Here is a 72,089-nt window from a genome sequence, read left to right as displayed (position 1 = left end):
TCATCCTTTGCTTACTATTCGCCAGATAGAAGCTATAGATTCCATGTTCATGTTAGTGCTCCCACTCAATAGCACTACCATGTTCCCAAAATGTACGTATCACCCTGACCTAAAAGTAGGCTTAACTAACAAATCAAAGAAAACGAATAGCCTTTCGAGATTGAGCCTAATCATAACAGGATTAAGATCATTTGATCTAGGATCAACTAGGCGATATTGACTTGAATAGATTTTACGGTAAGTTTAATAAATCTAAGTCAAAGTTCAATATCGGTCCCTTTCCGATGCATACTCCATGCATCCAACCTGAGCTTTACTTTAACCAATGTTCTGGAAAGAACATAGCATTTCTCCAAATGCAAGTAAACTCTTGTTGTAGATTATCATATCAGTAAAACCTTGTGTCTGATAAATCTAGGAAACTTTATTCACATAGTCATGTTTACTTTCCAAAGTGTTGACAACACAATAAACAGGATCAAGTATGTGAAAAGGGTTTCAGATGAATTTATAAATCAAATAGACAAGCAATTGATAAAGTGAACCAAAACATACACAAATGAATGAAAAATACTTTTGTTTCTTTATTGATGTTGAATAAAATAGGTTACATTGAAATGGAGTTTTATTTAGGGCATAAAACCCAACATGTTAATGCCTAATTGCTATCATTTTCTTGAAGTGAATGACAGATTATAAATTAACCTAACTCTTTTCAGATCTTTTAGGTTCTAAATCTCATGCTCTCTAATTAACCTCTTAATTAAACCAACATGAAATCAGCGTTAAGAAATAATCTATTTGTCACTAAGGCTATATAAATACTTTCATTTCACATCAAAACCTAGACTATCCAATTTTAGCATTCTCAATTCTCACTTTTCAGATTTCGAATTGAGATCATAAAACATATAAATGGTGATCAATCTTGCACATGGAATTACACACAAATATAGATAGTTTTCACAATCAAGATGGAGGAATGGCAATTATTTATTAACTAGGCAAAAACTTAAACAACATTCATCATCCTCCCTAAATGGGAAATTTAGTTCATAAGAACAATAAAAACATCCATGATTAAATCTGAAACAACACTAGACATAAAAGAAAGAATAAGGGTAAAAGAAAGAAACTAGAAGGTGATATCGCTCCGGGTCTTCAAGATAGCTTCCTCTCCACTTTCATCCACTTTTCAAGTCTGTTCTTGCTTAATTTGACCTTCTGAGTCGTATTCCTTATATAGGAATGAAAGGTGTACCTCCACTGGAAAAAAAAAATCTGAATTAGGTCAAAACTGCATTTTTCCGTACCTGGTCGCGACCAACTTAAAGGCTGGTCGCGACTACAGGCAAAACTCGAAAAACCGAGTTTCTGCCAAATCTTCCAAGTCGCGACCATAGTCGCGACCACAGAAAAGGGTCGCGACCTGGCTTATGGCTAGTCGCGACTACTGACACCTAGTGAGCAGATTTTTCCAATTTTTCACCAGTTTGTCCTGTCTTTTCATCAATTGACTGAATTTGACTTTTGATACCCTGGGAACCTGAAACAAGGAAAATCAAGCGTAAAACCGCTCCAAAAGACACCAATAACCGAGAAAATGCTTACTTATTAGACCCAAAACATAGGCTAAATATAACCTAACATCAAGATCCTGAAGCACACCATCTTTCACCAATCTATCCATTCTATCTCTAGAAATATGGCCTAAACGTTTGTGCCAAAGCATGGAAGATTTGAAATCTAATCTTGCACGTTTAGAACCAACAACAACATTAAGAGAAGAAGAAGAAGGACAAGAGGGAGAAGTAACAGGAACAACATCATGTAAATCAAGCTTATATAAGTTTCCACATAAAGTTCCATTTCCAACCAACATAGAGTCACGATACAAAGTCAGTTTTCCAGTTCCAAAATGAAGACTATAACCTAGTCTATCCAAAATAGATACAGAGATCAAATTCCTCCTAATAGAGGGTAAATAAGAAACATCATGCAACTCCGAAAAATTCCCAGTATTCAGCTGCAGATTAACAGTCCCAAAAAATTCAACTTTGACTTTAGTATCGTCTCCCATGTACACATACTCCTCCAACCTACTCGGCCTTCTTTGACTTGTCACTGCCTGCAAAGAATTCGTAACATGAATTGTAGCACCAGTATCGAACCACCAAGTGTTTGAGGGCACATCAATAATATTGGATTCCAAACAAACCATCACAAGACAATTACCTTTCTTCTCTAAGTGAGCTTTAAGCTTTCGGCAATCAGCTTTCTTATGCCCGAAGCATTGACAAAAGTTGCACTTCCCTTTGAAAAACTCATTCTTATGACCAGATGAAGAAGATCTTGCTTGTCCATTTCCCTTAGGATTGGTGGCTTTCTTCTTATGAAACCTTTGGTCATTAGAGTTGTTAGGAGTGAACTTTTGTTGGAATTATTTTACCAGGATCTTAGATCTACTCACAAGTATGTTGATTAACAACCTAAATATGAACTTCTAAAACGATAAAAATAAACACATATAAAGTATGAGAAACCTTACAGTGGGTGCAGCGGAATAATGTGTCTCCTTCCACTCAGATCTCTAACCCTTGATTCCTTTTTGTTACAGAGTATAATCAAGATCTGAGTCCGAATGTCCTTCTCTTGGATGTGATCCTTCACAGTCTTCCAATCTATGATTGAGGTACTGTTTGATGTGTGTGGGCACTACTCTCTCACTAAGGAATTCAAAATTGTATCTCTCTTGTATTGTTGTGTATTGTTCAATGAGAGGAAGAAGAGATGGGCGGCTATATATAGAGAAAAGGGAAGCTCAACTTTCTGAAAGAGGCAGTTTCCTGAATTACTAAGTAATTGCTTAATTACCTTATTTGGTGTGAGCCACCACTTTCCATTTATAGATAGCTGCTAGGTTTAGGTTAGTAATTATTTGGCATTTAAAATTGAAAATAGTAATTGGGAAATACACACAAGTGGCCGGCCTTGGTGTGATTGGGCCTTACTTGGATTTTGCAGTCTCCACAATTTTATTTCTATTTTCCCAAAAATATTAATTTTCCAATTCTAACCATTTAAATGCCAAAACTAATTATTTAATAACTAAAGTAGATAATTAAATAATATTGTCATTCAATATAATTATTAATTAGACATATAGAGTCTCTTAATTAATAAATAAACCTAGAATCTCTTTTCTTTACAATTTCACCCCTGCTTAGTGAAAATTCACAAATTAGACATATTCTAACTTTAGAATTATAATTGATTAATCATAAATCAATTATTGAGTCTCACAAACAGTATGGTCTCAACTAGAATGGGGACCAGGGATCTATAATGCTGAGCTTCCAATAAGTCGAACTGAATTTACCAAGTAACTTCCCTAACTTATTAATTCCTTGTTGAATCCAATATTAGAACTTGGAATTGCACTCTCAGACTTATATAGAGGATTCTATATGTTCCATGATATAGATATGCTATCTCATTTAACCATCGTTATAATCTTAATGTGATCAAAGATCCTCTATATAGATGATTTACATCGAGATGGGATAATATTTACCGTTTTCACCCCTCAATGTATTTGGCCCCTTAAAACACTTATCTACCTGTAAATGATGTTTTAGTGATCTAATATATAGTCACTGAAACAAGAGCTCATCCATTTACTTCTATTTAGCTAAGCTCGAAGGAAATCATCACTTGACTTCTATACACTAGTAGAAGCTATAGATTCCATATTTATGTTCAGCGCTCCCACTCAGTCATCCTATCATGTTCCCAAAATATACGTATCACCCTGACCCAAAAGTAGGCTTAACTAATAAATCAAAGAACATGAATAGCACTCCTCAGATTGAGCCTAAGCATATCAGGATTTAGATTCTTTTAATCTAAGATCAACTACTGATATTGACTTGGAAAGATACAACGGTAAGTTTATAATATCTTGTCTAAGTTCAATATCGGTCCAGTCCAATGTATACTCCATACATTCGAAACTAGTATACTTTACCAATGTCCTGGAAAGAACATAACACTTACTCCAAGTGTAAGTATACTTCATCGTTGATTATCACATCAGTGTAAATCCAAAACACTAATGAAACAGGGACTTAGTCTTTTGAATCATATAATCACAATCACATTCCACTGTGTTGACAATACTGTAATTGTGAATAAATATATGTTATGGACTTAACTGATTTTGTGTATATATATATTAAACCATAAACATGAAAAATACATGTTAACATAAACCACCTCAAATCTCTTAAATTGATAACTAATCAGATTGTAATAGGCTTTATTTAGGGCACAAAACCCAACGAACTCCCACTTGCACTAACATAAAACAAGTTGTGCATTACAATCAATATGTTGTCTTGATCTACAGATCAAGTGTAGTATATTTGAATCCACCCAAATTTCTGGAACCAGGTTCATAAAACATTATGAAACATCCTTAACTATATGTTTTACTCATCAAGGGATACTAAAATCCTTACTGCTTATTAAGTACATCTGAACAAACACAAGACATACCTCTCATATTTTAAAATTTGAAACTGAGATAATGTAGTGTAGAATTTTCTTCAATAGAATAACTTTCTGGTAATTTTGAATTTACAAAGTTATATATATCTTCTCTGATGGAGCTTGAATTATTATAAATGGGTTTTTACACTCTTCTAGAATAATTCCTCCACCCCCAGAGTAACCACCATCTCAAATTCTTAATGAGTTGGTGTAGATATTAATTTATAATTCCTTAATATCTAACATATAGGTCACTTTCATAAATCTTTCTTGACTGTCCCCTAAAGTTCCTCATTTGATTACATCTCAGATGGCTCCCACTCAATAGTAGGTGTCTGGTTAAAATTACTTTCAACCTCTTACTATTGTTTTGAGGGATATCTAGTTGTGACTTATTATCTTAGTCTGAAACTGTAAGTTTCTTTAAGACATGTCATCAACTTAGCAGTCTAGTATTTGAAGTGTAAAATACTTGCTAGAGATTAAGCAATCAAATTAAGATACCATAAAATGTTATGAGGATTAGAAATCTTGACTCAAGTCATTCGAATAGACTATGCAAGAATTCTTCTAACTTATTCTCATAATTTTGATAAGTTATTTCTATCCACATGAATGGTTAGATTTGTTTTATCAGTGGTGTTCTTAAGTTCCTATCACAAGTGTCAACCAAATGAAAATGGGTAAAGAATTTTAAAATTCTCCCACTCAATTAAGGTAGTGTGATACATTATTAAAGAACTTTATTGGTATCATTATCTATTACAACTGTAAGTTTAAATTGGAACATATAATCAAGATCAAGGATTTATTTTGATAATAGCTAATTTATTATATTATTTCCATGTTTAGAATTATGTGTCACAAAGAGTACTGTGGAATATAGTCCACCCCTAATTATATAGAGATTATGATCCACCCTTTAAAGATTATAGTGATCATAATTCTCTAAGTGTTATAAAGATTATGTGGAGTTTCGAATATAATCCAGAGTTCATTAGATATAAAAGATCGTTGAACTGCATATTATTCTTAACTTTTTCTCCACCCCTATTAGATCAAAAGATCTTTTTACTAAACAAATTCTTAATAACTGTTTTAGAATTAACAATTATTCATAAACATAGAAATAATTTCTAGTGTTTATGTAGTAATAACTCTGTAAAGAGTTTAAATAACTATAGAATTTGTATCAATAATAAAAACACATACACATACAAACATAATAAATATAATAATTGGTAATTAATTTATAAGATAAAGTAATGAAGCTCAACTCATAGATTGCAATTTATTTGTAAAAAAAAAAAACTTAATTATAAATTAAAAACTTGTTTGCAACATCGTGAGAAAAGAACAGGGAATAAAATCCCAAACTTGAAATCCAAATTGTTTTAAAACTGAAACAATTAATTCAAAATTAAATAAGTAAATGAGCTTCATTTTTATCTTGGATGAATTCCACCCATTTGTCCAGCTTTCAAAACCAACTCGCTAAGATAGCACCTTAGTTCAAGCAGCTTGGGCTGTAAGAAGAAAAACAAATAAACAAGGTTAGTAGTCCATAATTAATAATCCAAATGGATAATAATTCCCTAAAACACATCAGTTTATAGAAAGAAATACCTTGTTTCTTTGTAAAAAGCTTAGGACATTGGGGTTTCCAATGACCTTTCTCATTGCAGTAGAAACACTTTCCTTTTGGTGTATCACCAAAAGTAGCATCCTTTTTGTTCTTAGCTATTTTCACAGCTTGAGCTAGCTTCTTGGTATTTTTCCACTTCTTCTTATTCTTGGGTTTGGAAGTAGAGGCAACGTGTGCCTCAAGATTACTCGTCCCATTACCATTTCCAGAATTCTGAGGTTTACTCCCTTTCTTCTTGGGTCCTCCAATCAAATTTTCATATGTCTGAAGGTCATTGACTAACGTGTGAAAGTCTTGTTCGTTCTTATTCATGACATAATTTGATGTATAGGGCAGAAAAGCTGGAGTCAGACTATTCAAGATAAGACTTACTTGAGTTGTCTCATCCATTTCAGCACAATGATTCTGGGCTTCCTGGAAATAACTTTCCATTTAGAGAAGGTGATCACGCACATTCTGATGGGGTTCCATCCGTGCGTTGATGAATTTCTTAGTCGCGTCAAAGCGAGAATAGATAGATGCCATACCGAATAGCTCAGTTAAGTTCGTCATGATTTCTGCAGCCGTGACAGCGTTAGCAAACCTTGTTTTCAAGGTGTCAACCATGCTGGAAAGCATGAAGTATCGAGCTTTGTTGTTAGCATTCTGCCAACGCTCGAACTTCTCTTTGACAGCTTTGGTTGCATTGTCACCCGGTTGTTCAGGAGACAGCTCAGTCAACACAAACAGGGCACTTTCACCTATGAGAGCAATATTAATGTTATCTTTCCATTTAGGGAAGTTAGATCCATTTAGCTTATTTTCAGTCAACAGTGATAACATGAGATTTGACATGGCAATTCAGGATACTACAAAATAATAAATAGAAATCAATTATGGTTTAACACAAAATCTTATTTAGAAATTATTAGTACATAGCAAGTAGGAATGACAAGAGAAAATACTAAAACATACAATCCTAAATAATTTCCAAGGTTTTCAACAAACTGATATCAGTGTCCCGTTTAGGCGAGAGTCAAAGCTACCATCCATTGAATAGAGTTGTCAGCTCATCTAAAATAATAAATATTCTAGCAACCTTTTATTCGATCGAAAAGAGAATCTGACGTTGTCCCGTTTAGGCGAGAGTCAAGGTCATTCCTATTTCATGAGCTTCCACCATTGTTTCATACGTTTGTAAGTCCTATATAGTCGCCACCATTAGGGTGATCAATACTAATATAAAAAACTTACAAATATATTTATCTTTCGAGATTAAACGGTGCTAACTTGCTAATGAACGTTCCTCCATTAGGGAGGATTACTCACTAAAACAATAGCTATGTAAAACCAACAATGGAGATCGAATATCTTAATAATAATAAAGCTCATTATTTAAAATGTATTTTCTTCTATTATTTATTTATTTTAAATATATATTTATTTAATTAAAGTTTAAATTTAGAATAAAAATCTAAATAAAATTTAATTTAATATTTATAAAATTAAACTTAGATGGTTAAGAAAATAAAATGAATTATTTCCATCTTAGTATTAATTTTTTAATAAATATTAAGAAAATTATTTAATTTAAGTTGTATTAATTTAAATTAATTTGCAACTCAAATTTAAATTTTCTATAAACATATATATATATATTGTATTTCGAAAAATTAAAGTATAAAATTATACAATTTTCGAAATACTTAAAATAAATTAATCTTTACTAGAAAAAATACTTCAAGCAAAAATACTATCTATCTAGATTTTCTTTAACTAATTAATTTAATTTCTAATAATAATAATACATTTTAGTTCCTTTATTTTAAATTAATCATTAAATGAAAAAATTATTGATTTAAGTTGATTCAAAAATTAATAAATAATTAATTTACAACTTTAATCTATTTTTCAAGATAAATTCAAAATCATCTTGCATATTCAAATGCAATTTCGAAAATATTGATTAATAAAATAAATAAAATATATTTTGAAAATTATTCAAATTTAAGTTGTTATAAAAAATTCCAACTTAAAATAATTTTCTATTTAATTAAATGTCATGAAAATAACAATATTTAAGTATCATGATGAGAATCAACTTAGATATTTAATTTTCAATTTAATTAAATGTATTAAATTCAAGAAATAAATAATCTATATATATAAATAAAGGAAAGCATAAGAGCATTGATGTGGCATCTTTTTCTTCCATTTCTCTATTTTCTCTATTTTGTTATGTTTTCTAATTTTTTTCTATTGAATAATAAGAAAAAAATAATGTAACCTCCCCATTATTAATTTTTTATAATCTATTAGTATTCTTTTAAACTATTAGTATTCTCATCTATATATATATATAGATATTTTATTACACCCAAAAAATATGATATATGTATGGTAATTTTATAAACCTGTATAATTGATTAATCTTTAACAATTCAAAATATATGCATACATATTTATATTGCAAAAAAGTATATACATATAGCTATATTTATATATCTATCTATATATTTATATATATAATTATACAATTCTAATGTTAGGATAGATAATGTAATCCTTTAACTTTTCAAAGAGCTAATTTTTCTATTCTCTCATTTTTTTCTCAAATTTTTATTCATTTTCTAATTATTTTAATTAATTATCTGTTAATTCATATTTACATTAATATTTACATTGATTTTATGATAAATAAAGCTTTTGGCATTCTTCAAAAGAAAAAAAAAAAACTATTCAATAAATTTATGTTATAATTACAAAATTTATTTTAAGAGACCTTTGGTTATACCTCCTCATATTTCCATATAATATATATAGATGAGTTGAAGATATAAAAATACAAACACTTTGACACATATATAAAGATGGGAAGGGAAAAGAATTTTAAGAAGAAGATTAAAAAGATTGGAACAAATTGCCATGGATGATCATATATGCTAAAAAAAATAGCATTTTATATGAGGTTTCTTTCTAATTATTTGTTTTCTCTATTTCTTTTTATATTTATTCAATTTTTTTTATTATTTTCATCATCATTTTATAATGTCAAGTATTCGTACCTTTCACTTCTCTATGTAAATATTTTAACAATATATTTGTATTTTTTTTTATCATTTTTTACTCCTTTTTTTTTATACACACGTATAAATATTACATATATATAGTGTAATATTAGATACTTTCTCATTTTTTCTCTTTCCTAATATTTGTATAATTTTTTAGTCTTACAATACATTTTTTCTCATTAAATATTGAGATGATTTATTAATGCATAGAGAATGTTATCTCACTCTCAATAGTGTAGATGATGCAAAATAATAATGATCATACCTAAAAATAGAGGCAACTACAACAAGTACATGATGGAAAATATTATTTTTAATTTATTTATTTAAAATATATTTTGTGTTAATAAATGCTAATGGTTCTATATTTGTAATAAAATAAATGTCTTGAAATTATTTTAATATTGATTATGTGATCATGATACTCATTTTAAGCATTAAAAAAAATTAATTGAACAATAATAATTCATCTCTAATAGGATTGTTAAAAACAAAAAATACTCTCAAAAGTGAAAAAACAACAATGATAATATAGAGAGGTGAGATGACACTTTATTTTTCAAATATCTTATTTTTCATAATTTTTGATAATTTCAATTTTTAATTTCACATAAATAATATAATTAAATAATTGATTTGTCTTAAAATAATAATAATAATTTAATTAAGTAAAAAGTAAAGTTACATGATCATTCAACTTATAATATTTATTTAAAAATAAATGCAACAATAATATGATAATAATTTTCCCACAACAAAAAATACTAATTAAAGAGGTGGCGGTATATTCTTCTTTTGCTAATCTCTCTATTTATGTAGTAATTTTAATATTTATTACAAATTATGAATAATGCTAATTAATTAATTAAGTAGTTGTATGTCTATTATTAAAAAAATTAAGTAACAATTAATATTAATAATTGTAACTTATTATTGAAAGTTTAAATAATGTTTTATATATTTTTTTATTAATTTATGAATGAAAAATTATGTGTGTTATTAGTGACTATTAATTTTGTTTTAAAATATAGTGATCGTTGATTTTTAAGAAAAAATACACCTTAAAAACTTTTCTCAAAAGATATTTTAATAAATTAATTGTTAATAATTAAAAAAATTTATATATGTAAGACTAAGAATGATAAGATAAATCATATTTTTTCAATGCATTTTTATTATTTTTTAGAAACTTCAGTTTTTTCTATGATATAACTTTGTAAAAAATTCACATTTAAAAAATAAACTTTTTTCAATAATATATATAGCTTATGATTTTTTTTAAGACCGCGCAACGCGCGGCTTTTGTTTCCTAGTTAAGTATAGAGAAGGCTTAATTATTAATTTCTAGTTTAATACTAGAAAAAAAATATTCCTAACTTGAATTGTACCAAAATTAATTATTAAACAATTAATTTCACAATCAATAATATTTTCCTATTTTAATATTAGAAATAATAACTAGTATAGAAATAACTATCTAGAAAATATCTCAATTTAACTAAGTATCTTTTCAAGATTTGGAAAATATCTAATTTAAGTTGTTATAGAAATAATCTAAAATAAGCAACTTAAAATTTTCCAAATAAAATTTAATTAAATATCAAAATTAGGTGGTAACTACCTAATTTAAGAATATTCCATTTTAAGTTTAAAATCAACTTAAAAAATATCTTAACAATCTTCAATAACCAACTCCTAGAATTACTCAACTTAATATTAAATTCAAAAGATATTCAAATTTAAGTTAATAAGGAAAATTAGTTAGAAATAACTAATTTATAACTTAAATAGAAATATTTAATGAAATAATTAAAGTAAGTTTCAGAAAGAATCTAGTTAGTTAAAATTCTTTATTTAATTAAATACAAGAAAAATACAAATAGTTTATCTAGAAATAATATCTTAAACTAAGAGTGTTTTTCTTCAAATTAACTTTAAAATATTAAGGGAATATACTCATTTAGTACCTTGTGTTTTCATGAAAAACATATTTGGTACCTTGTATTTTCAATAATACTTAATTGGTACCTCATATTTTTAAATTGTACATATTTGGTACCCTAAAGTAAAATTTAATCAATTCAGTTTTAACAACAAAATAGTTTTCAGTTATTTGTAATCAAATAATTAAATTTGAATTTAGAATTCATAAAATTTTAGACTGTTAATTGTATTGATAAAATTTTATCAAAAAAATTTGAATCTAGGGTACCAAATAGGTATAATTTTAAAATACAAGATACCAAATAAGCATTATTAAAAATACAGGGTACCAAACTTGTATTTAGACAAAACATAGGGTACTAAATATGTAGACACCCAAATATTAAAATGAAAATAAATTTCATATCTTTTAAAAGTTAATTATGTTGCTAATCAATTTTATTAGGTTAAACTAATTTAATTAACCTAGTACAGTTATTCAAATCAGGCAAATGGGCCTTCACAATTGGGGTAGTTCATGTGAGGGGGAGCTGGGTTCAGTATGTCGTACCCACTTCTATTGGCCCCCATCTCTCACACAAGGCCCAAAAGAGAGGAATTTAACCTTAAAATGAATAACTGTTATTAATTGAATAGGTCCAAAAACTAAATGGACCTAAATAAAATCTATCAGGGTGTGACATTTTATTTAGCAACAATCTATATGCATCTATAATAAAATAAACATATAGGCTCACACAGGCACACAGATTTTGGATGGACCCTATCATGTTACTAGGTCATACACAGATGAAAGAAGAATGTAAAATTTACTAATTACAAATTATTTACTTGACCTATTGACAATTGAACCATGAGTTAAAATCATATCATTGGATCTGTCAACAAGTTAACCATGGCAATTTAGATCAAGCAATAATAGGTTTTAAAAAAAAAAATTACAAACAATCTAAAACATATACTCCTGCAACAAGTTAAATTTGGATAGTTGGATGTAGGATTTATTTAATTTTAAATAATTAATTATATTTCAAAAATAATTAAATAATAAAAAAAATCGGATTTTAAAATGAAATAAAGTAATATTTTAAATTAAACCTACAATTTTGAAAAATTAGGTTTCAACTAACCTAAATATCATTTCAAAAAAAAAATTGCTAACTTACCTTTTAAATTTCATATTATTTTATAAATTAAATATTCAATAAAATAAGAAAATGATAAATAAATATCATTTAATAATTTAATTTAAATAAAAAAAAATAACAAAATTTAAAAGTTAACAAAAATATCTTATTTCCTTTTAAAATACCATGATTATAGTAATCTTATTTTAAATCTAAATAAGGTCAAATTAATAGAATATTTTATAAAAGGAATTTAATATCTGACCTTAGATTTAAAATTAAGATGAAATAATCAAAATTTAAAAAAAATTAAGAAAAAAAGAGGTAAGCAAAAATGATTTTTACCTATTTTCAAATTCAAATTACACTAATATTTAAAACTAATTTTGAAAAATCAAATTAATTTATTTCTGATAATTAGATTTGAAATATGAAAAATAAAAATCAAAATACAAAACTAGACAAAAAATCGGAAGTTAATTCCATGAAATAGCATGAAAATCAAAGAAAAAGAAAAAAATTGCGGGCGCACAAGGGGAGGCTAGGCTGTGATCCTTCGGCGCTGGAGACTGCAAGCAGCCATTCCGCGCGCGTGAGGAAGGGTGATCACCACCTTGATTTTTCTAATTTTCAAAAATGCATAACACACAAAACTATCCAATAAAAATAATTCCAGAAACAGAGAATCAATTATTTTTCCCAGAATTTCACAAACATCAATCAATCATCAATACAACACACAAAACTGTCGGAAATTATTTTACCAGGATCTATTTACTATCATGTATGTTGGATTAATAACCTAATATGAATTCTAAAACAATGAAAATAAACACATATAAAGTTAGAAAATCTTACAGTGGGTGCAGCGGAATAATATGACTCCTTCCGTTCAGATCTCTAGCCCTTGATTCCTTTCTGTAGCAGAGCATCACCAAGATCTGAACCTGGATCTTCTTTTCTCCTTCTTTGATGCAGAATTTCCATAGTCTTACATACTATGATTGAGATACCACTTTATGTGTGTGGGCACTACTCATCTCACAAGGATTTCGAAATTTTCTCTCTTTTTCTCTCTTAATTTCGTGGCTTATGAAGCATACAAAGACATGCAAGAGAAGAAAACAAGGGTTGCTTTATATAGGGAAAAGGGCAAGCACAACTTTCCAAATAAAACAGTTTCCTTAATTACTGTGTAATCAATTAACTGCCTTATTTAGTATGATCCACCACTTTCCTATTTTTGCTAGGCTTTGATTAGCAATGGCATGGCAATTAAAATTGAAAATAATAATTGGGAAAATCAAACCATGTGGCCGGCCATAGGGTGAAAAGGGCCTCACTTGGATTTTGCAGTTTCCTCAATTTTATTTCTATTTCTCCAAAAATGCCACTTTTCCAATTCTAATCATTTAAATGCCAAAACTAATTATTTAATAACTAAAATAGATTATTAAATAATATTGTCATTTAAAATAATTATTAATTAGACATACAAAGTCTCTTAATTAATAATTAAACCTAGAAACCCTTTTCTTTACGATTTCATCCTTAAACTGTGAGAATTCATAAAGTAGACATAGTCTAACTTTTAGAACTATAATTGATTAATTAAAATCAATTAACTGAGTCTTACAAGCAGTATGGTCTCAACTAGTATGGGGACCATAGGTCTATATAACCGAGCTTCCAATAAGTCGAACCGAATTTACCAAGTAAATTCCCTAACTTATTAATTCCTCATTGAATCCACACTTAGAACTTGGAATTGCACTCTCAGTCATATAGAACGCTCTATATGTTCCACGATATAGACACGTCATTAGTTATCCATTGTTATAACCCTAATGTGATCAATGATCCTCTATATAGATGATCTACATTGAAAAAGGCACTACTTTTACCGCTACACCTTCAATGTATTTTATCCTTAAAACACTTAACCCTGTATAAATGATATTTCACCTAAGTGAAATGAGATCTCCACCATTTATCTTCGTTTGGTTAAGCTCGAAGGAAATCATCCTTTACTTCTATTTGCCAGATAGAAGCTATCGATTCCATATTTATGTTAGCGCTCCCACTCAATTGCATTACCGTGTTCCCAAAATGTACGTATCACCCTGACTGTCAAAAGTAGGCTTAACTAACAAATCAAAGAACACGAGTAACACTCTTGAGATTGAACCTAACCATATTAGGATTAAGATCATTTGATCTAGGATCAACAGGTGATATTGAATTGAATAGATATTACGGTAAATTTTAATATATCTAATCAAAGTTCAATATCGGAAGGGTCCGATGTATACTCCATACATCCGATACTGGTAAACTTTACCAATGTCCTGGAAAGGACATAACACTTTTCCAAGGTGTAAGAATACCTATCGCTGATTATACCATGTCAGTCTAAATCCAGTGTTCTGACAAATCAGGGAATAAACTTTTGAACATATAATAAAGATTATATTCCACTGTGCTGACAACACTATAATCTTTAACAAACTCATATGTTTTGGACTTAAAAAGAATTCATACATTATATACATATAATCATGAAATAAATCATGTGAACCATGCAACATAAAATGTTATTTCTGATCTTTATTAATAAGTAAATCTGATTATATGAAATGAGTTTTATTTAGGGCATAAAACCCAACAAACTCCCACTTGCACTAATATAAAACAAAAAGTGCATTTCAAATAATCATTAACACCTTGATATACAAATCAAGTGTAATAGTAGTAAACACCTCGTAATAGGATCTGACAGGTTGAATTAACAACAACCTTTTCTCCACTATTACTTTCCCTTAATCACAAAATCCTTGATAATGTGAAATTCCTCTCTATATGTCTACTCTCTTGGGATACTGGATTCTATACTTTTGGCAACTACTCTTTGGTTATTCAGGAAGTAACCCTAGTAGTTAAGGAAAGTTGGAACGGTGCCACAAAAGTATAGAACTTTCCTTAGACTGAATAAGTATCTTTCCTGCAACTTTTAACATTCAGTCTCTCTCTGGTAGACCAAGTGATTTCAGATAGGTTTTTACACTTCTCCAAAATCACTACTCCACCCCTAGAGTAATCACCATCTCATCAGCCGACTTTCTAGCACAAAGACAATTCTTGAAATATGATGTGGTGTAGTCTAAGAGTTTCAAACACACCCTTATCGACTAACATATAGTTCCTCTTCTTAATCTTAAGAAATACTTGATTGTCTTCCAATGTTCTTCTCCTGGATTAATCTGATACCTACTCATTACTCCCACTCAACAGCAGGTGTCTGATCTAAGGCATACAAAAGCATATCTGAGACCTCTCACTGTTGATTCAAGAAATTCTTTCATGGCTTTATCTTTTCTGGAATAGTTGAGACTTTTCCTTAGATAAATAAAATCTATGCTTAGAAGTTGTGAAGCTTCTATATATTGCCATTGGAAAGAAAATGCTCCAGCATCTTACTAAAGTATGTTGCTTGCATTAGAGTAAGTAATTACCAGGTATACCACAAGCCATAGGTTTAGATAAACTCAAACCTACAATACTAGGAACAGGAAGTTTTGTTAAGTCCATTGAATAGACTTATTAACGAAAATTTCCTTTCATGTCCTTGTAATAGAAAACTTTTAGGTTACTCCATGTGAATGGATCAAACCATAGTTCTATTGGCTTTCTTCTTAGTTTCTTATCTTGACAATCCATTACTTGTTTAAACTCACAATGGATTTTAATAACTAGTATCTTCCAAGTCATGAGAAGGGTGACTTCCTAGAAACTCTCCCACTACAACAAGGTACCGTGAACTATGTCTAAGAAAACTAAATGGTATAGACCTCTTTAGTTGTGTCAAGACAACAGAGGCAGTGGGATCATCTTGTAACGAATAAGATGATAGAACACTTATGGAATCAAGAAAAATTATCTCCTTTATTTGCTACTTTATTTTCAGGCTTAGTCATTTTCTTAGAAAAGTAGTATTTGTTTAAACAAACACTTTCTTATCTAATGACTATGGGATTGTCCACCCCTAATCACTTAGAATAGCTAACAAACATGCAAACCAGGGTTAGCAGTTCTAGCTTTTCTTAAGATTTCGATTAGGTCATCCATGAATCTAGTAATAATTTACATTAAGTATACAACCATTGCATCATTCGGAAATTATATTACCATAGAAGGATTTAGGCAACGACTAGTAACTAATCATCAATATGCAACTCAAATTTCTGGGGAGGTAAGTTTGGATATAATTCAAAATCAAATTAATGATCTTTGAACTGCATATCTACTAACATTTTCTCCACCCCTATCAGTTCGCAAGATCTTTAACCACTTACCTTCACCATTGCTAGAAATTCATGAAATTTTTCAAATATTTCAAATTTCTTTTGCATAAGGTAAAATCTAGAGTGATCGTTTTAAGAATACAACAAAAACTCATATCCACCCCTGAATGTACATCCATCTGCGAATGAGATGAAATTACTTTCAGTGGATATAGGCACATTAACTCTTTGCAGAGAATGATCTTGTCAAAAACACTATGAACAAGATACAAATGCCATAGATTTATAAAATATGTGGTTGTATCTTTCGATTACTTCAGTTTAGTTACATCAAAGAGTTCTTAGAATAGTGCAAGTGGATTCTGGTCACAGAATACTAAACTCATACAGTTTAAATCCATTGAAAGAAAATGGTCATGAAACACTTGTGAAAGTGTAACTGTATAATTAGTAATTCTTTCTTGGACCACCACTACTAATCTAACTCTATGATTTGCCTATACAAGTAGGAGATATCTAAGATTGAGGATTTATATCATTTAGGGATAGAATTCCGGGAATATAATCATATGCGTCATCTAATTTCTTAAGAGAAAATATGACTTTATATGATTTATAGACCATTCATCCAATGATATGTTATTGAGCTAATTCGAAATGAATAAGCTAAGAGGAATTAGGATAATTTCGTTTTAAATAAGAATCCAACGATGCTCCGATTAGCGAAAGTCAAAGTAATCTTATTTATACAATCTTCTTGTTTCATATTGTAAATACTAATCTAAGGTGTCATTAATTGATGAATAGCTAGATTTTGCATATACAATATTTATCTTTCGAGATCTAACACTATTATGTTAGTCTAATGGTGAAAATCCATTAGGGATTTATCTCATTAGAAAAACAAGCTAAGTTAGACCAACAATGAAGATTCGAAATTAAACTACAATTTAATAATAGAAAATAACATGGTTCAATACAAATTCATACACAGTTCAGAAATTATGAAAGCATATAGCAAGTAGGAATGACAAGTGAAAATACTAAAACATACAATCCTAAATAATTTCCAAGGTTTTCAACAAAATGATATCAGTGTCCCGTTTAGGTGAGAGTCAAAGCTACCATCCATTGAATAGAGTTTTCAGCTCATCTAAAATGATCAACATTCTAGCAACCTTTTATTCGATCAAGATGTGAATTCGCGTTGTCCCGTTTAGGCGAGAGTCAAGGCTATTCTATCTTATGAGCTTCCACCATTATTTCATATTCTTGCAAGTCTTATACAGTCGCCACCATTAGGGTGATCATAAACTATATAAAAAACTTACAAGATTACTTATCTTTCGAGATTAAACGGTGCTAACTTGCTAATGAACGTTCCTCCATTAGGGAGGATTACTCACTAAAATAATAGCTATGTAAAACCAACAATGGAGATTGAATATCCTTATAATAATAAAGCTCATTATTTAATGAAGGTTGTATTTTCTTCTAATATTTATTTTAATCAATTTATTTTAAATATATATTTATTTAATTAAAATTTCCAATTTAGAATGAAAAATTCCAAATATAAATTTTAATTTAATATTTATAAATTATACTTAGATGGATACGAAAATAACATGAATTATTTCCATCTTAGTAATAATTTTCATAAATATTTAGAAAATTATTCAATTCAAGTTGTTTCAAAATTAATTTAAATTAATTTACAACTCAAAATTTAATTTTCTATAAATATATATTGCATTTCGAAAATGCTTTAAAATAAAATAAAAATAAATCCTGGAAAATTACTCTAATTTTATGTTGGCCCAAAATTAATAAAAATTAATTTTCAACAAAAAATATAATTTTCCTATTTAATTAAATATCGAAGAAAAATTTCAAATATTTAAGTATCATGATTTAAAAAATCAACTTAAATATTAATTTTCTATTTAATTAAATACACTAGAAAAATACTTCAAGCAAAATAGATAATATCTATCTAGACTTTCATAGACTAATTAATTCAATTTCTAATTATAATATATTTTAGTTCATTTATTTTAATTAATCATTAAATGAAAAAATTATTGATTTAAGTTGGTCCAAAATAAATAATTTTCAACTTTAATCTATTTTTCAAATAAAATTCGAAATTTCTGCATTAAAGAAATGCAATTTCAAAATTTTGGGAAATGATTAATAAAATAAAATAAAATATATTTTGAAAATTATTCAAACTTAAGTTATTCTGAAATAAGATTCCAAACTTAAAATAATTTTCAACTTTAATTAAATAACATGAAAATAATAATATTAAAGTATCATGATGAAAATCAACTTAGATATTGAAATTTTCAATTTAATTAAATGTATTAAATTCAAGAAACAAATAATTAAGTAAAGAGGAAACTTAATTATTAATTCTAGTTTAATACTAGGAAAATATTCTAAAATTAGATTGTACCAAAATTAATTATGAGACAATTAATTTCACAATCAATGATATTTTCCTATTTAATATTAGAAATAATAACTAGTACTAGAAATAACTATCTAGAATATATCATTGACTAAGTGTTTTTCTAAAATTAACTTTAAAATATTACATGAAAAATAAATTTCATATATTTCAAAAGTTAATTATGTTGCTAATTCAATTTTAATTAGGTTAGACTAATATAATTAACCTAATACAATTATTTAAATAACGCAAATGGGCCTTCACAATTGGGGTAGTTCATGTGAGGGGGAGGTGGGTTCAGTATGTCGTACCCATTTCTATTGGCCCCCAACTCTCACACAAGGCCCAAAAGAGAGGAATTTAACCTTAAAGTAAACAATTGTTATTCATTGAATAAGCCCAAATCTAATTGGGCCTAAATAAATTTCCTTATGTCAAAATTTATTTTAGCAACCTAGTCCATTTACTTAGTAAAAACTTAAATGGGCTTCCTATATGCATCTAAGCCCAAAAGCAAACATATAGGCTCACACAGGTCAAATGATTTGGATGGGCCCTATCATGTTACTAGGTTTACACAGATGAAAGAAGTACAAAATTTACATGTTACAAATTATTTATAAGATCTATTGACAATTGGACTATGATTAAAATCAGATCATTGGATCTGTCAACAAGTTAATCATAGCAATTTAGATCAGATAAATAATAGGTTTGTTAAAAAAAAGTTTTGAATAAACAATATAAACAAACATTGTCCATGTAGCAGATGTGAAATAAGATATTAATATAATTAAATTATTATTCTTAAACTAACCAAATAAAGGAAACTAATTTTAAAATATCTAGGTTTATTTGAATCAAATTAAATTAAATATCTAATAAGATCAATGATTTGAAAGGAAAAAATCTTCAATATCACTTTCAGATCTTATAATTTAATAAAATAAACCAATTTTAAAATAGATTTGGTTAGATAATTATTATTTTAGGAATAAAATAATAAATGAATAATAATTACCATAATTAGATGTCAAAATATCTCAAATTAAGCAATATTCAAATCTCTACAAAATATATGTTATTTAAATATTTAAGATATAATTTATAAATTTCTAATAAGGAAAAAAATGATATATATAGAAAAAAATATCATTTTTATACTTATAATTTATAAATAATTAAATATTTAACAAAATAACAAATTTTGAATTTGAAAATATTATGGTAAGTATATCTATAAAAATATCTATGTTAATTTCAAATGTATTAATTATTTAATTTGTCATATAAGATAATTTTAATATAATATTTTAAATAAAAAGACAAAGTTATCTTTTAATTTAAAATATCTTAAATATCAAAATATCTAATCTTATAATTAAATAATAAATAAATATTAAAGAAGTTAACAAATTTTTAAATCTGACCATAATAGGAAATATTTAAAATTGGAAACATTCCAAAATAGAAATATTTAAAAATTGGAAAAATTCCAAATTGAAAATATTTAAAATTGGAAACATTTCAATTTAGAAATATTTAAAATTGGAAAAATGAATTTTGGGAAACAATCCCATGAAAAAATTGGATTTTTGGGGAAAAAACCTCAAAAATTTGCAATTTGTGGGGAACTGCCACGATAGGCTGCATGCAGCAGCCATGATTTCCAATGTTCCAAAATTCATATCTTTCTCAATTTTTATCGGAATCAAGTTCCGTAAAAAAACAAAATTGCTTAATTTTTCACAAGGAATTCAAATAAAATATTTTCAAAAATCGAAAAAAAAAAAATTCATGGAAAAAAATAGTGTACAACATCAACATTCATCAAACAACACATAAACCAACATGAAACCATCCAAATCAACACAGAAACATATCAATCATCGTTTAAATTCATATTACATGAAAGTAAATCATTAACATGGCTCTGGTGCCAGTTGTTGGAAATTATTTTACTAGGATCTATTTACTATCATGTATGTTGGATTAACAACCTAATATGAATTCTAAAACAATGAAAATAAACACATATAAAGTTAGAAAACCTTACAGTGGGTGCAGCGGAATAATATGACTCCTTCCGTTCAGATCTCTAGCCCTTGATTCCTTTCTGTAGCAGAGCATCACCAAGATCTGAACCTGGATCTTCTTTTCTCCTTCTTTGATGCAGAATTTCCATAGTCTTACATACTATGATTGAGATACCACTTGATGTGTGTGGGCACTACTCATCTCACAAGGATTTCGAAATTTTCTCTCGTTTTCTCTCTTAATTTCGTGGCTTATGAAGCATACAAAGATATGCAAGAGAAGAGAACAAGGGTTGCTTTATATAGGGAAAAGAGAGAGCACAACTTTCCAAATAAAACAGTTTCCTTAATTACTGTGTAATCAATTAACTGCCTTATTTAGTGTGATCCACCACTTTCCTATTTTTTCTAGGCTTTGATTAGAAATTACGTGGCAATTAAAATTGAAAATAATAATTGGGAAAATCAAACCATGTGGTCGGCCATAGGGTGAAAAGGGCCTCACTTGGATTTTGCAGTTTCCTCAATTTTATTTCTATTTCTCCAAAAATGCCACTTTTCCAATTCTAATCATTTAAATGCCAAAACTAATTATTTAATAACTAAAATAGATTATTAAATAATATTGTCATTTAAAATAATTATTAATTAGACATACAAAGTCTCTTAATTAATAATTAAACCTAGAAACCCTTTTCTTTACGATTTCATCCTTAAACTGTGAGAATTCATAAAGTAGACATAGTCTAACTTTTAGAATTATAATTGATTAATTAAAATCAATTAACTGAGTCTTACAAGCAGTATGGTCTCAACTAGTATGGGGACCATAGGTCTATATAACCGAGCTTCCAATAAGTCGAACCGAATTTACCAAGTAAATTCCCTAACTTATTAATTCCTCATTGAATCCACACTTAGAACTTGGAATCGCACTCTCAGTCATATAGAACGCTCTATATGTTCCACGATATAGACACGTCATTAGTTATCCATTGTTATAACCCTAATGTGATCAATGATCCTCTATATAGATGATCTACATTGAAAAAGGCACTACTTTTACCGCTACACCTTCAATGTATTTTATCCTTAAAACACTTAACCCTGTATAAATGATATTTCACCTAAGTGAAATGAGATCTCCACCATTTATCTTCGTTTGGTTAAGCTCGAAGGAAATCATCCTTTACTTCTATTTGCCAGATAGAAGCTATAGATTCCATATTTATGTTAGCGCTCCCACTCAATTGCATTACCGTGTTCCCAAAATGTACGTATCACCCTGACTGTCAAAAGTAGGCTTAACTAACAAATCAAAGAACACGAGTAACACTCTTGAGATTTAACCTAACCATATTAGGATTAAGATCATTTGATCTAGGATCAACAGGTGATATTGAATTGAATAGATATTACGGTAAATTTTAATATATCTAATCAAAGTTCAATATCGGAAGGGTCCGATGTATACTCCATACATCCGATACTGGTAAACTTTGCCAATGTCCTGGAAAGGACATAACACTTTTCCAAGGTGTAAGAATACCTATCGCTGATTATACCATGTCAGTCTAAATCCAGTGTTCTGACAAATCAGGGAATAAACTTTTGAACATATAATAAAGATTATATTCCACTGTGCTGACAACACTATAATCTTTAACAAACTCATATGTTCTAGACTTAAAAAGAATGCATATATTATATACATATAATCATGAAATAAATCATGTGAACCATGCAACATAAAATATTATTTCTGATCTTTATTAATAAGTAAATCTGATTATATGAAATGAGTTTTATTTAGGGCATAAAACCCAACAAAAACAACATGATACCATCCAAATCACAAACAAATCGTTTTAAGTCCAAATTTCTTGCAAGCAAATCAATTACCATGGCTCTGGTGTTAGTTGTTGGAATTATTTTACCAGGATCTTAGATCTACTCACAAGTATGTTGATTAACAACCTAAATATGAACTTCTAAAACGATAAAAATAAACACATATAAAGTATGAGAAACCTTAAAGTGGGTGCAGCAGAATAATGTGTCTCCTTCCACTCAGATCTCTAACACTTGATTCCTTTCCGTTGCAGAGTATAATCAAGATCTGAGTCCGAATGTCCTTCTCTTGGATGCGATCCTTCACAGTCTTCCAATCTATGATTGAGGTACTGTTTGCTGTGTGTGGGCACTACTCTCTCACTAAGGAATTCAAAATTGTATCTCTCTTGTATTGTTGTGTATTGTTCAATGAGAGGAAGAAGAGATGGGCGGCTATATATAGAGAAAAGGGAAGCTCAACTTTCTGAAAGAGGCAGTTTCCTGAATTACTGAGTAATTGCTTAATTGCCTTATTTGGTGTGAGCCACCACTTTCCATCTATAGATAACTGCTAGGCTTAGGTTAGTAATTATTTGGCATTTAAAATTGAAAATAATAATTGGGAAATACACACAAGTGGCCGGCCATGGTGTGATTGGGCCTCACTTGGATTTTGCAGTTTCTACAATTTTATTTCTATTTTCCCAAAAATACCAATTTTCCAATTCTAACCATTTAAATGCCAAAACTAATTATTTAATAACTAAAATAGATTATTAAATAATATTGTCATTTACTATAATTATTAATTAGACATACAACGTCTCTTAATTAATAAATAAACCTAAACTCTCTTTTCTTTATAATTTCACCCCTGGTTAGTGAAAATTCACAAATTAGACATAGTCTAACTTTAGAATTATAATTGATTAATCATAAATCAATTATTGAGTCCTACAAACAGTATGGTCTCAACTAGAATGGGGACCATCGATCTATAATGCTGAGCTTCCAATAAGTCGAACCGAATTTACTAAGTAAATTCCCTAACTTATTAATTCCTTGTTGAATCCACTCTTACAACTTGGAATTGCACTCTCAGAATTATATAGAGCACTCTATATGTTCCACGATATAGATATGCTATCTCATTTAACCATCGTTATAATCTTAATGTGATCGAAGATTCTCTATATAGATGATTTACATCGAGATGGGATAAAATTTACCGTTTTCACCCCTCAATGCATTTGACCCCTTTAAACACTTAGCTACCTGTAAATGATGTTTTAGTGATCTAATATATAGTCACTGAAACAAGAGCTCATCCATTTACTTCTATTTAGCTAAGCTCAAAGGGAATCATCACTTGACTTCTATACACCAGTAGAAGCTATAGATTCCATATTTATGTTCAGCGCTCCCACTCAATCATACTATCATGTTCCCAAAATATACGTATCACCCTGACCCAAAAGTAGGCTTAACTAATAAATCAAAGAACATGAATAACACTCCTCAGATTGAGCCTAAGCATATCAAGATTTAGATTCTTTTAATCTAAGATCACCTACTGATATTGACTTGGAAAGATACAACGATAAGTTTATAATATCTTGTCTAAGTTCAATATCGGTCCAGTCCAATGTATACTCCATACATTCGAAACTAGCATACTTTACCAATGTCCTAGAAAGAACATAACACTTACTCCAAGTGTAAGTATACTTCATCGCTGATTATCACATCAGTGTAAATCCAAAACACTGATGAAACAGGGACTTAGTCTTTTGAATCATATAATCACAATCACATTCCACTGTGTTGACAATACTGTAATTGTGAATAAATATATGTTCTGGACTTAACTGATTTTGTGTGTATATATATATATTAAACCATAAACATGAAAAATACATGTTAATATAAACAACTTCAAATCTCTTAAATTGATAACTAATCAGATTGTAATGGGTTTTATTTAGGGCACAAAACCCAACAACTTTCTCTTGTGAGAATTGTTTGGATTGGTCACCATGGAGATACTTCTTGCTCTCCCCTTTTTCATGTCCTCTTCTTCTTTGGCAAGAATAGCAGTCATCTCCTCAACGGTCCACTGCTCCTTTTGAGCATTGTAGCTTGATCTGATCGAATCAAATTGAGAAGGAATGGTTTCCATCACAAACCATACCATGTAATCCTCACCAAGATCCAATCCCATGCCCTTGAGCTTTTGGTAACAACCCATGAGCTTGTCAATGTGGGCTCTAATATCACTCGTATCAGTATAATTAGTCCGATGGAACAAAGTCAAGCACTCATTTTTCTCATTCTTTGAGAACTTTTTGTACTTTTCCTTAATGGCAGCAAGAAAATCCTTTGCATTTTCAATCTGAGGTATACTATCACGAATGGACTCATCCATGTGATACCTCATAAGCATCAAACAACAGCGATTGGAATGCTCCCAATCCTCATAGGATTTCTTATCCTTTTCAGTGGCATCATCAGCAGGTTTAGGCGGTGCATCCATTCTCAAGGCCAAATCCACTCTCATAAGAGTCAAATTCAACATGAGAGATTCTACCCACTGTTTGTGGTTGGTTCCATTCAGTGTCAACATGGCAGAGGTTCTTAGAATGCTTAAAGCTGAATGAGAAACAAGAGCAATAACCATTAAATGCATGTTATAACAAAATCATGTCATTTGTGCTCTTTTTCTCATAAATAAATGATCGCAAAATAACAAATAATCATCATGTATGCTAGAGTTCTTAGACGAAATTAATAAAGTAGAACTCATACACAGATAAGAATAATCTATTAAATATTATAATCAAATACATTAATTTACTATCGAAAGGATAGATAAACTGTGATTCATAATATTTAATAAATTTTTTTCACCATATTAAGCATCCTTAGCAAGCAATTATTATCGATAGGATAATTAATTACTTATAAGGATCTTAATGTTATTTTAGAGGAAGATACAATATTTAAATAAATTAATATTTAAATGTTCCTCATTACCAAACAATTTTCCATGCTTAATCTTACAATAGGCAAGAAAATAAGCACTAATTGCTGAAAAAAAAAAATCACAATTTATGCCACAATACTAAAATTATCAACCAAGTATGAATAAAATTCATGCAATTAGTATTGTACATACCAAGAAATAATAGAGAATTAAAAAATATGAAAAATGGTGAAAAATGGCCCAAAATGGGTCGTGCACGCGCCCCACGTGCCTGCTGCCTTTGATTTTTTTTTTTAAATAGCCATGGCCGTACGACATGTTGTTTGACAAAAACGACGTGCTGTTTGGCCAAAACGATGCACAGACAGGGGCTTCAAACGACAAGTCATTTACACTAAGGAGGCATAGATCCGAACGACACATCGTTAGAAGGCTGGGCTGAAACTGCAAAAAAAAAACGACACGTCGTTTTTCAGGGGATGAAGCATTATGACGAACAACATGTCGTTTTGCCCGATAGAGGCAAAAACGACAAGTCATTTTTTCATCGTCCCTGTCACCCAGAATTGCTCAGGCGGGTCTGTGGGTCTGAAACCCGGATCGGCATGACCCGGTTCGTGACCTGGCCATATCTCCCACATCCGACCACCAAATTCGACGCGCCCTCTATTATTTTCTAATACTCATTTAATTCAAAAAATACAAAATAATAGATAAAATATTTTGAACCAGAAGTGGGTTTTCCTCCATTAATGAACTTTATAAAAACTTGATATTTCACTATAAAATCATACAGCAACAGCCTCAAATATTAAGAAAAAACCCATTCTACAATATTTAATCTCACATTACCCATTAATAAACATATTAATCTGAAAATAAAATAAATCATAAAACAAAAATGGGTTAAGTTCATGAGCTCTAAAATCAAATATACTAGCTCTTGATACCAATTGTTAATCTACTACAGATTATGAACCGAGATCAATACTTTATTTAGAGCATCACAAACAATATGAAAAACACATACCTCCCATATTTGCATTTTCCATTGTTGCTATGACACCAAATTCTTCAACGTATCCCAAGATGGTAGAAGAGGAGGTTATGAAAGCAAAACCCTTTTTCTCATCATCACACACACACTCTCATCACATACTAACACATATTAATCCTTTATATATCCAACACCTAACCCTAAGGGGTTTTATTAGGCTTATTGGGCTAATGAGTATAATTAGTGGTGGACTATAATTTAATGAGTCAATTATAGTTTTAGGGTGCTCTCATGTGCCTCTAATACATTTATTAATTATTAACCATCCCATTATGGTAGTGAGTAAATATTAGGCACATAGTTAATGATTGTGTTTATGGCATATTAAGCTCATGATTATATTAGTCCACAATAATAATTCTAATACCATCTCCTTCCAACACCGTCAATGTCATTTTGGCACCGACGATCAACCTCTAGCACAAGCAATCTCCCTTCTGCCCCCTTCCGATCTCCCCTTCGCAAAATCCTAACAAAGCGAGTTTGAGTTTCGCACCTTCATCTAAGTCTTGTGGGTCTGCCTCCATCTCGATTGAGAAAAAAGTTGATGATGATGATGGTGGTGATGACATGGAGAAGGAGGCTAAGGAAATTGTGAGTGATGATGTTAAACAGGTTCAAGGAATTGATAATGGTGATTTGGGCACTTTAGAAGCTTGATTTAGAAAAAATGTGTTGAATTTGAGGATAAAGATGATGGGTTTGGGTTATTCTTTGTTTCTGTTATTTTTTAGTTGAATCATTCTCTCTGTTGAGAGCTGATGAGAGAGAGGGATTTCATGAGGGATTTGTTGCGAGTATTTTTTATTATTTATTTAAAAATATAATCCGATCAGTAAAAAGAAAAGACAAAAAAATATTATTATTATTTATTTATTATTTTAAAATAATTTTTTAAAATATTTAAATTAATAAATTTATTTGGGCCAAGAAAAATATACTACGTGTATACAGTGATAGATTGAATCGGCACTTAACAGCCAAATTTAATAGAAACATCAAAGTTGCAAACAGAATTGAACATAAGGAGGTATTACCACTAAAAAAAGGGTTAAGTGTATAACAATTAAAATATACGGGGATTTAACCGCAAATTTTTCTTAAAATTAAAAAAGTGAAATATTTTCTGAAACCATGTTCTATAAAATTGTTTTCACTTTTCAATTTTTTAATTGAGAATCAAAATTTAAAAATTTTGAAAAAAAAAACTTTCTAAATTGTTTTAAACAATTTTTTTTCTTAATTAATATTTTGGTCTCTGACTCCAACCTTGACCTTGGAACTCAGACGAACCCTGACCCTGACTCCGGACCCAGCCCCCGATCCCGGCTTCAGAGCCGAATCCAACTTAAATAAAATCAACAAATAAAAATAAAATTGACAGATTACACTTTTATTTTCTATTTTTAAAATTAAAAAATAAAAATGATTATAGAACGCATTTTTGTTTTTTAAAATCAAAATTTTAAAAACAAAAATTGTACTTTTATTTTTGTAATTAAAAAATTTAAAAACAAAAGTATTACTAAATGTCACTGTATACATAATTTCATTTATATGCACGTATTTTATTTCAAATATTACTTTTACTTGTGAAAATTATTATATTAATTTCTCTGTCAAATTTGTGATGGTTTTGGTTCAATAAAACTATTTTAAATGTACATTATTCAAAAAAAAAAAAAAAACTAATTTAAAAAATATGTATTAATTAATTCAGAGTCAAGGGATGTGTTGGAGCTTATATCCTCATTGTTAGTGAAGGTTTGAATACATATGAACTTGGAAATGAGGATACTAATTCCTAATTCTGCTCACGAAAATAGATACTTTTCATATGCTTTAATTAATAAATTGTCATATAAATTATCAACTCCACTACTACTTGGCAACTAACAAAACAATTCTCTTGCATCATATATCTTTCCTTTCATGATAAGGAGAATAATTTTTCACTCCAATTATTTCACGCCACGTAGCATCGACTTTCAAAGTTTGCATAATGATCTTATAATAATATTAATATGATTAAAAAAATAATAATATAAATAGTGCATCCATTTGTATACTAATCTTATATATATATTGAGTACTATATATAATAGAGACCAATTAATATCACATTCTGTGTTAAGTGCACACTTCATATACGTACACTTGACAAAGTTTGGACTCATTCTCTCCTCCAAACACTAGCTTTCCTTTTACAGATACAGTATATAATTAACGTTACAGTTATATATATATATATATTGTATACAGAGAGAAAGGAAGAGAGAAATAGTCTCAGAATGGGAAGTACTATGACCGAGCCAGTTGATCAAATAATGGAATATGGTTTTTTCGAGACTGGTTTGCCGCCTCAGAAAAAAGAGGAAGCCCAAGAAGTAGACGATGATGGGAGACCCAAAAGAACCGGTATGTTTTCTTTCTCAATCTCCATCCAAACTCTACTTATATAAATATATATGTATGTATGTATATGTTTGTGTGTGTGTTTGCATAGTAGCTTTATATGCACATATTGTTGCTCGTGCTTAAAATAAGTAATGTATATATGGTCGTTGTATACGTATGAGCGCGTAGTCCTAATGAACTTTGAAATTATAAGATTAACAAAAGTAGCTTGAAATAATGTTGATTCGCTTGAATTAACTTATTTATATTCTTAAAGGGCCAATTAAAAAAGAATTAACCTAATGTTCTGTTATAGTTAATTTGTATGGAAGAGGCCATAATATATGACATGACTTAGTTTCTATAAGTTTTTTTTTTTTTTTAAATTTTTAGAATTAAAAAATGCCCTTCTACAGATGTTTAGATATAAGATATATATATATTTTTTTAATTTCAAAATCTTTTGAAGAAGTTAGGATTTGTAACTTCCCCAAAATAATTTTTGAGAAATTATTTTAAAAATTAAAATAATTTATATAATTCTTAATTTACTTCTAGAAGATTTTTTTTAATGATATTCAAACACTTTAAAAGGTATTTTTTATTAAAAAAAATATCTTCATATAATAGTTATCCAAACCGTTGTATGAGGTTTAAGACAAAATTAAATTTTGGAACCTTGTATATATAGTTTAATTATTATAATCTAATAATTTAGTGTGATGGTAAATCTTTTAAAAATTCTGTAAAGATTAAGAATTGATCCCTTGACTTTTTGGCTGTTATATTTTTTTTTATTTAATATTTTATTTATATATTAACAATTTTTTTTTTTTTTTACAATTTCGGGCCTTAAACAGTCGGAGGTCGAGGCACACGCCTAACTCGCTTACCGACCCTAATGCTAACTATAAATAAAAGTAAAAATTTAGCGAAATAAAATCATAGTCTACTACGACAGCCCAGCATATTATTATTTTACTTATTTCTTTGTGCTTTTATCAATTATTTTGAAACGAATACAGGCTCTTATGAAATATAGAAATAAAGAAAACTGTACACACTCGTATAAGTGTGAAAAAACAAAAACAGCAAACACCAAACGAAACGAGGAAGGTCATTCCACATAAAATCTGGTCTATCATTCCATCAATTAAATTATGTATATAAAGTCATGTTCTCAAGATAATTAAAGCTAACAACCATGCCACCACCACAGTCACACGGGAATCGGGTTCGTATGCACAGATTGAAAAACAAGTATTAAGAATCCAAATGATGATTATTATTTATTAAAAAATTAAAATTATTTCTCTTTTTATTTATTTTTTGACCTTTTGCTTTCTGCGATGCTTACCAATAGACATAGTTATGTTATGTCATGCATATGTCAAATTTTTAAGGAGGACCACAACGGAAGAACTTATACATATAGAATAGCATACATATGTATTTATTCTAAATAATATAATATGTTAGCATAAAAATTTCCACCAAAATATCATCCTATTATTTATGACTAGTCTTTGTTTGAGAATTTTTTAATTTTTAATTTATTCTTCTAAAAGGAAATGCTAATTTTTTTAATCAAATTGCTTTAACTATTAAAATAAATAAAATTTCAGTTAAGAGTATTTTTTAAATTAAAATTACGATCTGAATACAAACTGCAGTCATACGAAGCAATTTTATTTACGGAACGTTTAATAAATGACAATTTAAAAAAATTGAAAGAAGCAATAGCTTACATTCTTCCACTACTTAACCAAAAAAAGAAGACATATCATCGAGCTAGCAATCGCTTATCAATGAATCTGTTTCAAGCCTTACTTTCCCCCACCATTTTTTAATTTAATCCAATTTATATAATAACTAGGAAACATTACCGCGCTTTGCGCGGTTTTGTAATATAATAAATTTATATATTTAGTTTTTAATATTTTTGTAAAATATATATGAATATTAATTTGAGATAGAAATTTATACATTATTTAATTTTATTTTTTTACTAATGGTATATTACAACTACTGAATAGATAAAAAAAGAAAAAGAGTAGATATAAAAAAATTTGAACTAACTTTTTTTTTTTTAAAAAAAACCAACTTTATTTCTTAATAATTGGATCTGAAGATATTATATATTCCTATACTATATTAATATAAAGTAAATCTATCAGTACACTGCTTTAATTGGTGTTTCAGTAAAATTTATATTTGTTTTGATATTTAAATCTGGAAGTATTTTGTCAATATTTTTTTTTTTATATGAACGTGTTCACTATAAATTTTTTAGGATAGCTATTAAATTTTTTAAAAAATTGTATTATTTATATTACTGAAAATACACCATGAGAGAGAACAACTGCTTGATTATTTAGGATCGCATGATTATTTTTTCATGTAGATGTAGCAAACAACTGCTTGATTTAATTTTATTTTTCAAAGGATAGTCTCCTTATAATAAACCATGAGAGAGATGCTCTCCCTATACTATAGATTATATTATTAATTATTACACCATATAATAAGTAATATTCTTAATAATAATAATAATAATAGTTAATAAACTTTATCACCCATTTTTTTACTGTTTTGTTTATAATTATAATAATATAACACTATAGCAATATTGCTATTATTATTATATTATGATTATTAATTATAATAGTTACTAAATTTAAAATATTACGTATATTATAAAATTACTATTAATTATATATATATATGTATCCAGTTAACCTTACTTAAAAGTTTAAAAATAATAAAAACCGAAGAAATTAAAATTCTTGATTGTAAAATTAGTAAAAGAATTATATAGATACTTGTTGATGGTCTTCTCTTGATATTGCTTTTTTTTTTTTTTTTCCAGGAGATAAATCATAAAGTTATTTAAACTCTATTTATCAACCTATACGGAATAAGTTGTATTCTAAAAACTCTTTAAAGCTTCATGCATTAGGTATTAAATTATTACAGGATACATTTATGCAGTTAATTACTATACCACAAAAATGGATCACTCATATGTAATTTTGTAGTTTTTACACGTAATTTTAAAATAATTGTTAGTGACATTCTTAAATTTAAATTTATCCAATCATTTTCAAAAGAAAAAAAAAAAGTCACATCCAATAAGAAATTAAATAAATGACAACTATCTCAAAACAGAGCCCAACAAAAAATAAAAAAACAAAATAGCCTGATTTTTTCTATGTTTATACAACACTCAGCATTTTCAAAGAAGCTTTCTAACTTTTCTAGGTGTGAAGAGAAAGCTCTAAATTCATCACAAATATATCATAACAATAGAAAGATGCACAAAAGTATATAAAGTAATTTACCACAACACATTAGATTAGGATATCAAATAAGATCAACCATCATTACATAAAAAAAAAAAAAAATCAATATAATCCAAATTAAGAGAAATAAAAGAGGACTAAATAAGGAGTAAACGGATTAAAATAAATAAATTAAAAAGAAACCTACCAAAAAAATAAACGACAAATGTTATCTCAACTTTGTCATTGGATAATGGGAATCAGTACTCTCCATAATCTCAATTTTCATGAAGCCATAATCTCACCTATATATATATATAAATCAAAAAATTTAAAGACGGATTCAATCGGAACCTTTTGAATAATGGCACCTCTTCAATGGCTTAAATTAGTATAAATGACTTTTAAATAGCTAAGGTGGAATATCAAAGTTCTCGTGAACATTCATATATAATATATGATTTATAATTATCATTTATTATATACTTGAATTGTAATTGTAATTGTAATTTATTTTATATGTTACCTATTATTAATAATTTTTTGAATAGATGCTAGAAATTTTTAGTGTCTTTTCACCTTCTATTGTCATTATGAAAAATTAAAAATAATAAGAAAAATTAAGAAAATAGAAAAAGTGAAACAAAGCTTATAGAGATGGCCACATCATCATGCATAACAACAAAATTATATAGATATATAGATAGTTTCTCTAATCCCCACCACCTCTGCGAATGTCGGTTCACAACTTGGCCAATTTTACACATCGAAATAGCTTAAACAGCTTTCTATGACAAGTCTTTTTGATTGGGTAAATCTTTTGAAACAAAAAATTTATGTGCTATATACATGATGTATTTATATATATATATATATATATAATATATCGTGATCAGTTGAAAAAAAAAATATGATTAACAAGAAAAAGCTCAGTAATAACTTCACCCTATTAATTAATTCCTTTAACTAATAAATGGTACGTACTTTTGTGTTATATATAATATATATATATAAGAAAATTCTCATTTTATTCTTTTAGTTTGGTGTATAGTATATATGTAATTAAAATTTATAAAAGAAATACTCTTATTATAAATAAATATAGTGCCAGCTTTTGCTCTAATTAATCTACTTTGATAAAAAGCATTATATATTCTTTATCAAAAAAAGCATTATATACATGTATGATACCCTAACTCATTTTGACTAAAAGATGGGGCGAATTATGATATATATAATTCTTAACTCTTCATTAATTTGTTTCCCCTTTTTCTTTTAAAAATGTGCAAATAATAATAATAATAGTAATAAATTATTGTTTTAAGAAAACAAAAAAGAGTTTGACTAATATTAATAATTCAAAAAATAATTATTACTTTTTTAAGAAAAGCTTTGAATATAAAAATTATTCAATAGATTTTAAAATAAATAAAATATTTCCCAAAAATAAAATAAATGAATGTCATTAAATTTTGTAACAATTAATAAAGATATTTAAGAATGTTTCAAATCACTTATCTAATTTTGTATTAACTTGAGTCAAGTCAATAGTATTTCTGCAAATTCAAAAATATAACTAATTTTCTGCCTAAAAAAAGTCAAAAAGTTATCAATTTAATTTATACTTTTCTTTTTAATTACGAGACAAAGAAGAAAACAAATCTTTTATTTTTAATTAGCCTTTGTAAAATAGAAAATAATGTAATTTTTTTTATGTTTTAGCAAAAAAAAAAAAAAACAAAAAATAGATTATTAAAGTCTAAAAAGTAAATATCAAATTTAAAATATTTCAAATTAATAAAATAAAAAATATTTACAGTAAAGAAACTAAATTGAAATATAATTTGTTAAGTATTAATTATCTTTTAACCATGAATATTCATTGAAAGTATTAATTAGAATAAATATTGATTTAAAGTTAGTATACATGTCTCATTTGTTAATTGATTAGACATCAAGTTGTAACACCAAATTAAAGGAGTATTGTCATGGGCATACCAAGATATATAATACTACATTTTATAATTGATTAGTGATTTTATATAATTTTTATTAAATTAAAATAAATAATGAGGCCCGACATTAAATTATACCAATAACGATATTATATCCGTCAACTTATTTGAATCCGTTTAACAATGTAAAGGAAAGTCTCGTAATAGTTACTCAGCTTGCTAGGCGTTATAACTTCCTCTGATCTTGAATGGGAATAATAAAACATTTGATCGATTAATTAAGTATTAATATTAATTTAAAATGTATGAGAGAGAGAGAGAGAGAGAGAGAGAGAGAGAGTGACTTTTGTGTGTTTCTCCTGTACAAATTGGGCTTAGGCGGGAATCATATGCTTTAGCTCCCGATTATACTGGACTATATAATTCAGAAGCAAAAGAAAAAATATGATAATATTATTAATTGCTGAATATAACTTGTAGATGTATATATATAGACAAATATTGTTGATTGTACGTATGTTCTTTGCATAATCTAAGTACAAAGCTAGCGTTTTTGTCCTTAATTGGTGCTGAAAGATTCGACATTTGATTAGTTTATGTATAAGAATTATCTGGTCCATAATATCAAAAACTATCAGCCGATAATTTTTATTCTCCTAAAAGTGAATGCTCTTAGATGTCGATTTAAATTTTATACACGCATCTTTCTTTATTTGTAATTTTTCAAAGTTCAAAAGGTCAAGCCAGTTATATAGTAGTACTCATATATTATGGATAGATAACTAATGTCATGTCTAAGTACTATCCAAATATACATATTCTTTCTGTACTCATTATTTTTTATTTTATTATATTTTTTAAAAATATATATCTTTTAAGAGCTTCATCAAAATAATATAAAAACAATCTGAAACCAACAATGTTTATTTTTGTTGAAAAAATATATATAGTAAATTAATATTAACTGCAATGCGCATATAGTAATTTTTATTTTGGTTATGTATATTTTTAATTGCAAAATTAGTTTCGGGTGATTCTACAATACACCCCCTTAAAAGGGATGTACTGATATACTCTTGACTTGTTTCGGCATCTAGAACAATTTTTTAGTCTAATTTTTTTTCATATTCATGTACGTTATAGATATTTAAGATAACCTACAAAATTTTGAGAAATTCTAAATAATTTACAATATAAAAAACAATGTTCAAACAGTCTATTTTACACGCGTATAAAATAAAATAGTCACGCGTGCAACATACTGTTTGAACGTAGTTTTCAGCGTGTTAAACTTTTCCAAATTTTTTAAAATTTTGCAGGATGTCTTAAAGAACTATAACGCACATGACCATGAGAAAAAATTTGACTAAAAAATTATTTCGGGTGCTTAAACAGACAATGATGTATCAATGTATCCATTTTAAGGGGGTGCATTGTAGAATTTCCTATTAGTTTTTTATATTATTTAATAAACAAAATTATTTTTTATTAAAAAATTTATAATTTAAGTGTTATTTATATAAAAAAAATATTATTGTATTTAAAAATTGTTGTTAATTATAATTTAAGTTTAATTACCGTGATACTTTTAATTTTATAATACTTTTTTATTCTTTTAGAAATATCATACAATTTTTTTATTATTTTTTTTAAAATAATAATATAAATTGTTGACCTCCCTTTTAACCAACGACAGTGAGTCTTAATTAAATCGATTAGATTAAATAAATAATAGAAAGTAAAAATTGTAAGTAAAGAAAATACCAAAATTTATAGAGGTTCGGCCTCGTGATAGTAGTAATAGCCTACTCCTCTTTCAGTTGTATTAACTCGTGAGATAAAGAATGAAGTATTCTTTCTCAAAAGCTCTTACAAATATTTCTGAGTAATTTACTCTTAGATCGTAGTTTCATTCTTGAGTGTTCTCTATAATTAATTTCGTGTCCCTAAATAGTGAGATAAACTACTATTTACAAGAACTAATTACATAGAAGTGATTTCTTTAATCAATAAAAAATAAAATAAGAAATTAAAAATATGTTTAATTTACAATGAGAAAATTTGGCAAATTTGTGTTCATTGTCTTTATTCTCTAAGGTACGAATTAATTCCACAAAATTAAGGATAGTTTCGTGACATGAAAGTTTAAAGATAGTATCAATCATTTCTAAAATTGCCAAGTCACATCTCTTGGTCGATGCATTTGAGTTGTCCATAAATATGACCTTGCTCGGACATCCTGTTGTATATGTATGACTTAGATCTTCACAATCCTTATGGGAAATGCACAATAAAATAATATAATTAGCCAAATACTATTATGTTTTACAAAACACCATAACACCATACAACTAAGTTCTTCAACCAATTAGAAGCATAGAAAAATGTTCTGTTAAAAAAAACTGTATATCAGTACTTTTGTAAATATTTTTACCGCTTTGGTTAATTAAGAAACAAACATCCCGTTAAATATTGGACGAATTTCTATTTTATATCTTTATTAATTACTTATTTTATATATTAATACCGGACAACTACATTCATTCTCTAACATTTTGAAACTATTTATCAACAAACACATAGATAATGTTTTAGGGAAATTTTACAATGCACCCCTTAAAATAGATATATTGATGCACCCTAATTTGTTTTAGCACCCGAAATAAATTTTTAGTCACATTTTTTCTCACGGTCATGTAAGTTATAGTTATTTAAGACATCCGGTAAAATTTTAAGAAATTTAAAAAAGTTTAACACACTAAACAATACGTTCAAATAGTGTGTTGCACGCGTGACTATTTTATTTTATACGCGTGTAAAATAGACTGTTTGAACATTGTTTTCTATATTGTAAATTATTCTAAATTTCTCAAAATTTTGCAGGTTATATCTTAAATAGTTATAATGTACATGAACATGAAAAAAATTTAGACTAAAAAATTTTTCTGGATGCCGAAACAAGTCAAGGGTGCATCAGTACATCTCTTTTCAAGGGGTGTATTGTAGAATCACCTAATGTTTTATAGAAAATATAAAAACTTTTTTTTGTTTATATATAAATATATATATATATAATTTTTCTAAATTTCTTTGTATAATAATAATAATATGTTTTTTTGTGTTATTGTATAATAATTTCCTTTTTTTAGATAAAATGCAATTCTTTGTATAATAATTTGAAAAGGAAGAAATTTGTATAGTTTAAACTTCAAGATAAAATCTTTAATAATGATAATGGGATGGCCAATAACCGCAAAGAAAAATTAATTATGTTGGGCCATTCTTTTTGAAGGGTTTTCGTGCAATTTAATTTATATTATTTTACTTGTAATTCATTCAGTTCGTACTAAGAGGGAATTCAATAAATTATTTTGAATGAGTTACTTTTTAATATTTATTAAAAAATATTTTTTTTCACATAATTAATAGTAAAAAAAATAAATTATTACTATTTTATGTCTTTAATAACAAAATCAAATAAATAAAATAATAAATAACAAATAATTTCAAAAAAAAAGAACAATATATATATATATTTAATTTTGTTTTAAATTATATTCTCCTTATATAACATGTACAATTGATTTATTAAGTTTCATATATATTAGATTACTAATTTTTTAAATTAAAATATTAATTATATATATAATTTTTAAAATATATATGTGGATTAAATAGGTTACTTTTATATGTCAACCAACATTCAATCCACACAAGTACAAATTTTTTATTTTCCAATTGGATCGTACGAATTAAATTAAATTGGGTATTTTATGAACACCTCTAATTCTTTTCAACAAAAATAAATTAAAAAAGGGGTTTGGACATCATTTGTAAGGGTAATTTACAGTAAAACTCTCTCAACTTTGAAGTTTTGCACGATTAACTCCCTAGACTGAAATAATTAGGGTTGAACTCCCAATCTACAGAATTGTTTTGCTCTGTACTTTTTCCGTCCATTTTAGTCAATTAAGTGCCAAAGTAGACTGTTACAGTGTACTAGAATGTAGACGTGGCAAAATTCCATTAATCCACCTAATATTAACTATTTACTTATTATGAAAAAAATAATTAACAAATAAAAAAATTATTAAAATCTAAAATAATAATTTAAAAATAATTAACGTCTTTTTTTCCTTTTTCCTTTTTCCTCTTTTTCTATTTTCTTTTTCTTTTTCTTCTTCTTCTTCTTTCGTTTTCTTTTTTTCTTTTTAAAAAAAAAATTGCAATAACATAATCACCATTCCAAGCCGACCTGATAAAACTACACCCAAATATCAAAATGTGAACAAATATTATACACAACACTAATTAATACAAATAAAATATATTAAAAAATAGATATGAACAAATACACCAATCAAATTAAATAGAAAAATAAAATATATAAAGCAAATATATTTAGATTTGAGAATAGATATGCCAGAGTCGGGAGAGACGACATGCTCGTCAGAGCCAAAACCTATTAGAGGAGGGAGCTTGTAACGGTGGATGTTTGAGCGTCGTCGTCGAGAGAAAAAGAAGGTCAGTCGTCCTTGATGGTGGACATCTGTGATGTCGTCAATGGTGGGTGTACATGTGAGGGAGAGAGCTTGTGCAAATCAATCAAAACCCACAAATAAAAACTCCAATCCAAAAACCCCAAATGAAAACTCTAATCCAAAAATCAATCAATTAAATGTAAAAGTATTGAGCCATATATAAGAACATGGGCTACTCCACTTATCACCAATTGGTTTTGAGATGGAACCCCATGTTTCTCAACATAGTATTAGAGCTATATCCCTAGCGAGCTTTTGATCCACCCTTATGCAGATGATTAGCCAACTACATAAGATCCAGATGGTGCAAAGACACTTGAGATCTGAACAAAAATAAAGCGAGCAAAATGTCACGACATGTGATAAGGTGATTGAAGATTGATGAGCAAAAATAGCTATTATCTTGAGAAAGATATTGAGAACATTATCTCACATGAATTAAATGATTGAATCATATATAAAAATATGAGCTACTTCACTTATCTCCAATTAATTTTCAAATTGAACCTTATAATTCTCAATGACAGAGCAAAATGATTCTATAAATTAAGGAGTTCAGTCCTAATTATATTAAACTTCAGAGAATTTACCTGTAAATTACCTTATTCGTAATTATATTCTAGCTAATTTATTAATTGCATAAAATATAATTACAAGAGTGTGGTTAATTATATAATTTATACACAAAAGAAGTGCACAAATACCATCACTAATTTTTGACTTCAACTTTGGTCACTTTTGTTTCAAGGCACAATATAGAGAAATGCTAAAGAGTACCAGTGGTGATTAGCACCCTCCTACGTATCAATATTGCTATTGGTCCAATTAAGTATCGATTTTCATGTAGTTTAATATAATAGTTTTTAGCTAGGGAGTATCGCTAACCATTCGCAACGCGACATGTCGAGAAGGTGCTAGACACCATGGTGCCTAATGACAATGCTACACAATATAATATACTCGAGTTATGGTCCTTATGGAAGAGTGATCAGTTCGATAGTTTTTTGAAAATATATAATCAATAGTTTTCTGTATTTATAGCAGATCGAAGAGTGATCAATTCGATAGAGAGAATCTTACCATTTCTCATATTTATGGAAGGGTCGGTCTTCAAATTGTAAGGCCCTAGAATTATAAGATATTAGGAATGACAATTTGGGTTATTATATATATAATACAAAAAATAATTATTCTTTGTATTATATATCAGATCGAGGAGTGATCGATTCAATAAATTAAGAGAGATGCTTACCATTTCTTTATAGACAAAATTGCATTTAGAAACGTCATTTACATTTCATTTATAGAAATGTTGCGAATGATTTAATTTTTTTGCTAAGAAAAAAAATGATAAAATAAATTTATTAAGAACCAAGCTTGCCCGGTTCTATAGAATAGAACGCGAATGATTTAATTTTTTTTTTTTGATAATTAATATGCATTAAGACAGAAGAAACTAGTGACCACAAGAGGGGGCCACTTCCCTTAAAGAACCTTGTAACTGCTTCCTTTGAACTCGGGCCCAGTTAGCAAGAGAATTCGCAATAACATTTAAAGATCTACTAATAGAAATAAACATAACATCAGTAAACTGTTTCCTTTTCAGCAAACATTCGGAAAAAAAAGGATAGGAATGCCATTGGATCGGCATTGAGTTTGAGTTTAGACTTGTAACAGCAATCTTGCAATCAGATTGAATTGCCACACGGTCCAGACCAAGCTACTTTACAGTTGACAGAGCCAGAGAGATTGCAGCAAGCTCCCCCTATAGGACATTTTCCACTCTCAAGTGATCAACAACAAGATAGTCTTCTGAGCCGATTAATTCTCCTTTGTAGACTGCTGCAATTCCAACAGAACCGACTGCAACCAAAGCATCTACCTGGAACACATGATAACCTTTTGTATCTGTGGAGGGGGTCGTTATAATATCTTCATTTATAGTCCCCTCCAAATCAGTTGGATTAGAAGAGAACTCGAAAGCACGTTTAGTGCAATCTTTGAATATCTCCTCTAGAGTCCACTGTTTGTTGTTGTTTCTAATGCTATTGCGCCAGTACCAAAGGACTTCATAGATGCAAACAACGAAAATTTTGAGGTCCATATCTCCCAATTCAGTCCACCATAAACCAAAGTCCATCACATTTCTCCATTGGAAGGAGTCTAAACGCAGTCCCCAAGCACTTTTGAACCATAAACCTCTAGTTAAGCTACACTTAGCAACCAGGTGATAAGCATCTTCGAGTTCACCACATAAGACGCACGATCTATCAGCGAGATTGAGGAAGCTCAGTTTTCCAAGGGTTGGCAGGCAATCAGCCAAGATTTTCCACATAAACAAAGATAGTCTTGGATGCATCTTCTGTTTCCATTGTTTTTTCCAGATAGGTGTAGGGGCCGAGAATCTTTTCTCTTGGTACAACCAATACGCACTTTTCACAGAGAAGTTCCCTGATTTCGTCGGTTTCTAGAATAAAATATCTTCTCCTTCTAATAGCATCTTGATACTAAGGATTGATTCAGCAATTTCTCGATCAAAACAGGCTCTAATTAGGGACTCATTCCAGGACCGAGTTCCATCATTGAATAGGTCACTCACCTTATTGAAAGCATGTATTCGGTTACAGTGGAATCCATCTTTCAATTTGTTGTATCGATTTCGAAGGGATCCATGGCTTTGTCCAAAGATCAATCTCACCATCAGCAACTACAAAACCAGCACCAGCTACACAGAGTTCCCTAGTTTGCAGTAAGTTCTCCCAAAGTCTTGAGTCTAAATCATGTTTTTCCACAGACCAAGCATCCAAATTAGAGCAGTATTTTGCCCTAAGGGCTTTAATCCATAACTTGTCTTTCTTTTGGAGGATTTCCCAAATCAACTTTGCCAGTAGAGCAGTATTCATGTCTTTAAATCTTTTAAACCCAAGACCTCCACAGCATTTCGGTTGGCATAAGCTACCCCAGCCTTTTAGACCGCAGTATCTTTGTTTATCCGATCGAGGCCCTATCCACCAGAATTTCGCCAAAAGTTTGTCTAACTCTTCGCAAAGAGTCTGAGGGACCAAAGAAGTAGCCATGAAATAGGTAGGAATACTTTGGAGCACGGCACTGACAAGAGTTGTTCTACCAGCCTGCCAAAGGCATTTTGCTTTCCAACCTTCGATTCTGTTCAACACTTTCTGTCTCAAGAATTGGAAGTCATTTCTTCTATTGGCAGTAAAGAAGAAAGGATTTCCCAGGTACTTTTCCTTCGCATTCAGCTTCGGCATGCCTATAATCTCCATCAATAGATTCTTTGTGTTTGGAGAGAATACCACACCACTTTTTTCCTTGTTAATCTTTTGACCCGACCATTCTTCATATTGTTTCAGAATACTCATAATGGAGCTTGCATTTTTCTCTGTTGCTTGGCAGAAGTAGATAGCATCATCTGCATAAAACAGATGGGAAATAGGGGTGGCATTTCTAGAGATTTTAATCCCACAAAGGTTATTATCCTTCTCAGCCTTTGAGAGCATTTTAGTCAAGACCTCGCTGCAGAGTATGAACAGAAAGGGTGATAGAGGGTCCCCTTGTCTCAGCCCTTGATTAGGATTGAAGGGAGCAAGGGGTGCACCATTAAGAAGAATCGTGAAACTTACAGAACTAACACAAGACATATTAAGCGAGATCACCTTGTTACTGAATCTGTTGGCTTGTAGAACCTTATGAATAAACTTCCACTCAAGTCTATCATAAGCTTTACTCAAATCCGTCTTGATTGCCATTACACCTCTTTTGCCTTTCTTGTTCTTCATGGCATGTAAAACCTCTTGAGCCAAGACTGAGCATTCTGCAATCCATCGACCCGGGATGAAAGCCGATTGGTGAGGGGATATCAGCCTATCTAGGATCTTCTTCAGCCTATCAGTCAGAATGCGAGAGATTATTTTATAACCAAAATTACACAGACTGATCGGGCGGAATCGATCGAAAGTGTTTGCATTATCGCTCTTTGGAATCAAGCAGATGAACGTATGATTTAGAGCAGGAGGAAGAATGCCACTAGAGAAGAATTCTTGAACCATTTTGCAGACTTGACCACCAACCGTAGGCCAGTATTTTCGAAAGAAAATTCCCGAGAAACCATCGGGTCCAGGAGATTTGAGCGGATGCATTCTGAACACCACATTTTTGATCTCTTCTTCGCTCGGGATGCTGCAAATTGCTTCATTCTCCTCCAAAGTAACCTGGTCTGAGAAAATTTAATTGATACATGCTATTTACACTATAGTTATATTAGGTACATTTATGTATAGTCTTGTTCCTCTTTTTATATGTGTCAGAATAATTTTGTTTTTATATTTCTTTTAACAATTTAGTCTTTTTTAATGAGCTTTTAATATATATATATATGTATTTATTTATAAATTTTTTAAATATTATAAAAAAATTAATCACGGACTCATATACTAGTGAGTCTCTTCTAAGCATGGAAGGTTACACGTTTTTTCATTTTTTTTTTGCTACTTAATTTTTTTTACTTTTATGTAGCTCAACCATATATAGTAAAATTATTATTTTTTTATAATAATGATAAATTTGTCAAATATTCTCTTTTTTTTTTATATTTTTTTTAATAAATAAATAAAAAATATTTAAATTTTAATAAAATTTAATGTATCAAACAACTTAGTAACTAAATAATATATTTTTTTTATTTTTATATTTAGACATTACAAGATTAAATAAAGATAAACTTATTTTTTAAAACTATTTTAATAGGTTTATAAAATAATTTGTAAATAAATTGAATAGTATCTAAACATCATATGAGTTACATTAGAAAAAAAAAAAAATCTAATCTTAAGGTATCTCAAACAATAAAATAACATAATATAACCTAAAAATATATAAGAAAAAAAGAAATAAATAAATTTCTTTTAATATTAGTCGTTATTTTTTGGAGACAAAAAAATATATGTTTCTCACATATTAAAATGGTTATTTTATTATTTATATATGTATAAAATTTTGAAATAATTTTTTTAGTAAAAAAGTAACCAATTGATATATTATTCACATCAAAAGCAACTAAATAGTTGCTTTTTTCCAAACTCCCAAAAAACAAAAATTTATGGAAACGAGATTTTTCCAGTTTTTTCTATTTTTAGTAAGGCTAATTAGTAATTTTTCCACCCTGAACTTTTTTGGTCGTTAAAAATTCCTCTAGAACTATTGAGATTGTTAAATTTAAGGACTTTTGTCTAATTTTAGTAAAAAATTCTAACATAAATGAAAATTTAAGGGGCATGATTTAGTACATATCAAAGTTTGAGGTGCGTGATTTGGTAGATATCAAAGTCTAGGGAGCATATGGTTTAGTACATAAACAATCACTGAAACAGTAAAATTGAATGAAATTAGACAAAAGTCCTTAAATTTAACAATCTCAATAGTTCAGGAGGAATTTTTAACGCCCAAAAAAGTTCAGGGGGCACGATTTACTACATGTCAAAGTTCATGGGGAAAAATTACTAATTAGCCTTTTAGTAATTATTTTGAATTTCAGTATGTATGCTGATGTGACATAACGGTAATTATGTATAAATTTTTTTAATGGAATTTTATAAATAAAATCAATTTTGGGTAAAATATTGAAAATACCCTTTTTCATATCTATGGAAGGGCTGGTTTTGAAATTTTATGCCCGTAGAAAAAATTTAAATCATTGAGTTCTTATTTAAAAGATATATTATACGTATATATTTTTGAAAATTACTAAAAACGATGTATATTTTTAAAGAATAATTAGTATTTTTGTCTCTTGAATTTTTAGCACTATCTAATTTGAAATTTCTCTTAAAATATAATAATTGCATAATTATACTCCTTCTGTTAGGTTCTATTTCTTTTATCGTTAAAAATTAATATTTTTACCCCCGAAACTTTGATCAACACAAAATTTTACCTCTTTTAATAAAAGAATTAATTTTAAAAATTATAATGTTATATTACTTATGAAAAGAATTAATAAAAATTATTAAAAAGTCTGATGAAATATTAAATTTACTTAAAAAATTTAAATTATTCTTCAAATTTTTTTAAAAATTTTATTTTATTTAACACCAGGTACGTTAAAAAATCAAACCGAAATTATTTAAAATTCAATAAATAATTTAATCAAACTAAGATTTTTTTAAGAAAAAATCAAGTTTATTTATATTTATAAACTCGTATTTTAAAAAATAAAAAAAATAATTAAAAATTCAGTAAAAATATAAAATTATTTTGAAAAATAAAATAAAAATTAAGCTAAAAAAAAGTATTATGTTTACTTAAATAAATTTATATTTTCTTAGAAAAAAATATACTCAAACTTGTTCCAATAAAATTTAATTTTCACAAATATTGTGAATTTTAATATATTAATTTAATAAAAATAAATAATTTTTTAAATCGCTTAATTAGTTTTAAAATTTTAATTTCTTTTTTAATTATTTTAATCATTCAAAATAATTGTTTTTAAGATTTAAATTAATCTATTAAAATTTACCAAAAAAATGTTGAATTTTTCTTATTTCTATTTTAAGAGGGTACGATTTGATAGTACTAAAAGTTCAATAGAAATTTTTAACAAGCCATATATTTTAGAAGACAAAATCAGTATTGTCGAAAATTCAAGAACAAAATTTCTAATTATTTATTTTTAAAACAGAAAAAAATTGGAGCCCTAGACTGAGTGGCCGTAGGCGTCGGCCTAGGCCGACCGGCCCTCCCCAGTCTATGGTTAATAAAGCCTATTGTGTAGAACTCTATTTAGTTTTCGTTAGTGCTTATTATTTGGATTTCTAAATTTCATATGTGCTTTGCTGATAAGGCAGACTGATGAATTCTCAACAGAGGTTTAACTTTTTAATTAAATGAAATTGGGCATTGGATTGTGTAGGCACTGTGTGGACGGCATGTGCACACATTATAACGGCGGCTATAGGGGCGGGAGTTCTGTCGCTGGCATGGGCGATGTCACAGCTGGGATGGGTGTTGGGTGTCGGCATTCTCCTGCTTTTCTCGGCCATTTCACTCTATACTGCCACTCTCTTGGCTGATTGCTATAGAAGTCCTCATCCAGTCACCGGCAGAAGAAATTACTCCTACATCGAAGCTGTCAACGCCAATTTAGGTACCAAATTAGATAGTTAACTATACCATATATATATATATATATAGTTATATAATATAATCATTGTATATGCGTATCATGTTCTAGCTAGTCATGTAAGTCTTATGTATACCGTATAGACCATAGTTAGTTTTCCTATATTTATATTTATCACATTTTTTTCTCCTAATAATAAAGCCCGGCTTCCTTATGCATGCATATGCTTAGCTAATAATTGAAGATTTTAATGATGGGTGAATTAATCAGGTGAAACAATGTGCAAGATATGTGGATGGATCCTGTACGGAAATCTTACCACTTTTGTAATCGGCTATACCATAACCACTGCAAAAAGTCTAGTGTAAGCACCACTACTACTTTTCTATTTTTCAAAAGTAAATTGATAAATTAATTGATGATATGCTAATTTAATTGAACTAACGATGTACACTGATCGATCGATCAGGGCTATACAAAAATCAAACTGTCACCGCAAAAAGGGGTCAAATATGCCATGCAGATTCTCTAACAACCCACATATGATTGGATTAGGGATAATTGAAATTTTGTTATCCCAAATTCCAAACTTCAGCAAATTGTCTTGGCTCTCTGCCTTGGCTGCTGCCATGTCATTTGCATATTCTTTGATCGGAATAGGAATGTCTATTCAAAAGATTGTAAAAGGTACCTCTATTTCATATGTAAATAAATACACAAATAATCCAACTAATTCTACAAATGAAAGTGAATAATTAACATATTTATATTGTAATATTATGAACAGGGGCTGAGGGGAGAACATCAATTAAAGGGGTGGCAGCGGGATATGAGGTGGGGATGTCTGCAGCTGATAAAGTTTGGAGAATGTTTGCGGCTGCTGGTGATATTGCTTTTGCTTGCTCTTATGCTCAAGTTTTTATTGATATTCAAGTAAGTTTCATTCCCATTAATAATTAAATTATTATTATTGTTTCTCTAAGTCAAAAAAAAAATTATTATTTTTTTTTGAAAGAAAATGAAGAAAATTAAACCTCTCGGTCATTACAAAATAAGTCTGATGGCAAGTAAGCAACATGCAAACAACCAAACTGATTGTGGGTAAACGCCCACTTAGCCACATCATGGGCAGCAAAATTACTGTTTCTGAGAATACAAGTAAAAATACAACCACCAAAACATCTAGAGAGATCCAAGCAAGAAGAAGTGTATTTCTCAATCTCCCAACACGAAGTCACGTGGTTGAGAGAGTTGATCACTACGCTAGAGTCACTCTCTATGATGTACTTGTGACCATTAAGCTTTGCAGAATCCAGGGCTAAACAAGAAGCAGATGCGTCGCCACACAGCGCATTCGCAAAGGTCGTAGAAACCCAGACCACCTTGCCAAAATAGTCTCTAGCGACCACTGCAATGTACGAACTGTCCAAACCAACTCTGACATCACAATTTAGCTTGAGCCAATCCTGGGGAGGAGGGCTCCAGCCATCCCTCTAGATCGGGGTCGCAGCGGGTAAAAAAGCGACTTTCAAATCTACATAGGAACAATGGATAGTGTCAATACATTTATTCATTTTAAGCATGTAATTATTGTGGACCTTTTCATTCATGACCCGCCAAATAGTATCCACCACAACTAAAGTATAGATAAAAACTTCACCAATATTTATGCCTTAGTATTGAGAGCCCAAATAAATTTAATCCATTCCCAAACACAGATTTTCGAACCAAAAACAAGATAGATACCCCACAGGAAAAATCTCTAAAGGTGGAAAGCTAAGTTACATGTAAGGAATAGATGCTCCATAGATTCCTCTACCATTACACAAATAGGGCATTTCACATCATCAACATGAAATCTCTTCTTAAGAATGACCCTAAGGGGAAGAGCATTAGAGAGAATGCTCCACCAAAGGACTTTGTGCCTCTCCATGATTTTACTATTCCAGAGCTTGTTCCAAAACGAAGGTGCCACCTCATAATGAGGAGCTCTCTGTAAAGCTTGAATAAGTAGGCCAATTTACATGAAAACCGGTCATTACACTCTTTGGCCCAGATCTACTTGTCAGTTCCTATACCAGACAGATTTCCCCTTTCAAAATAGCAGTAACTGTTTCTTTATCAACATGTCAGCCACCTTATCAAAACCACATGCAGGCCACCCATTAGATTTGGGGAAGAAGGAGTTTCCATGAGTCACCCACAAATCATCCTAAATTTTTGTGTCCTTACCATCAGTGACCACTTTACAAGCTCCTTTACGAAGAACGAACAAGAGAGATAGAGTTTGAACTTTTTTTTAGATATAAAGTTTGAAAAATTTTATCGTTTAGGATTTTCAGTATGGAGAGAGAGAGAGAGAGAGAGTTTCAAAATGTGACGTTTATTATCCTTTCTTAATTTTGTTTTTGAGTTGGAAAACACCTTTTACCTTTTTTTTTTTGCTTAATATAAGAAACATATTTTAATTATACGCGTGAATCAGAGCATTAAATTTGGTCGACAGAGAATGCTTCACGCGTGCTCATTAATTTTTATTTTTTAAATGAGGTTCACGTCCAACTTTACTAGACACAAGCTGTACATTATAAATGTGTCCTATTCAACAAAGCTGGACGTGAAAAAGACATAAAAAATAATAAAATAAAATAAAAATATAACATTTTACGTCCCCAAAACTTTCATGTTGAGCATTGCTAGATATGATAAATAATCTTTCATGTTCATTAATTAATGCTGGACATGAAAACTTCCCAAAATATTTTCATGTCCCGCACTTATTTTTTTGGACATTGAAGGGGTTTTCTGTAATAGTGTTAGAAACTATTATAAAAAAAAGAGCATTGCTCTTGGACACCAGTGCTGCTTAGTACCTTTTAGAGTGGCGTCCTGCAATTGGTTAGCGATATTTCCTAAAAGATTATATTAAATTATATAGGACCCGATACTTTTTTTTTTTTGACAAAGTGATTAAAATCACTCATGAATTTACGACGCCCACGTCCGCCACCGGTGCTGGAACCTCCTCGAACCAGGATAGCTCATCGTCTAACCGCAGAGCATGCTTTGCCAACCATGGACCGCTAAAATCTTAGAGCAAGCCCCATAGGACAAAACTGCCCCCGGAAATTTAGACAATAAAGCTATAACATCTTCAAACAACGCTCCTAACTCAATAAAATACTGAAATTTCACCTGAAAAAAACATCAAAAAACAGCATAAAACTTTAATTAGAAAACTATTCAAACTGAAGAGAAACAACCAACACTAATCAACTAGATCTCCCTAAAAAATACTAGAACTAGCCAAAGGGATTACCCTTTGGCTAGTAACAACTAAATTATAGCATTCTACTTCATAATCTTCATAGAATCCCTATTCCTTACTTTTACCCTTTTAAAATCAAACATAAATAAAATTTTCCTTTTAATACCCATTATTCCTTAAATATTCAAAATATTATATACTAATTATTTTATTTTATCTCTTAAAAATATTACTTATTTATAGACTAAAACATGTCAAAATCCTTAATAAGTCAAATTATTTATTATTTTATTTATAGCATAAAACATGGTATCTATAGTCTTTATTCAACCTAAATTAAACCAAAATTGTATTAATATCCTTAAAACTTAAAATTACACTTTAAACACATATTGATTTTATTCAACTTTTATTGAATTGAAAAATACTTAAAAATCAAATTCAGTATAAACAAATTATACCTTATTTATTATGTAGAAAAACAGTTTGTAAACTTTCCTTAAAAATCGTATCATTTTTATTACCATAAACACCTTTAAGATAATACTATCCTATTCAATTTAGAGATCAAAACAAATTGCATAATAATTGACTTTCCAAATATAAGTGATCCAATATTCCTTTTCGGACCATTAGTATTCCACCTCCTTTTATTACAAAATCCTCGTGATTCTTATTTTTCAATTTACTAAATTAATTATAATACTAGAATTTGAATACTAAATTCCAAACACTTTCCTTTTATACTAAAATTCCTAAAAATATAAACCAATACATAGCTAATAGACATTATCGTTTAAAGTTACTCTCTTACCTTAACCAAATAACCCTTTTATTCTAACTAATAAAATTTGTAAAGAGCATAACTTATTAACTTTAAAATATTATTGTACCAAAATTTTCTGGAAAACGTAAAAATTTAAACAAACTACCCTAAAAAAATTAGGGGCCAACCATATAAAAGGTGCTAAAGCCTTGTAAGGCGCCCAAGCCATAAATAATGGCGCAAATAGATTAAAATCAATATAAAACAAACCTATAACAAAATTACATTATAACCCATTATATTAGATCACCCAAAAACCAAATGAATAACAAACAACAAGATGAGAACAACTCACTACCTTTTCAGCCTTCAACCCAATACCACACTAGCCGAAACTCCCAGGCTCAAAACTAAAATAAAAAATTAACTCAAAATTCATCACACTATGCAAAACTTTTAAGCAGAAGTTTTAAAAACAGGGGCCTTTCACTAACTCAAAAAGAAACCAACATAATTTCCAAATAAACAATCTTATTGAATACCAAATAAATAATCTTAATGATTCAAAACTAAAGGAATGGTATTATCTAATTTCACATACCGTACCTATATACAATCTGTGACACAAGAATAAAAAATAAGAAAACTAGAGGAAAATTGATACTATGTTATAGATATCCACCTCCTATTTTTAGTTAAATTATCAAAATATTTTTTAAAAAATTTCTATTTTAAAGCTTTAAAAATATTATTGTAAATGAGGCAAAATCAAATAAACGACAGATTTGAATTAATTAAAAAATTAAAACAAATAACGACAACGATCATACAGTACTTTCTGAATCAAACTTTTGAAACTGAAACTGATTTTTGTTAACCAAACTTTTCTAACATCATAAACCATATACCAATTATACTTTATCAAAGAAAAAATAAAAATAAAAAGGAAAAACAAAATATACTCAAGAACCAATTAAATAAAAAAAAAAGAAATATATTGATATAGAAATACCTGTTGTGGAGAAGAATCATGGTAATCGTCTTTGTTGTAATCAACGCTGATATCTTTACGTGGCGGTGGACGGTTGTACGATTGTACAGTGCCGGAGAACAAGACGGCATATATATATATATATATTTAGTACCGAAAAAAGTCTTCTTTGTTTTTGTTTTTTAAGAGAACTATTCGTCTGAACTAGAGAGAGTTCGTATTTCAAAAGCAAATGAAAAAAGGCAAACAATAAATGTAGTTCAACTAAAAAAATGAAGCAAATATATAGGACCCGATACTTAATTACACTAATAACAATATGATAACGAGGAGGGTGCTAGACAACACTCGCGCCTTTTAGCATTTCTCATAAAAAAATTGTTAGTTACTCATGAGATACCACCCCCTCATGACATGTATTTTTATGATTGCTTAATTTAAATAATTTTGATTAATATTTTAAATTTAATCATTTATGTAAAATTGGACACCATTTATAAACATGGTATATAATTGTACAATAAAATGATTTCATCAGGACACATTGAAGTCATCTCCATCTGAAAACAAAGTGATGAAGAAAGCGAGTACTATAGGCGTATCAATCATGACAACATTTTTTCTGATGTGTGGTTGCTTTGGCTATGCCGCGTTTGGAAACCATGCACCTGAGAATCTACTCGCTGGCTTTGGATTTCATGAGACTTCTTGGATCATCGATTTGGCTAACCTCTTCATCGTGGTGCACTTAGTTGGAGCATATCAGGTGTGATGATTACGTTACTAATTTAGTTAATGTATATTATATTCGCATTAATTAATAATAAAGTTATGCTAGCTTTGATGCAATTTAATCTTTATATATATAATATGCAGGTACTAATCCAACCAGTGTTTCGAATAGTGGAATTGTGGGCTAGAAAAAGGTGGCCTGAGTCAAGATTCATTACCACCAATTACCCAATTGCTGGCCCTACCATCATGATGAGTAGTAAGAAGAAAACATTGTTGAGTATAAACTTGTTTAGGCTAACATGGAGAACAGTGTTTGTTGTGATGGTAACTGTAGTTGCCTTAGCTTTGCCTTTCTTCACTGATATGTTGGCACTTATGGGTGCTATTGGGTATTGGCCAATCGTGGTGTTCTTCCCAGTCGAGATGCACATTTCCATTAACAAGATTCACAGACGAACTGCCAAGTGGTTTGGCCTCCAACTTCTCAGTTTAGTGTGCTTTCTTCTATCTTTGGCTGCTGGTACTGGTGCCATTCAAGGACTCTACAAGAATCTCCATACTTATAAGCCATTTATGTCAAAAGACTGATTTGGCTCCTCATTATTACTATATACATATTTGAATGTTAAACTCCACTTATTCCGAAAAGAAAAATTAGGGTGACTTAATTTAATTTCTTGAGCAAACATATTTATGTATCCTAAAGGACTATTGCATGTAGACTGCTCCTAGTTGAACTTTAATTATTTAAGTGTCATTTATCCAACAAAATATTATAAGTCCCTTTGTCAATTTATAACTTGTATTTTTTTTTTTTTTTAAAAAAAATCAGAGTTGTATTCTAATATAACTAATCACTTACATTTTGTACATACAAGGCCTTACCATAACTATACATGTATGATTCAAATGTATAAACTATTATCTCTCAAACCACCTCTCTATCTTGTTTGCCAATATTCTTTGGCCAAACAAGCAACACTCTATTTTTCACAATTTCCACTATCCTCTTTACAATAATATCTATATTCTAGTTACTTTCAAAAAACAATACACTTCATTTCTAGCTTGCCAAAGATGGTACACCGAAGCAGAAATGCAAGTAGAAAAGAAAAGTTTCTTGAACTTACTCACATTTTCTCTATCAACCTAACACAAGCCAACACATTCCAGCTGAGCCACTTTTTAACCTCCATTATCACCTTCTTACTTACAACACAATCAAAGAACAAGTGTGTTGCAGTTTCTGTTCATATTCCACACAAAAAGCATGAGCAATCTTACACCAAATTGAGGCGCTTCAACTTGTCCCTACTTTTAAACGGTTTTGGATAACCAATTAAAAATATAAAGCTACGCCTGGGGAGATTAAATCTACCCAAACCTCCTTACTTCATTGTAATATATCAGATTTTGTCCAAATGAGAGCATACCCAACTGTATCTTATACTTTACTGTCGTGAATTTGCTGCTCATTAACTAGATTTTTAATCTTGTCTTTCACTGCAACCACTCCTTTTTCAATAGCAACTACACTGAGAAGGAGTAGCATTGTGACAGTCAGTAGTCCCGTGATCTGTAAGGGGATATGTCGGGTAAGCTGTGCAATCCCACATCGCATGGGGAAGGTCAAGTGGGATGATTCTGAGACTATGTAGGTATGGGACTACACAGTTGAAGAGGGCTTAAATGGATTGATTGGTACTACCGATATTAACAAGGTGCATTTTGTTTTTCGGTAGCCCATCTCGAAAGAACTCTACAGTTAAGCGTGCTCGACCTGGGGCAATTTCAGGATGGGTGACCTCCTGGGAAAAGAAGTTTTCCCAGGAAGCGTGCGAGTGAGGACAAAGCACGCTGGAAACACTCGTGTTGATCTGTAGGATCAGTCATTAGTCCATGAAGCAGCCAGAGTGATGTACTCGTGTATAAGAGCTATTCATTTCATGGGTGTAAGGGCCCAATGGAGGCTTGAAGCGGGGACATTACAAATGGTATCAAAGCCTTGACCCAGCCGAAAGTGTGGTCGACGAGGACGTCAAACTCTGTAAGAGGGGTGATTGTGACAGTTAGTAGTCCCGTGATCTGTAAGGGGATATGTCGGGTAAGCTGTGGAATCCCACACCACCTGGGGAAGGTCAAGTGAGATGATTCTGAGACTGTGTAGGTATGGGACTACACAGTTGAAGAGGGCTTAAATGGATTGATTGGTACTACCTATATCAACAAGGTGCATCTTGTTTTTCGGTAGCCCATCTCGAAAGAACTCCACATTTAAGCGTGCTTGACCTGGGGCAATTTCAGGATGGGTGACCTCCTGGGAAGTTTTCCCAGGAAGCGTGCGAGTGAGGACAAAGCACGCTGGAAACACTCGTGTTGATCTATAGGGTCAGTCATCAGTCCATGAAGCAGCCAGAGTGACGTACTCGTGTATAAGAGCCATTCATTCCGGGGGTGTAAGGGCCCAATGGAGGCTTGAAGCGGGGACGTTACAAGCATAGTCTTCCCAATTCTGCTATTTTATGTAAACACAATTGACCCACTTAACCTAAAGGTCATCTTTTTTTTTTTTTGTTAAAATTTCCAATACATACTTACCTATTGTTGCTTTATTCCAGGCCAAAATATTTCTAAAACTGAGACCTCCAACCTTCTTAGGCTTGCAAATTTTCTCCCAAGCAATTATTCCGTGAGTAGAGCTATAAGCATTCCCATGCTACCAGAGTACCCAACATGTAACATTAATCTCCTTCATAATTTTCTTCACAATAAATAAAATTTGACTCCAATATGTATGTATAGAGATAAGCACCAAATTAATAAGAGTTATTCTTCTTGTAAAAGAAAGATTTTGAGTGCTCCACCTTCTAATTCTCCTAACCATGAGTAGATATTTTTTCAGCACATATTGGGACCCCAAAATATTGAAATGTCAAGTAACTTTTTTAAAATCCAGAAGCATCAATCAGCCGCTGCACTTCACTTTCATTCATTCCACCACAATACATGGCAGATTTTGCTTCACTCAGAAATAGACCCGAGGTCTTGAAAAATAGTTTCAATCATTGTAACATGAAGTAAACTGATTTGAAATCACCATTGCAGAATAATAAAACATCATCCGCAAAACTCAGATGGTTCAACATAAGATCTCCACATCTTTCGTGGAATTGAAAGTTAGACATTTTCCCAACTATTATGCAGGAAAGGTACTCCATGCCTAAGATAAACAAAAGGGGTGACATGAGGTCACCTAATCGCAACCCACTTTTTGCTTAAAAAAGCCATGCAACTCTCCATTAAAAATTAAGGAAATTTGAAAGCCTCTAACATCTTCTATGAAGTCCCATTCCATAGTGTCGTAATAACATCTCTTCTATGAAGTCCCATTCCATAGTGTCGTAAGCTTTCGTGAGATCAAGCTTAATCATACAACTAGGCTTCAAACTCTTTCTTCCATAGTGTCTCATAAGATATTGGCAAATCATGATATTATGCACAATGAATCTACCATGAACAAACCCGTCGTGATTCTTCACAATAAATCTGGCAGCACAGTTTTCAATCTGGAGCAAATCATTTTTGTAGCCACTTTATAGATCACATTGCAACATGCAATTGGCCTATAGTCACTGACAAAGTTGGATATTTACTCTTAGGAATAAGAATAAGAGATGTTGAGTTGATTTCTTTTAGGATCCTGCTCGTATGAAGAAAGACAAAGTAGCTTCACTTATCTCCTTCCCAACTACATCCTAGCAATCTTGAAGAAATAGTTGCTGAAATTATGAGGCCCAGGAGCTTTTAAACCCAGAATAGAGAAAATTGCTCGTTTAACCTCCTCCATAGTGAATTGCACCATTAACCATCAGTTTTGTATCTCTGTGACGAGTGGCCCTTGTCTCACATCTACCATGTTGACTAAAACTCTTCCTTACAAATTACTCCCCAACAGATTCTAATATTAAGAAAGAAACGCTGTTGTAACTTCTGTTGGCTTATCAACCCGAATACCCTCTTCGGTCTTGACTAAATATATCCTATTTTTCACCCTAATATCTTGAAGATAAGGATGAAAGAAACATGTATTCTCAACTCCTTCTTGAAGTCATTTAAATTTAGGTTTTTGGTAAAGAAAACATCACATTAATTTTTGTGTTGCAACAACCTTTTTTGAGCCTCACTCTCATTAACAATCAGCTCTTCATTGAGTAAATCACCCTTAAGGGGTTCCTACTAATTAACTGTCGATGTTCTAGTTAATTGCCTTCCTTGTTTCGATAATCAATTACTTTATGTTCTAACCCTTTATAGTGAGCATAATTAACAGGAACCCATTCATAATTCACACTGACCGAGACATTGCATCCCATTTCATTTTGAAAGCAGAATAATTCTAGAAATTCTTTATTAGTGGTGACTTTAATTAAGACCCTAGCGAAATTCAATTTATTCCAGTTCTTAGTAATTGAATCCACCATCAAAGGTGTGCCAAATTGACTAACAATCTTGAAGAGTGGTCGATCTGCCCAATATTTAAGCTTCAAATATGTCAATTGAATACATGTTGGAACTTAGAGACATTCTCTTTTGTGAAATTTGTCTAAGCATTTCATGGCTTAAGGATCACCGATTTCTTGTCAAAGAAAACATATATCCCGACCTTATCTACTCCCTCGTTAGACCACACACGCCTAGCAGAACCCTCCAATACAGATAAATAGGTGTTATTAGTGTTTTTGGAGAAAGGACACATGGCAATATATTGAAGGTGGCGATCCAGGTAATAACAAATTAAGTACTGTTAATGGGAGAAAGTTGTGGAAGGACTAAACGAACCTAAGAAAGGTCCTAATCTAGGTTAAGCTTGAAGACTCACCCGAAGGAAAATCACCATCTGAGACCCGAAAGTCTTGTCATTCCTTCGGAACCCAGAGAAGACCAAATCAACTAAGTTTATAGGGAGATACTTGGGAGCCGTATGAAGAATCTAAGGCGGATGCTAATTGCACAAGAAAAACTGGAAGCCTGTTGTTAACGCAGATTTTCGTTAACCAATAATAAGCCTTTTTCGTAATAAATTTAATACAAAAATTATAAGAAATCAATAAAGTATAATAAGTATAATAATAACACCAGATATTTTACGTGGTATTGCAGTTAAATCTGCATACTCTACGAGTCTATCTTTTTCAAGATATTTCTGAGTATTTAATACAATATACAATTGATAGTATTTCTGTATTTCTCTCAAACATGTTCTGTCTCTTTTTATAGTGGGATCTGCACCTATTTATAGGAATAAAGGTTGGTAGTTATTTACATTTTAAATTCAAATTATAACCGCTTCATGAAACATGGAAATTGATCACGTTTCATTTAAACATGTGTAGATAATAATTGGTAAGTGCATAACTGCTTATTATTCTTATCTTCAAATATGGTAGATGCTGATTTGGACAATCGCACCTCGCTTAACTCGTAGATGGTCAAATGGTGATTTGGACAATCTTATGCATTCCAACAATGTCATGAGCACCAGTGTACTAAGAAAACTTAAGAACTGCTCTTTGACCATAAGGCCTCGCAGACTGGACAATCATGTCTTGCATATTTTCAAGTTATTACACTTAGTTATTGTAATGTGGAAAATACGCTAAGTGTTTAACAAATGATTCGCCTCGTCAATATTTCTTATGAATAGCGAGGTGGGCACCTCGCTATACGTAGTCCGAAGCTGCTCTGGGTAACTTTACTTATTCCTTTATAATAAACGAATCTTCTCTTTGGATCTGTGTATTTCGAGGTAGGCTGGTGTCTTATCAATATAGGTATTAATAGTTTTGTATCCTTGTCTCGCTTAAAACTATACAGCCAACGAGTTATGAATATGCTCTATTAATTCTATATTTAATGAGTTATTCTTCTTTGCATTAGATGATATAACATTGTTATATTAAGTGGTTCATATTCCACTAATTGACACGTGTCACCCTCTAAAATGTAGCCAAATTTTAGGTATAACAATTGTCCCTTAAAAAGTTTTTCCTTTTAATAAAAAGAGCTTTTTAAATGATTACAAGTGTATTTTTTTCTTAACCCAATTTGAAAAATTGTATGCTTTTCAATTTTGGCCGTTCATAATTTCGAGGTGCATCATTAGCATTAAATGCCTATCTTTTCCAATTCTCTTTTGTTCCCATCCATTAGATCAATTTTCTTTTAATCTAACGGTGATCATCCTTAAAGTATAAAACTTGAGAGAAAGTCATAATTTCACCATTTCTGCTTTTCAAAATGAGAAATGTAAGTAAATAGCCCTATTTTTAACTTTAGTGATAGTTAATGTCCCTTTTTTAAAATAATAAAGCAAATGTCCCTTTTTACTTTTCAATACCTAAAATATCCTTCATTATATAAAATGTATTATAAAAATATCTTAGAGTAATATGAATATAACATACATATACTATACCATAGAGTAATATGAGTATTATGTCATTTTTTACTTTTACTAATAGGTATTCTTTTAATTTTATTTTTATTTCTTTCCTTCATAATATATAATAGAACATACAAATATTATACCTTAGAGTAATATGAATATACCACAACAATTCTATAGTCAAATAAATATATATATAAAAAAACTTAAATAAACTTCTACACGTTTTTTTTTCTCTTTCATGATATACCATAGCAAATAAAAATAATATACCACTCTATTTATTTATTAATATATCATAGCACATAATAAAGATATATCGTACAAAATAAAAAAAAAATACTAAAAACTTAAATTAATATTTAATAGTTTTTTTTTTCTTTCTATCCTTCACCATATACCATATCACATACAAACGATATACCTTAGACCAATATAAATATACCACAAAATTAAACTAATATACTATTAAATGATTTTTTTTTTCACGATGTACAATAGCATATAAAAATTATATTTTACAATCATAAGCATATATATTATAGTAAGAAATTAATATACCACCAGTATAGTGGAAAAAATATATATACCAAAAACTTAATTTAATATTCCACATGTTTTTTTTTTCTTTTTCTTTCCTTCATGATATACTAATGAACATAAAGACAATATTTCCTAGTGAAATACAACTATACCTCAAACTTAAACTAATATTCCACATTTTTTAATTTTCGTCATTCGTTCATTATATACCATAGCACATTAAAATAATATACCACAATTTTAAACTAATATACTATCTTTCAGTTTTTTTTAATATACTATTGCACATAAAAATGATATAATATTGTACAAAATAACTATACCAAACACTTAATTATTCAAAGTTATAATTATAATTTTATCATCAAATTTTTAACAGAATGGACATTTTATTAATTTTTTATAAAAAGGAACATTTATTAACTTAATTGTTAAATTTAGGGCCATTTTGCATCTTGGCCCTTCCAAAATTTTCAAGCACTTCTGCAAAAAATCATCCCTAATTTCTCAAAAATTTGCATGCCCTCTTTATCCTTGACCTATTTCCTGCGAGTGTCTTCGGATTTAATCTCCAATCATAGAAATTCTCTGGGTGCACTAAATCATTCATCTCAACTTCAGTTATAGAGTTACTCCTTGTACGAAAACCTATCTCTGAACAGTAAGTGGTTCATCTTTTTCTTTCTGATGTTTCTTTATCCTGAGTTAGTATTCATATTCTGTATTTTATTGCATCATTGTTCACTTCATTTGATTTAAGTAATTTTGATTTAATTTATTGGGTAATTCTAAGGTTTTAACAGAGAGAAAATTTAGGTTTATCGTGTTCATAAGTTTCTAGTTTTACTAAATTTCTTCCAGGAATTAGGATTGTTGTTTTTGTAAAAATATCCCAATCTGGTTTTGAAATTTATTCTCCAAAATTCTTAAAAATAGAATGTCCTAAGGAATTAGCCCTCCCATTCAAACCCAAAATCCAGAAACCTCAATCTAAACTTGAGATAAATGATGCGAAAATTAGAGACCATTTAATAAAACCAATCAGGATGAAGTTGCTCGTCGCTATAGGTGTTTTCTACAAGAGATAACTGAGGGTAAACGTCGTTACTTGCGAGATGCAGCCTGGCCTGAACCTTTGTCTTTATCTTCTATTCCTTTGGCTAAACCGTTATTTTTACCCAGTCACTATTGCTTTTTCATCAGGTGACCTTGAATTTGAAATCATGTCTACCAAGCCTCATAAATCAAAGACTCCACAAGACCCTAATGTCACCTTTGAGGCTAAACACATTGAGTCTAAAGTAAGAGCCATTGGAGATTATGTTGGTGGCATTCTAAACACTTGTGGCATCAATCAAATGTGAGGATGCCGCATCAGATCTATTGCTCCTGGTGAATTCAGTTGCTTTCCACCAAAAAGGGTTATTAGTGAGGAATGTGGTGAAGCCAGTACTAGTGGCTTGTCTAGGATAGGCGCTTGGAGCCTTGAGTACATCAGGGCTAGAATAATTCTCCCCCTGAGAGAGTACTTCAAAGAATTCTACAATTATCTTGGAATTGCTCCTTTTCAGCTGGTTCCAATTTCTTATATAGTTCTTGCAAGTCTGAAGGTTTTGTATTACATTTTAGGATGGGAGTGTCCCACTCCTTTTGAAATAGTTTATTTTACTCCGTTAAAGCAGTCCCCGCGAGGAAGCGATGTGCAGGGGACTTCGATTACCTCGTTACCCACACAAATGACCATAGGATCATTGTGAGATTACCAAATAAGACCATGTTTAAGGAGGATTTCTTCTGGATATCTGGCCTTTCTCCAGTTAACACGATTGCATTTCGCATCATACGTAAGTAACTTGTTTGAAAAAATTGGTTTTGAATTGTATCTCTATTTATAGCTTTGAGGTTGCTTATTTATTATGTTTTTTTTTGTGTTGAGAGTAGTTTCCAAAAGGCCAATCCCCACTCTTGAGATGGCTGAGTGACGTAAAATCTTGTTGGGTCTTCCTTTTGGTTTGCGCTTGGTAGATTTTCTTTTGAATGAAGCCAATCTAAAGACTGTTGGCCTTCTTGCCTCGGATTAGTACACTTATGATTACAAGTTTCCAAAGTACTCTTCAAGGGAGAAGGTCCCAGTTCCAGCTGACAAAGATAGCTAGGATTATGTGGCTAGCGTACACTATCTCTAAAGAGTAACCCCTTGGAAAGTTGAAGAAGAAGCATCCTGAGGTAATCAATGTGGATGGTTGCCTACTATGCTTAGCGCAGAACATACTTCGTTAGTAACATTCCAGGATAGTCAATATAATTTTTATAATTGGAACCCTTACCTCATAGACCGTAGAACCCATAGGTTTGATAGTTGGCACCCAAGGTTTTTTGTCCAACTTAGTTGTACTAGCTCGTACTATGGGATTGCCGAGCAGTATGGGACCAACTTGGATAGGGTGAGCCACCCAGATTCGGATTGGGATTTAGATCCAATTAACCCTTACGACATATTCATGATCACAGGATCTAGGGAATTTAGTAATTACTATAGTCCTCCTTCTTCATCATCTGATGATTATGGTAATCTCCTTTAAGTGGGAATTTATTCCCCATTTTATTTTTATTTATTTTTGAATAAGTGCTGAATTATCTTTTTGTCTCGCAGATATGGATCTAGAAAATCTTCTTAACACTTTAAGAAAAAAGGGGAAAAAGAGGATCACTACTTCAAAAACCTCGTTCAGGGTTGATGCAGAACCTCCTAAGAGATTTAGGAAAACAACTGCCCATAAAAAGCGTTCCTCGCAACCCATAAACCTCGAGTCTTCAGAAGACCAAGTTCAGGTTCATACTCCAGCCATTGTACACGTTGACGAACCAGCCCAAGGCTTAACTTACCAGGCTACCACGTCTTCGGGTAAGAGGCATGAAATGGTTTATCTTGAACCTTCTTGCCCCTTGCCCATCGAGGTGGGGAATATTGGCTCAGAGTACTACTTGCAATTTGCCACTTCCTGATGGCGCCATTTCAAATCTTTCCAGTCTGGCGACTGGGATATGGTTAATAATGGTAGCTCTGAAGAAATGCTCGAGAGAAGTCTCCATTTTAACCTATCGGTTAGTTCCCTTCTTCTTCTCTTTATTCTTTATCTTCTTTCAAAATTTCATAAAAAATCATGTATATTTTTCTTTGTAGGCCTCCTTTTTTTCTCATGTGGCCTAGCATCGGGGTCTCTAGAAGGTTAAGCAATTGGAAGCCGACCTTCACAAATCCATTGAACAATGCGAGGGTGTTGCCAAACAATGGAATAATGCACAAAAAGAGATCATGTAACACCCTAACTACCTTAGGCGTATTACGTGATTTTTAAACGTACTGTGCAGCTCGTTGCTAATCAACGAGGTTTATGGAAAAACGTGATTAATTAAAATTTTGCTTTTTGATTAAACTTGTAAAATAATATTACAAAAGGCTCGGGATCCCGATTTATAAAATCATTTACAAAAGTTTTAACTGTTTAACTATTACAAAAATATAAAGGTCGTCTAACGACCAGTTACAAAATTCAGCCTTGCTGTCCCGACGATCGTACGCTCCAGGCCTAACCGCCCCGACATGTACAATCTCATAAGCTCGCTCACGGTCCATCAGCTATAGCCTTGCCTTTACCTACACATAAACGTAAACTGTGAGTTGACAGACTCAGTAAGAAAAGCATAATAATATCATACATAATTCTAACTGCCGTGTCCAACACGATACTGAGTCCCGCTACTGCCATGTCCAACATGGTACTGAGCCACTACTGCCATGTCCAACATGGTACTGAGTTCTGAACGTTCATAGGGGCGGTACTATTGACACGTAACAACCTGATCGGTCGAACCGGTCATACTCCGCCGTCGGTCATACTCCACTGTACCGACGTGTTACTATATCCTCCCGATCGGTCGAACCGGCCATACTCCGCCGCCGGTCATACTCCAGCCTGTACCGACGGGATACGTCAATAGCACGGAACCACCAACCAAGTGTCAGCCTGATCGGTCAAACCGGTCATACTCCGGCTGCTGGTCATACTCCAGCCAGTACCGACGTGACAGGGTTGGATGGTCCGAAGCCAACATACAACTAATGTAATCTAATAGGCTTCCTACATGCACGCTAAACATGTAATCTACATATGCATACTGTTATACTAATCTTACCTGGATTCCGATTTCAGGTGTGCCGGTCAACCTGACTGGAACTGAAGCTGAGCGACGGATTACTGGCTCCTAAACCATAAAAGTCACAACGCTATAAGTGACACGCTAAATCACTTCCCGGGGACTAAAACTAGGAACTAAAAGTTTCCCTATCGATAAAAAGCATGGCAATACCCCTAAAAACATAAAAACGAGGAAAACACGGGTTCTGAAAAATTCCCCAACCGGTAGACCGGTTGCACAACCGGACCCGGTTCGGGAAATTCAGACCCTCATCCGAATTCCGGATGCACAACCGAATTCGGTTCCTCGCAGCAACAACATCAAATTCTCATAACTTGCACAATTCAACCCCAAATCTCCTCAAACTTTCCAGACCTGTTCTATACCTTCCCTAGAACATTTCTAAGGCCTCAAACTAACCCAGAAATCACAGAAGCAAAAATCACCATTGGAGCTCAAGCTTTGAGTTCTAAACTCAAACTTGAGCAAATCCAACTAACAAGCAATTAAACCAACTTAATTCTACATAATCAAGCTTAGAATGACCTCTGGAAACTCAAGCAAACATCCTCAACATCACAGCAACAAAATATAACATTTTCTCTCAAAAATCACATATTTTACATAGAAACTTAAAGCTTTGCACAACCTATCTAACATGCTTTAAAAACAGCTCATTTAACTTCAATTAACATGTTTTAAACCACATAATTTAACAACAAAATCACAGCAGCAACAACAACCAAAAATCATGCATGCATCACCATTTTCATCATTTTTTTCCAATAAATTAAAGAGAGAAAGATAGAGATCACATACCACAAACAAGAGTTCACAATTAAAGGTTGAATCAAGCTTGAATTTTGAAGAAAAACCCAGCCTTTGCACCCCAAGTACCCAGCCGAAATAGAGAGGAAAAGAGAGAGAGAGAGTTGGAAAAATTCTATTTTCTACACTTAGTGATTTTTTTGTAAAAGGCATAAATGAAATCAAAGCCACTATTAATAAATCATTTCAGCCATAAAACACTTAAATAAATATTTATTTTTCAAATAATAAACTCACATAAGACAAAACACTAATGGGGCAAAAAGACCATTTTGCCCCTCCACCATAAAATCACATAAATCGCACTAAAGGGGTATTTTTGGGGAAATTCTAAATTCCCGGCCATTCCCGACATTCCCAATGTCTAAAACCCGTCCCCAACTACTAACATACTAAGTTGTGATTTCTACTGAGCCAAACGCCGAGTTCCAAATATCGGGCACCGGAAATGCAACATATGAAAAACTACTGATGACATAATCATGCATTTCTGAATTCCATAAATAATAGTAATAAATTATTTAAATAGCTATAAATAATTTCATAATTAAACATAAACAACTGCTAATTTCCAAATTAACTAAGCGGGCTTTACAACTATCCCCCCCTTAAAAGGATTTCGTCCCCGAAATCTAACCTGAATAACTCTGGATATTGAGCTCTCATATCTGACTCTAGCTCCCAGGTGGCTTCTTCCACCTTACTGTTTCTCCAGAGAACCTTGACCAAAGCTATGGTCTTATTCCGAAGGACTTTATCCTTTCTATCCAGGATCTGCACTGGCTGTTCCTCATATGTCATATCTGGCTGTAGCTGAAGGCTCTCATAACTGAGTATATGAGAGGGGTCTGAAACGTATTTTCTCAACATCGAGACATGGAATACGTTGTGAATTGCTGATAAGGCTGGAGGCAATGCTAACCGATATGCCACTTGACCTATCTTCTCGAGAATCTCGAAAGGTCCTGTAAATCTAGGGCATAACTTGCCTCTTTTCCCGAAACGTTTAATCCCCTTCATCGGAGATACCCGTAAAAACACGTGTTCCCCTACTTGGAACTCAACATCCCTGCGTTTCGGATCTGCGTAACTCTTCTGTCTGCTCTGTGAGGCAAGCATTCTAGCTTTTATCTTCTCTATCGCCTCATTGGTCCGCTGAACTGACTCTGGACCTAGGTATTTCCTCTCCCCTGTCTCATCCCAGTGGATAGGGGATCTACATTTCCTACCGTACAACAGTTCATAGGGAGCCATCCCTATCGTACTCTGATAACTGTTGTTGTAAGAAAATTCTATTAACGGTAGATACTTACTCCATGAGCCTTCAAAGTCCATAACACAGGCTCTCAACATGTCCTCCAATATCTGAATTGTCCTTTCGGACTGACCATCTGTCTGAGGATGGAATGCTGTACTAAATTTCAGCTTTGTACCCATTGCCCGTTGCAAACTTTGCCAAAATTTGGAGGTGAATTTCGGATCCCTGTCCGAAACTATAGACTTCGGTACCCCGTGAAGTCTCACTATCTCCCTGACATATAACTTTGCCAACTGATCCACTGTAAATGTTGTTCTAACCGGCAGAAAATGAGCAGATTTCGTAAATCGATCTACCACTACCCAGATGGAATCAAATAAACCCGTGGTCCTAGGTAACCCGACCACAAAATCCATCGTAATATCCTCCCATTTCCATTCTGGTAGGGTTAGAGGCTGCAACAACCCTGTTGGTCTCTGATGTTCAGCCTTAATCTGCTGACAAGTGAGGCATCTCGATACGAATTCTACCAAATTCTTCTTCATACCGCTCCACCAGAAGTACGGTTTCAAATCTTGGTACATCTTAGTGGTGCCGGGATGTAGAGAATATGGGGTAGAATGAGCCTCCTCAAAGATCTCATTTCTCAGTTCCACACTGTTCGGGACACAAACCCTGGCTTTATACAAAAGCATTCCATTATCTGATACTGAAAAGTCCTTGGCTTGACCAGCCAACACCTCATCTCGGATCTTTACTAACTCCGGATCTGTCATCTGAGCGACTTTTATTCTTTCTAACAGATCAGATTGCAGCGTTAAGTTGTGAAGCTGACCTACCACAAACTCAATGCTGGATCTAACCATATCCTCTGCTAGCTGAGGTGAGATCTGAATCATACTAGCTACTTGCCCGGGACCCTTTCTGCTCAGGGCATCGGCCACTACATTGGCTTTTCCGGGATGATAGAGGATCTCACAATCGTAATCCTTCACTAATTCCAACCAACGTCTTTGTCTCATGTTCAAATCTTTATGAGTAAAGAAATACTTGAGACTTTTATGGTCGGTAAAGATCTCACACTTCTCCCCGTAAAGGTAATGCCGCCAAATCTTCAGTGCAAAAACCACTGCGGCCAATTCTAAATCATGAGTCGGGTATCGCTGTTCATAATCCTTTAACTGACGGGAGGCATAAGCGATGACCCGGTCGGCTTGCATCAATACACACCCCAAACCCTGTTTGGATGCGTCACAATAGACTACGAACTTCTCCTTGTCCGAAGGCAAAGCTAGCACCGGAGCAGTAATCAACCTCTGCTTTAGCTCTTGAAAGCTAGCTTCGCACTTATCTGACCAAATAAATCTCTGATTTTTCTTTGTAAGCTCGGTTAGGGGCATTGAGATTTTGGAGAACCCCTCCACGAACCTACGGTAGTACCCAGCTAATCCCAAGAAGCTTCTGATCTCTGCCACTGTCTTCGGTCTCGGCCAATCCCTGACGGATTCAATCTTCCCGGGATCCACCTTGATCCCATCTTTACTCACAATGTGCCCTAGGAAGGACACCTGAGACAACCAGAACTCACATTTCTTGAACTTGGCGTAAAGCTTATGTTCTCGAAGTCGTTGCAGTACCATCTGAAGATGTAACTCATGCTCCTCTTCTGATTGAGAGTACACGAGGATGTCGTCGATAAACACAATCACACAGATATCGAGGAAATCCTTGAATACTCTATTCATCAGGTCCATGAATGCTGCAGGAGCATTGGTTAGTCCGAATGACATAACCAGAAACTCGTAATGTCCATACCTAGTGCGGAAAGCCGTCTTCGGAATGTCCTCCTCTCGGATTCTCAACTGATGATAACCCGAACGGAGATCAATCTTAGAAAAGACTGTCTTCCCCTGAAGCTGATCGAACAAGTCATCGATCCTAGGTAATGGATATTTATTCTTCACCGTCAACTTGTTCAACTCCCTGTAGTCGATGCACATCCTCATAGATCCATCCTTCTTCTTGACGAACAAAACCGGGGCTCCCCAGGGTGACACACTGGGCCGAATGAACCCTATGTCAAGCAACCCTTGGAGCTGAATCTTTAATTCCTTAAGTTTAGCTGGAGCCATCCTATACGGGGCTTTGGAAACTGGTTCCACCCCTGGTGCCAAGTCAATCACGAAATCAATCTCCCGCTGAGGTGGTAACCCTGGAAGTTCTTCGGGAAAAACGTCCAAAAATTCCCGAACCACTCTGATGTCCTCTGGCCGAATGGTGTCTGGCCGAGTGGTGTCCACCACCACGGCCAGAAACCCTAAGCAACCGCCGTGCAACAATTCTCTCGCTGACATAGCCGAGATCACCGGGATCCGAGATCCCTGAACTGAACCCACAAATACAAACGGTTCTTCACTTTCCGGTTGGAAGACCACCATCTTCCTTTTACAATCAATGCTCGCCGAATATTTAGATAGGAAATCCATTCCTAAAATAATATCGAATTCGACTAAACTCATCTCTATCAGATCAGCGCTTAACTCTCTACCATCTATCCTGATCGGCATAGACCTAATCCACCTATTGGAGATAACCAATTCTCCGCCAGGTAACAGGGTTCCAAACCCTGATTCATATCTATCAAAGGGTCTACCCAATTTACTAAAGACTCTGGCCGCCACATAAGAACGTGTAGCCCCAGAATCAAACAGCACTGAATATAGCGAGTTGTTAATAGAAAGCTGACCTGTGACTACTGATGGGCTGGCATCTGCATCAGCCTGCGTGATAGCGAACACCCTGGCTGGAGTGGGTATCGCTGGAGCTCTCGGTGCCTCTGATCGGAGCTGGGGACATTCCCTCTTGAAGTGTCCGGGCATGCCACAATGGAAGCATCCCTGACCTTTGCACTCGCCCCGATGGTGCCTCTTGCAGCTAGGGCACTCGGGATAGGAGAATCGGGTCTCAGTACCACCAGGACGACTCCCTCTGTTCTGGTTCCCCCAGAACCTCTTGTTCTGACTCGAGCCACCGAAGCGATGGGTGCCCTCTTCCTCCGATCAATGGCCGAACCACTACTCCCCGCTATAGCCCGATGCAGAGGGGTAGGAGCTCCGCCACTCACCGAGTACCGGGCTGATTCTGACATACACCCCACTGCGCCCTCAGCTCGCAGTGCCTTCTCCACCATCTGAGCATAGGTGGTGCTGTCGTCGGTGGTGATCATCAGGTCATGCCTGATCTTGGGATTCAACCCGTCTAGATACTTCTCCTTCTTGCTGAAATCGGTCGGCACAATTCCCGAGGCTAACCTCGCCAACCGATCAAACTGAGTAGTATACTCAGTGACGCTCATGTTCTCCCGCTGGGTCAGGTGAACGAACTCTTTCCTCTTGGCGCTTCTGACCGCCTCATTGTAGTATTTCGCATTAAAGAGTTCCTGGAACCTTTCCCAGGTCATGGTGGTGACGTCATGGATCTGAGACACCATGTCCCACCATACCAGGGCGTCCTCCTGGAACTGAAACGTGGCGCACACCACTCTGTCGTTACCGGTGACACCCATGAAATTCAGTATCTTGGTGATCACCGTCAGCCATTGCTCGGCTTTCATCACGTCCGGACCTCCCAGGAATACCGGAGGTGCTTGCTTCCGGAACCGCTCATACAATGGTTCCAATCTATGGGCCGCCACCACTATTTCGGCACAGGCGGCGAGGGTGTGCCACCGGAACTATGGGCACAAGAACCGGCAGGAGCACCCCGCTCGTCTCAACCTCCGAATCTCGAGGTCTTGTTCTTCGATCCGGCTTGCATCTCCGCAAACCGTAACTCCCGATTCCGGGGCTCCCCGATCGGCCGGGGGAGCCCGGGCAGCCCGTGGCGGGTTCTCATCACCCCGGCCACGAGCCCCGCCTCGGGGACCTCTACCACGCCCCTACAGCGGTGGGGGAAACTGAGCTCCCTGTCCTTGGTTCGACCCTACGGAGTTGCCCTGACTCCTGGTAGTCCGCCTGGTGTCCATCTAGTTAGAACCGCCTGCGAAACCAAGAGTTGGCATATCAGGTCGTATTCAAGGCGAGCTTACTAATGCCGCTTAATTTGGAAATTAGAAACGAAACATGCGCCTATTCTACTATCAGGCTACTAACATGCTTCCTAACAGGCTTTTCTTTTTCATAACTGAATAAAATAAACTACTAAAGCAATAAAGGCTTACTGAACCGTGAACCGAGCTAACTGCTGATGATGATTGTACATGTCGTGACGATCTTCGGAAGACAACCCAGCGGCTTCCGATACCAAATTGTAACACCCTAACTACCTTAGGCGTATTACGTGATTTTTAAACGTACTGTGCAGCTCGTTGCTAATCAACGAGGTTTATGGAAAAACGTGATTAATTAAAATTTTGCTTTTTGATTAAACTTGTAAAATAATATTACAAAAGGCTCGGGATCCCGATTTATAAATCATTTACAAAAGTTTTAACTGTTTAACTATTACAAAAAATATAAAGGTCGTCTAACGACCAGTTACAAAATTCAGCCTTGCTGTCCCGAGGATCGTACGCTCCAGGCCTAACCGCCCCGACATGTACAATCTCATAAGCTCGCTCACGGTCCATCAGCTATAGCCTTGCCTTTACCTACACATAAACGTAAACTGTGAGTCGACAGACTCAGTAAGAAAAGCATAATAATATCATACATAATTCTAACTGCCGTGTCCAACACGATACTGAGTCCCGCTACTGCCATGTCCAACATGGTACTGAGCCACTACTGCCATGTCCAACATGGTACTGAGTTCTGAACGTTCATATGGACGGTACTATTGACACGTAACAACCTGATCGGTCGAACCGGTCATACTCCGGCTGCTGGTCATACTCCAGCCTGTACCGACGTGTTACTATATCCTCCAATTGTAACACCCTAACTACCTTAGGCGTATTACATGATTTTTAAACGTACTGTGCAGCTCGTTGCTAATCAACGAGGTTTATGGAAAAACGTGATTAATTAAAATTTTGCTTTTTGATTAAACTTGTAAAATAATATTACAGAAGGCTCGGGATCCCGATTTATAAAATCATTTACAAAAGTTTTAACTGTTTAACTATTACAAAAATATAAAGGTCGTCTAACGACCAGTTACAAAATTCAGCCTTGCTGTCCCGAGGATCGTACGCTCCAGGCCTAACCGCCCCGACATGTACAATCTCATAAGCTCGCTCACGGTCCATCAGCTATAGCCTTGCCTTTACCTACACATAAACGTAAACTGTGAGTCGACAGACTCAGTAAGAAAAGCATAATAATATCATACATAATTCTAACTGCCGTGTCCAACACGATACTGAGTCCCGCTACTGCCATGTCCAACATGGTACTGAGCCACTACTGCCATGTCCAACATGGTACTGAGTTCTGAACGTTCATAGGGGCGGTACTATTGACACGTAACAACCTAATCGGTCGAACCGGTCATACTCCGCCGCCGGTCATACTCCGGCTGTACCGACGTGTTACTATATCCTCCCGATCGGTCGAACCGGTCATACTCCGGCTGCTGGTCATACTCCAGCCTGTACCGACGGGATACGTCAATAGCACGGAACCACCAACCAAGTGTCAGCCTGATCGGTCAAACCGGTCATACTCCGGCTGCTGGTTATACTCCAGCCTGTACCGACGTGACAGGGTTGGATGGTCCGAAGCCAACATACAACTAATGTAATCTAATAGGCTTCCTACATGCACGCTAAACATGTAATCTACATATGCATACTGTTATACTAATCTTACCTGGATTCCGATTTCAGGTGTGCCGGCCAACCCGACCGGAACCGAAGCCGAGCGGCGGACATCGGCTCCTAAACCATAAAAATCACAACGCTATAAGTGACACGCTAAATCACTTCCCGGGGACTAAAACTAGGAACTAAAAGTTTCCCTATCGATAAAAAGCATGGCAATACCCCTAAAAACATAAAAACGAGGAAAACACGGGTTCTGAAAAATTCCCCAACCGGTAGACCGGTTGCCCAACCGGAATTCCGGTTCTGGGAAATTCAGGACCCTCATCCGGAATTCCGGATGCACAACCGGAATTCCGGTTCCTCGCAGGCAGCAACATCAAATTCTCATAACTTGCACAATTCAACCCCAAATCTCCTCAAACTTTCCAGACCTGTTCTATACCTTCCCTAGAACATTTCTAAGGCCTCAAACTAACCCAGAAATCACAGAAGCAAAAATCACCATTGGAGCTCAAGCTTTGAGTTCTAAACTCAAACTTGAGCAAATCCAACTAACAAGCAATTAAACCAACTTAATTCTACATAATCAAGCTTAGAATGACCTCTGGAAACTCAAGCAAACATCCTCAACATCACAGCAACAAAATATAACATTTTCTCTCAAAAATCACATATTTTACATAGAAACTTAAAGCTTTGCACAACCTATCTAACATGCTTTCAAAACAGCTCATTTAACTTCAATTAACATGTTTTAAACCACATAATTTAACAACAAAATCACAGCAGCAACAGCAACCAAAAATCATGCATGCATCACCATTTTCATCATTTTTTTCCAATAAATTAAAGAGAGAAAGATAGAGATCACATACCACAAACAAGAGTTCACAATTAAAGGTTGAATCAAGCTTGAATTTTGAAGAAAAACCCAGCCTTTGCACCCCAAGTACCCAGCCGAAATAGAGAGGAAAAGAGAGAGAGAGAGTTGGAA

General features: G+C 32.0%; 1 protein-coding gene across 2 annotated transcripts; it reads left to right on the top strand.

The window, feature by feature from the left end:
• The first annotated feature begins 29,020 nt into the window (after positions 1–29,020).
• Positions 29,021–52,828, top strand: LOC115721143 (amino acid permease 6). Of its 2 annotated transcripts, none has more exons than XM_030650398.2 (7): positions 29,021–29,403; positions 46,088–46,321; positions 46,568–46,661; positions 46,767–46,984; positions 47,085–47,230; positions 51,861–52,088; positions 52,199–52,828. In XM_030650398.2, exons 1-7 carry the CDS (start codon positions 29,277–29,279, stop codon positions 52,643–52,645), a joined length of 1,494 nt encoding a protein of 497 aa, XP_030506258.1. In that variant the 5' UTR covers positions 29,021–29,276; the 3' UTR covers positions 52,646–52,828. The 2 variants fall into 2 exon arrangements, with proteins under 2 accessions (XP_030506258.1, XP_060961497.1); XM_061105514.1 differs by lacking the exon at positions 29,021–29,403 and adding an exon at positions 45,868–45,966.
• Positions 52,829–72,089: the final 19,261 nt, after the last annotated feature.

The sequence above is a fragment of the Cannabis sativa genome, chromosome X (assembly GCF_029168945.1).
Source record: "Cannabis sativa cultivar Pink pepper isolate KNU-18-1 chromosome X, ASM2916894v1, whole genome shotgun sequence".
Taxonomy (NCBI): Eukaryota; Viridiplantae; Streptophyta; class Magnoliopsida; order Rosales; family Cannabaceae; genus Cannabis; species Cannabis sativa.
The sequence above is the reverse complement of the archived record's forward strand: the minus strand, read 5'-3'. Positions and strand labels throughout refer to the sequence as shown.

What these genes read in the sequence shown, in the direction of transcription:
- LOC115721143 (XM_030650398.2), top strand. Translation starts at nt 29,277, where the DNA reads ATGGGAAGTACTATGACCGAGCCAGTTGATCAAATAATGGAATATGGT. An exon ending in TGGGAGACCCAAAAGAACCG is followed by an intron (nt 29,404 to 46,087) that starts GTATGTTTTCTT and finishes TGGATTGTGTAG; the next exon opens with GCACTGTGTGGACGGCATGT. An exon ending in ACCACTGCAAAAAGTCTAGT is followed by an intron (nt 46,662 to 46,766) that starts GTAAGCACCACT and finishes TCGATCGATCAG; the next exon opens with GGCTATACAAAAATCAAACT.